The sequence below is a fragment of the Triturus cristatus genome, chromosome 9 (assembly GCF_964204655.1).
Source record: "Triturus cristatus chromosome 9, aTriCri1.1, whole genome shotgun sequence".
Lineage (NCBI taxonomy): Eukaryota > Metazoa > Chordata > Amphibia > Caudata > Salamandridae > Triturus > Triturus cristatus.
This window is the reverse complement of record NC_140592.1, coordinates 412,495,999-412,568,087: the sequence shown is the minus strand read 5'-3', so window position 1 is coordinate 412,568,087 and position 72,089 is coordinate 412,495,999. Positions and strand designations below refer to the sequence as shown.

General features: G+C 45.3%; 1 protein-coding gene across 1 annotated transcript; it reads left to right on the top strand.

The window, feature by feature from the left end:
- Nucleotides 1-31,604: 31,604 nt before the first annotated feature.
- On the top strand, nt 31,605-59,586 carry LOC146798060 (olfactomedin-like). Its single transcript, XM_085627905.1, has 4 exons — nt 31,605-31,736; nt 33,757-33,984; nt 48,582-48,735; nt 58,757-59,586. Exons 1-4 carry the CDS (start codon nt 31,689-31,691, stop codon nt 59,584-59,586), a joined length of 1,260 nt encoding a protein of 419 aa, XP_085484031.1. The 5' UTR covers nt 31,605-31,688.
- The last annotated feature ends 12,503 nt before the right edge of the window (nt 59,587-72,089 follow it).

Genomic DNA, 72,089 nt, shown 5'->3' with positions numbered 1-72,089 from the left:
AGATGGCTATCGCGCAGCAGGGAATTCCGCTAATTCCCGGGGGTGTGTGCAACCGGCCGGGTCTCAGGGGGTAGGGGCTTTGATCTACTGTAATCCCTTTGATGCGGGGTGTTTCCCTTACAGTAGGGGCAATAAACTGCATCCGCAGGGCTAGGTGATGGCCTGGGACCAGTTCGGACAATGGGGCGCAGAGGAAGGGGGTTATCAAAGGAGAGGCATGACCATGTATGGGATGTCGGTCGGATGTGGTTCCGTAGCAGGGTCGCGCAGAAGGAGAGGGTTTATGGCCTGTATGAGAGAGCGGGGGTGCCCGGCGCGCGGGGGATGCTCGCAGCGCCGGGGGAAAGCGCTGGCGATCGAGAGTGAGCGGGGAGAGAGAGTGGGGTGCCTAAAATGGCGACCGTGCATTTGCTATGCGTGGCGCTGGGGAGAGGCAAGATGGCGCAGATAATGTTCAGTTTGCACGCTAAATTTCCACAGTCCTCCCTTTTAACATGTCTCGCCAGCTTGCCTAGTTTGGATCTATCCCCATAATACCCCGTACCTCCACCTCATTCAGAGCTTTCATCCGCTCTGTTTCAAAGTCCAAAGTCTTAGGGCAGATGCAGTTCATAAAAAGCGAACATAAAGGTGGCAGACACTGAATCCCCAAGCAACATCCACATAGTATCACGATTGGTATGAGGATAAATGAAAACAGCCTCCATCCCCAACCTTTAATAGTGTCCCAAAACCAACTCCCCAGTGACCATTCTTCTTGCTCTTGATGGACCTCTGTGGACAGTCTGTGGAGGTGTTCAATTGCTTTGTAGACTGAGGGTGAGTTATCCGGTACGTAGGTACAACAGCTGGACCCAATGATGCGGCATGCTCCTCCGCGATCAGCCAGAACCACATCTAGAACAAGGCGGTTCTGGAGAGCCACCAGGCGGACGGCCTGAAGTTCAGCGGTGTTGTTGGCGAGAGCGCCAGCTGTAATGTTCATTGCTGTTTCGACTGCCTGGGTTAAGTGGCGGATGGCACGGCTGTTTGCCATCGGACCCCAGAGCGGAACAAGACCCTTTACTGCGTCCATGAACTGTGCTCCGGTGGAGTCGGCTTGTACAATGTCTTTGGCACGTTTCTGTCGGTGATGGTTTGCTGGAGCCACATACGTCGGAGGAAGGACAAAGGCGATGTAGCAGGTGCCTCCCCAACCTTTCGGGAGCCAGGTGTAGGCCTTAGTACCACAGACGAAGTACATATTCGGGGAGGCAACAAAGGAGGGTGGGTCAACTGAGTCCAATGTTCGGGTGATGAGGCAGGAGCTGCGGCCCACCAGCTGTGCCCCCAGGCCTTCGAGGCATACAGATCCAGTGATGTTGATGACGGACAGGGCCACTGTTAGGGTGGCGGCTGTCCGTTTTCGGAGGTAAGAGAAGGTGGGTCTGGCTGGATTGTTGAACACTTGCATTTCAATTCGTTCTTTGGCGGGGATGTCCATGTGAAAGGAAGTGTTCGATCTCAGAGGGCAGAAGAGGGCGGAGGTTCTACCAGTTTTGTTCAGCCAGAACCCATGGTAGAAGTGTGACATGGTTCTGCCGGAAGTGGCATTCTCCTTGTAGCTCTCCTGCAGGAGGATCAGCCAGGCGAGGCAGGAACCATGGACAGAAAAAGGTGAAGGGATGAAAGGGATTGAGTGCCCAGTGGCATGGGGCAGCAATCCACAGATCCAGCAGTTAGTGGCGTTGGTGGCAAGATTGTGTTGGTGGAGCAACTGCACAAAAGAGTTATTCCAGAACTCCTTACGCCTTTCTCGGAGTTGGGGTGAAAGTGAGATCAGATGGTGTTCTTTCGTGGTGGTAGGTTGAACGGTGGTCAGCAATGTCTTATGAGCGGGTGTGCTCTCCTCCATGATCCAGAAGGTGACCACGAGGAGAAGGCAAAAGAGAAGGGAAATGAAAAGTGCTATTGTCTTAAAGCTGTGCATTCGGTCAGTCTTTGGGTTTTTGTAGTGGATCTTCGGACGTCCGGTTGCTTCCATCATCTTCATGTCGGGCGCTTCCATCACCTTCAAGAGACTCGGTAGCGGGCAGATCCACAGACTTTGTTTTAGTTTCTCTCCTGGTGGCCTTTGAGGTGACTAGGCTACCGTTCTGAGATTTCCACTTAGCCTGTGGTCTGCTTAGCCGAAGTTCTCTCCTTTCGTCGCAAGTTATACCCTTCTTTGGATGGCACAGTGGGATCGGGATATTCAATCAATTCAAGTGTCTCTGTATCCGGGCAGCGGCTCAAGGATGGTCGGTCTTTGTCCAGAAGTTCCTCTTGGGCGGTGATGTTGTCCGTGGTTGTCAGGGTCGGTGATATCTTCTTGCAGTGGTGTGCATGCAGCCAATTGCGTTTCCCCTCCACTCGAAGAGCTGTTCGGGTGGTGATCAGGACTTGCAGGGGGCCCGTCCACCGGGGCTCCAGACTCTTGGTGCGCTGGAAGTTACGCACTAAGACGAAGTCACCGGGTTGGATGTCGTGTCCCGGGCCCCTGGAAACATCGGGAATGGCGTGCAGCACCTGCTGATGGATAACAGACAACGTCTTAGTTAGGTTATACAAATAGTCAGACATGAGGACGTCCGGGACGTCGTGGATGGATGTTGGTTTTGGTGCAGTCCAAAGGTTCATGGGCCGCCCAAAGACGACCTCGTAGGGGGTTAAGTGGTGTTTGGTGGGGGTGGAACGCATTGATAGCAATGCTAGTGGGAGAGCGTCTGGCCATCTTAGTCCTGTGGTGGCGACTATTTTTGCTATCTTAAGCTTCAATGTGGCATTGTGTCGCTCAACCAGGCCTGCAGATTGGGGATGGAAGACCGCATGGAATTTCTGTTTTACACCCAACCCCTTTAAGATGAGTTGGATAACTTCGGCTACGAAGTGGGGGCCGTTGTCGCTCCACAAAATTCGACAAAGGCCGTATCGGGGGAAGAATTCCTTCAGTAGTACTTTTGCGGTAGTCATAGCGGTGTTGTCATGGGTTGGGTAGGCTTCCACCCACTTGCTGAAGGCACACACAACGACAAGTACATACTTTAAACCTTGGCACCTTTCTAGCTGGACATAGTCCATTTGTAGGACTTCAAAGGGGTGATTGGGGACCCCAAACCCTCCCCGGGGTACAGCAGTTCCTTTCCCAGGGTTGTGTTGGAGGCATACTAGGCATTGTTGGACCAGACGTTTGGCTGAGTCTGGTATTCTGTCGTTGTGCCAGACTTTGGAGATGAGTTCGATCATGGGGGCAGACCCTATGTGTGCGGGGGAGTGTGCCATGGTCAGCATGGGGATCAAGTATGAGTCGGGTAGCAACCATTTGTTCGAGTCTTTAGTTCGCCAACAACCGTCATCGTCCTTCAATCCCACCCGGGCCCATTCAGTTAATTCGTGTGGTGTGCTGGCTAGTTGGATATCCCTAATCGTTTCCCTAGCATCCTTCCATTTCTCAGTTTGTGACCTGGTCACGTACATGCGGGTCGTGGACCTATTCTCGGCTGTGGTTCGGGCAGTAATGTCAGCTAGTGCATTTCCCTGACCTATAATGTCTGTCACTTTCTTGTGTGCCTGGCATTTGATCACAGCTAACCGTGTGGAGAGGAGGACTGCTTCGGTCAGGGCAGAGACTAGATCTCCATGCAGGATGGGTGTGCCATGAGAAGTCAAGAATCCCCTCTCTTTCCATAAGAGCCCGAAGTGGTGAACAACCCCAAAGGCATACTGACTGTCTGTGTAAATGTTTGCGGTTGTCCCTGCTGCCAGGATGCAGGCTCGTGTGAGGGCAATTAGTTCAGCCGCCTGTGCGGATCGCTGTGTGATGCGGGCTGTCTCAACAACTGTTCGAGCTGTGGTGACTGCATAGGCAGCTGAGGTGGTGCCATCAGGGAGCTTGATGCATGAGCCATCCACCCACAGTTCTCCGTCAGGGTCCGGGAAGGCAGTATCCCGGAGGTCAACCCTACTCTTGGTTTGTTCGTCGGTGAGGGTCACGCAATCATGTATAGGGGATGCATTGGGGTCAGCGTCAGGGAGAGGTAGTAGAGTAGCTGGATTCAGAGTGGTGCATCGTTTCAATGTGATATGGGGGGCAAGCAGAGTCAGTTCATAACCAGTCAGTCGTGCGCTAGTCAGGTGTTGAGTCTTGGTTTGGTTCAGGAGGGTATCAACAGCATGGGGTACTAGCACGGTGAGGGGGTTCGAGAGCACGATCCCCTCACTTTGCCGGATAGAGACAGCAGCGGCGGCTACTGCTCGAAGGCAGGCGGGCAAAGCTCTGGCTACGGGGTCAAGAGTGGCAGAGAAGTAGGCACAAGGGCGTTGCTTAGGGCCTATGGACTGGGTTAGGACAGACAACGCACATCCCTCCCTTTCGTGGGTGTAGAGGGAGAAAGGTTTAGTGTAGTCTGGGGTTCCTAGGACTGGGGCCGAGCAGAGGGCGTCTCGTAATTCTTTGAAGGAGGATTGGCATTCGGGTGTCCAGGGGAGGGGGAAGGGGGTATCTTTAGCCAGCAGGGAAAGCAGAGGTTTTACGATAAGACTGAAATTTGGCAACCACTGTCGACAAAAGGAGGTGAGGCCCACTAGGGACCGCACTTGCTTCTGAGTTTTGGGAACAGGGGTTTCTAGAATGGTTTGAATTCGGTCAGGGGTAAGTTTCCTCCCGTCTTTGGATAGTAGGTGGCCTAGATACGTTACTTGGGGCTGGCAGAATTGCAATTTCTTTCTGGAGACCTTGTGACCGTTCTCCGCAAGGAAGCGGAGGAGGTGAATGGTGGCTGTGACGGCAAGTGGAGCGGTGTCGGCCGCCAAAAGAATGTCATCGACGTACTGTATCAACACCACTCCATCGGGTAGTTGGACTGCATCCAGTTGCCTCTTGAGGGCTTGGCTGTAAATACTGGGACTCTCAGTGTAGCCTTGGGGCGTCCTGCAGAATCTGTATGAACGGGCTTTTAAAGTGAATCCGAACAGGTAGCGGCTGTCTGGGTGGATGGGGATGGAAAAGAATGCGTTCTTGAGATCAATAACAGTAAAGATGGTGGCAGTGGATGGAATCAGGGTGAGGATGGTGGTGATGTCTGAGACCACGGGGTACTGGGGTATGACTACTTTGTTAACCTCTCGCAAGTCAACAATGAAGCGGTAGGCTTTCTCATCCCCCTCGCCTTGCTTCTTTACAATGGGTAGGATAGGGCTGTTGCAAACATTACTCACTACTTCTTCTACCACTCCTGCCTCGACTAGGGACTCGATGATTTCCACCAATGCCTTCTCGCCTTCGGGTGATATCCGATACTGTGGAAGCTTTGGGAGCACTGCGTCCGGTCGGACGGTTATGTGTACCGGGTCGATCACCATGCGTCCTACATCTGAGTCGGTTTTAGCCCATAGATGTGAAGGTAATGTGTCGAGTAGGGACATGTCAGCATCGGTTATAGAGAGCATACGCCGTGTGTGACAGGGTCTGGACAGATCTGGGTTATCGTGTAGGATGACTCGAACTCCGTCTGGGGAGCATCTGATGGTAGCTCGAAAATGTTTTAGCAAATCAAGTCCCATAATAGCATCGGGGGTGTTGGAGGAGAGCAGAAAGGTCGTGTCAGTGGTGTTATCTTCTAAGTCAAAGGAGATTGGTGCTGATAAGGGGTTAGTGGAGGGCGTTCCATCGAAGCCTATTGAGGTTACATGTGAGCCAGACAAGGGTGCCCTAGGGATCAGTCGTTTGGATAACGCACTACGTGTCGCCCCAGTGTCTACCAGGAATGGGGATTTTGTGCCCAAGACCTTAGCAGTGACGTAAGGGCCTTGCTGGTCAACACGGAGTTCGACTGGATCCCTCCCTTGCCCCTGGCGGTCCTATGCGAAGTCATGGGTGCTTTCATAGTCGGACTGCTGACACTGGTTTTGTCGGGGGCGGTCAAAGGCGTTTGGGTTGCCTGGCCTGACGTTGGTTGCGTCGTTCGTGTGCCCTCGTCCCTGTCCTCTGTTTCTGGGGTCATATGCTGTGTCTCTGGGATCCCTATTTTTGTTTAGTTCCAGAAGGACTGGGCACTGGGATTTCCAGTGTCCGAACCCTCTACAGAACGCACATTGGTTCCCATCTAAGTCTCTCCGTCCGTTGTAGGGTGCAGGTGTATGGTCCCTAGGGGGTAGCTTTCTAGGGGCGGTTGGGTGGTAATTCTCTTTCGGGGGTTCCCTTCCTATGGTCACCCCTTGCAACTGAGCTATCATTACCCTCTCCTTCAGTTCCTTTTTCTTCTTCTCTGATGCCCTATCGTTCTCGTTTTTCTGATTTTCGTAGTATTGGGCCATCTGGAGAATCGCTGCGGGTTTGGAGGCTGCCCAGCTACTCTCGCTGGTCTGTAATTTCTGGGAAATTTCTTGTGTCAGACCCTTCACATAATTCTGGACAAAGAGGTGATGTCCGGTTGCGGTGGTCATGTCTTGGCCACGGTAATCGGAAAACACAGTCTCGAATCGGGAGAAGTATTCAGACACATCCTCCTGGGGTTTCTGGCGGCAAGCCGTTACTATCGACCAATCTACCTTTCTTTCTGGGATTAGAGTCTTCAGTTTTAGTACAATCTTGTCTGGGAGCTCTAATATGGCTTTTGGGGGTTTCTGTCCTGGTTCTCGCTGCTTATCTATGGTATCGAGTTGTACCCAGGTATATCCGAACGGCTCAGCGTGGTCAACTTTCCGGATTTGTTTCCACACATCAGCCGGCAGACATAGCCCAAAGAACAAGTCGATATCTGCTAAAGTCATAATCGTAGAACCTAAGGCTGTACCCAGTTCAGTGTAGAAGGCAGTCGGGTTCTTTCTTAAGTCGGGTAGAGTTTTTCTAAAGGTCAAAATGTCTTGCCGGTCCCACGGCTGGTAGACCCAGTTATATACAACCCTTTCCTTCGCATCTTGGTGGTTGATGTCGTCATGTGTTCCCAGACCTCGTGGGGGGACCCAGTAGGGGGCAGCTTCTTTAATGGGCATCATGGCATCAGCCCTCCCTTCCTGGGGCTTAGTCGCTATGGGGGTTTCTGCTTTGGTGGTCTGTCCATGTTCTTTAAGGTGTCGGTAGACCTCGAGTGTACGAGTGAAGAGGTTCGTAACGTCGCCCTCTCTTTCCTCTCCGATGTCTACCTTCCTATATAGGGCTGCTAAGCCTTCGGGACCTTTATCGTGGTATCTTTCCTCATACGCATTCAGGGCGTGATAACAGAGCCGTACGACGAAGTGTCGTCTGCGGCTGTCGGCATACGAGTTATACACGTCTGTTATATACTCCTCACTTTCTTTTCGCTCCACCAGTGTCCCTACTATCTTATCAATTCCTGCTCGTTCATCCTTTGTTAATCGATTCAGTCTGGTGGACTCTTTCTTTCCCATCTCATGGTCATCTAGCGTTGTAACCGACATTGGGTTCAGTACAAGAGGCTCAGCCGGCGCGGAGGCCGTGAGGACCGAGGCCCCTGTACTGCTTTCGCTCGTGTTCGGGGGTTGTAGGTGTTGCACTACTGACTGGGAGGGTGCATATGGAGGGGGCATGTAAATGATCGGGGGACCTAACAGTAATTCATCATTCGTTCGCTGCTTGGAGGACAACTCAGGGTAAAGCAAAGAAGGGGTCCTAACAGCGTACTGTCCTGATGTTTCGGGTTCCTGTCTTAATTTAGTTTCCCTTCTCTCCTTTATTTCTTCTTCTAACTTTCTAGCGGCAAGGTGAGCTGCCTTTCGTAATTCCTTTTCTGCTTTTACTTCTTCCCTCTTTTTCCGTTGCGTTGCTTCTTTGCGCCACATGCCAATACTGTCAAGCATAGTAGGCGTCGTCTTATTGCTACGCAGAGCTATTTCTAGCGCTTCTATCTTATGGTCGGCGAAGGATCCCATCAGTGGCCACTGACTCTCGGGGTCCTTCTTTGTATATTTATGCCATAGCTTGGTATAAGCTACGGCGACTAGTCCATATTTAGTGAACATGTCCTTATTAGGGGTGCCCTCCAGTGGAGCCGGATGGTTCACCTCTAATAAGCGGTCCGGGCAGAACCAACTACCAATCAGTGGGGAGAAGATAGGCATGACGGGTTTCAACGGGGACAAAAGTCAGCACTACCTATCTTTTCACTGCTTGCAAAGACTAGACAGAATATCTCTATTCTTCGTTATTTGCAAGCAGAGAATACCTCCAAAGAACCAATATCGAACAACTAGTGTTCGGACAATCAATCAATCAATCAATCAATGGGAGATAAAGATAGGCATGACGGGTTTCAATGGGGACAAAAGTCAGCATTACCTACCCTTCACTATTTGCAAAGACTAGACAGAATATTCCTATTCTACGTTATTTGCAAACAGAGAATATCTCAAAAAGCACTATTCTCCAAAACAATCAATGTTCGGACAATCAATCAATGGGGAGATAAAGATAGGCACGACGGGTTTCAACGGGGACAAAAGTCTGCGTTACCTACCCTTCACTATCTGCAAAGGGAGAGAGAGAGAGAGTATTTCTACTCCTCCCCGTTTGTAGACAGCGAATATCTCAAAGAGAACAATCAATGAGCACAATCAATGAGCAATACTAGTATTTCCAAAGCTTTAAACAATCAATCAATTATTTCGCATTTTGTCGTGTATCACGACCTTACCCGGACCGCGTGGATAGTTTCTCGTCTTCCGCCTCCAGCGCCCGATCGTCCTCTACTCTCCGTATTTGCCGCGGCACTCCTGATGGTTCCCAGTCAGGACCGTAGATCACTCGAGAGAGGTCTGCTCGGAACCAGTGAAGTTCGGATGATCGGCTGCCAGACGAGGGTCTATTGGGCAGGAGCTCTCCCGATCGTTGCAGTCGTTCACTCTGTCGTCGGGACCTCTCCCACTGGATCCACGTGTCGCTGATGGGCCCCACGTTTGGGACGCCAATTGTTAAATGGTAGCGGCAGTTTCAGTCGATAACCTTTCAAGTATTTGCCCGAAGAGGCAGGCGCCGGAGACTGGAAGGCAGGAAACAAAGTTTTATTCCGTCGGAGCAGAACACATCAGATCAGACAGCAAGGTATCGTCACGAGGTGCTCTAACCGCATCTCTGAGACCTGGTCTCTTATACACCGGTTTATTGCTTTATTACATATAGTACATTCTTGAGATTCTCTTGATGCCTGAAAGAACATCCCCTGAAGCCCCGGCTCAGATCCGATCCCACACATAGTTACAGTAGAGGTTCCCACCCTACCCGCAGTGGGAGATGGCTATCGCGCAGCAGGGAATTCCGCTAATTCCCGGGGGTGTGTGCAACCGGCCGGGTCTCAGGGGGTAGGGGCTTTGATCTACTGTAATCCCTTTGATGCGGGGTGTTTCCCTTACAGTAGGGGCAATAAACTGCATCCGCAGGGCTAGGTGATGGCCTGGGACCAGTTCGGACAATGGGGCGCAGAGGAAGGGGGTTATCAAAGGAGAGGCATGACCATGTATGGGATGTCGGTCGGATGTGGTTCCGTAGCAGGGTCGCGCAGAAGGAGAGGGTTTATGGCCTGTATGAGAGAGCGGGGGTGGCCGGCGCGCGGGGGATGCTCGCAGCGCCGGGGGAAAGCGCTGGCGATCGAGAGTGAGCGGGGAGAGAGAGTGGGGTGCCTAAAATGGCGACCGTGCATTTGCTATGCGTGGCGCTGGGGAGAGGCAAGATGGCGCAGATAATGTTCAGTTTGCACGCTAAATTTCCACACCGCAGGGTGACATTTAAGCTTATACATTAGCGCTTCTTTACTGCAATGGTAACTGTTTACTGGGCAGACGGTGTAATGTGGCCACCCGCAGAGAAACCCACGTAGGAGCCGAGCACATACCTGATCTGGAGGGCTGCACTGCAGTGTGCACCCTTCTGCCCTCACATCCCCGACCCCAACCCTCGGGTCCCCAGAGTCCCAAATCCCACTGACCCTCGTGATCCCCAGCTCACGAGGAAAGGCAGCCTGCCTGTCTCACTCTTCGGTACTTGATGCACATAATGAGCCGAGCCCCAGAGCAGTGGTATTTGTGTAGGACAGTTGTGGCTCGCAATACGCATGGGGGGTCGTGCGGTGGGGGTTTGTGCGAGGGTGGGGGGCCAGGGGGGAGTTTTAAAAAAAAGTTAAAACTTACCTGACCGCCACCGGGTCCGCACCGCATCTGCTGTGTGTTCCTGTGCCAGGGTCCGCTGCCGCGTTGGCGCCTTCGTGAGTGGCTGGTGCACCATGCAACCCCCTCTCAAGCAATCCAGACGCTGCTCCAGCAGCGCCAGGATTGGCTAGAGCATGGACTGTCTCCACCCATAGGAGACTGGGGACTGCGGCCACTGGCCAGTAGCAGCCCTCGCTCGCTCTCCTAATGCAGGGCACTGCAGGCTATACTAGTGCGCATGTTCGGCTGGTCAGAAAAATTATCAGCCTAAACCTGAACATGCGCACTGGGCCTGCCCTTCTGCTGTCACTCAGTGAAGTGAAGTCAACGACAAACCCAACCCACCAGTGCTGTCCCACCCCCTTCAGCGACGCGTACTCCTGACTCGGATTTCGAGTCAGGACGCGCCTGGCGGTGAAGTTAATCTTCCTCCGTGGCCATGTGGTTAGTGGGGCAACGCCCCAACGCCCCAATGGATGCACTGCCCCTGCTGAATCTCTGTCCTGGCTATGATTCTCTAGCCCAGGGCTGAATCTGAACATATAGCCCAGTTCACAATCTATATTGTGGTTCGGAAAACATTTGTGTTGGCTCGGAATCTAAATCCTGGTTCAAAAACACTTGTCAAGCTCTTAATCGATGACCTGGCTCTGAATCAATATTCTTACTCTTAATCTGTATTGTCAATTTTTGTTGTGCAATCGAATCTGTGTTCTGGTGTAGAGTTGAAAGGCCCATGAGTAGTAACAATGTGCCAAACTGCTCCTCATTTCAACGTTCTGATAGATAGACTGGATATGTTTTCCTACACTGGTGACCTAGGAAACTTCTCAAAAAGGATGTTATTATTGCTCCCCAGCCAAGCACTCGACCATGCCGGTGTGTAGGAGAAACCTAGGCCGAAATGGACCTACCTTAACATATGTTCATTGCACTTTAATGTACAGGCCATGACATGGAGAAATATTCTCACCAGTTGACAGTTAATCATTGCATTCCAGCCAATTTTTCTACCCTCCAGTTGGGGAGACTGCTTCTAGCACTCTCTGATAAAACTGTAGTATGTGTCATGAGTGCCCAACCTTTCCTCGTGAATCTTAGAAGTGTGTGAGAATAATTTTGTGTCATTTGTGGTTCGGATACTCCAGTACCAGCGCCATGTTGTACCTACATAGCCTTAGTTGTATAAACGTAGTTCAAAATGGTACCTCAGACATCTTTCCTGATTACCTCGTGTGCTGATCCATCTTCATGCTCCAGCCATGATAAGCACGGTGTAAGGTAACTGATATTAAATTAACCAAGGTCTCGATAGAGCAGGAGGTCTTCTTGGTGTTCACCTTCCCTATATCTGGCTGGATACAGCAAGAGGAGGAGCACCTCAACAAAAGACTGTGGACAATGTCTTTGCCACTTCAAAATACCTTAACGAAAGAGGCGGGCTGCCAACCATGCCGACACGTCCCGTGTACCGCTCAAGCAAGGAGACATTAGCCCCACCATCAGATTTGGATAGGGTGAAGAGTGTCTTGAATCTACACAGTTGATATTATAGACTTACTAACTTCCATACCAAGTAGTTAAAGTGACTGTAAATGTGGTGGGATACCAGTTTCCATGAGTCTTCACTGAACCAAAAAAGGAAAATCAGGTGGCATTGGATGGATGCCGCCAAAATGCAAATGTAGCATAAAATCTAAAAGGCCAGTTGGAGTAACACAAACTGGCTTGTGAGTCCAGTCAAGTGTTTTCCTTTTGACTTGAAGGAGCTCAATACTGAAATAGTCTGGGCCAAGCACAAAAGGCTTTGCTTTTCCTCCTGAAAGAGTAGGGATGATAGTCCAGGAGTGACTATCAGAAGCCTTTTCTTCTAAAACCTGAAGAGGGGGAGTGTACTGTGAGATTGAAGAATTCTACAGTCTCAACTATTCAGTGTGTGTCTCACTAGAGAAGAAGGGCCATAAAACAAAGCCTATTTGACTGGCACTACTTCATATCCTTGGGGGCACGTTAAGGCAGTGTTTGGTGTAAACGCCTCTTACAGCCATATTATAAAAGCAGGTTTCTGGTGGTGATAATTTGTGACAAGAACGTGTGTATATATTATTGTGTGGCATTTTGCTATTTTGTTGATGTGCACAGTTGTGTTTTGTGCTGCTGTGCTTTTGTGTTGAATTATTACAAGATAATGTTATGTTTTACTGTGGCTGTGGTGTGTGTTTTGTTTTGGTGTTTTGTTGTACGGTGCTCTGTTATATTTTAATTTTGCTGTTAGATTGCCTTGCGTCTGTGATTTTGCTATGTTGTTTTCCTAAGATATGACACCACATATGCCAGAGATATGCCACAATTCCAGGTAAAAGCAAGACATACCTTTAAAGTTCTGTGACCAACAACCATCTACCTTTGTATCAGTTGGTAAAATAGAGCTCCAGCAGCTTTTCAAGTACGTAAGACAACAGTTAGCCCTGTAGCAGAGACCGCTTCTTAAATTAGAGCGTTCAGTCCTCACTATGTGTAATATGCCTCCGAGGAGTCTACCAGAGATTAGAGTGCAGAACAGCATTTGAAAAGTGCATGGAAAGGGGTCACAGTCATCCTGGATGAACTCCTGCTTTGTGTCACCTACTTGAGGTACTTTCCCTTCCCATCCTATGAATACTGAGTCTTGATTTACAGCCACGAATTGCTTAGAGCCTTCTTGTGCTATTCGTCCACCCACCGGCAACCAGACCTCAAAGTTGCAGCATTATACTGTTTCCTCCTGCATAAAGCCTGTGTTTCTCAGTGCTTGTGACCCTGAGGAGCTCTACAGTAAGTCACCAAGGACTGAACTTTCCAGCAGCATATGGCAAATCATAATTTCTGTTATCCTAGCCACCGGGTACTTGGTCCACTGACCATGAAAGCCCTTGATCCCAGCCTGTCAGCAACATGAATGATGCTGCACCTAGAGACACATCAAAAAATAATATATAAACAGCAGCATAGAACTCTGACTTTGCCCAGAGACAAATGCACACTGCACTGGACATATGCAAGTCAACCATATTATGTAGAGGATGAATTCCCTGGTTTGCACCAAGGGGCACCTTTTACTCAACGCGCTGAGTACAGATTTGGTCACTGTGTCCTATGACAAATAATGGGCTGCCCCAAGGCAGGCCATAATTCACGGCTTGCCTGGGAGCATTGCGTTATTGAAAGGATGATTGAAGCAGTCAGTCCATCTCTAACTTTGCAGGTGGGAGCCCAGACTGCCTTTGAAAGCAGAAAAGAAAGCCTCTGGCAGGCGAGTGCAGGGAGTGAGTGCACCTGCTGCAGGGAGATGTCAAGGGGATCCACTGGAACTCTTTTCTCCAGTTCCATGGGGTGTCATCAGGGATGCAGTGACTGTGCTCCACCTCATATATGTTGCACGGACACTCCCCTAAGATCTCTTTTGCCTCTTTGCCTACATCCATAATGCAGCATAGGCACAGAGTCAAATGTTTCGCTAATTTGCATAGCCACACCCCCAATCAAATGAAGGCTCGCCCCTATGAGAATGTGCCAGTGAACATGTTGAACTGGTGCTATCTCTATTACAAAAGGGGCTGATCAAGGGTCTGCAGCCTTTTCTTTAATACAAAAGTGCCCTAGAGGCATATAAAGTGGGTGTACATGTCCATTTTGTCCCTTAGTCCCTATGTACAATACACCCCTCTGTTCAGTAGATCACCTACACAGAAAGAAAACCATAAACCCCTATTTTCTGGATAAATACATTCAACTATAGTGTTATTGTACATTTAACATGGGATTAAACTCTGAATTAAAAGTATTTTGTTTGTAAAAATATATACTACAGTGTCCCTTAAAATTTTTCATTATTTTGCTCCAAGTAATTAAGAAGATTTACATTTCGTTGTGGATAACATGCAGAAATCAGAGTTACCATACCAATTTCTGCATTTTATTCCCGTCGTATTCCACCTGGAAGCTTTGTCTGGTTGCAGAAGCTAAAATCTCTGGGTGGAATACCACTCACCACTGGAGTCCCCACTAAACTCCTAATTCTGTTGAACTTGCTCATTCTGACTACTGAATGTCAGAAATAGTTTAGTAGTTGAGGGGGTGAACCGCTACACAAGTAACAATCATGTTCCTTGTCAGGGTTAAGTCATAAGCAAGCCCCAAAATAACCTATGCTCAACCCTCTGGTTGCTTGGCGCAGAGCAATCAGGCTTAACTTAGAGACAATGCATAAAGTTTTATGCAGCACTTCAAACAATAATAAAGTGAAAACATAACACAAAAAAAATCCCACGCCAATTTAGAAAAATAATGTCTAACTTTACTATTAAATAGAGCTTTTTTTTCACAACAGAATTTTATTGCTGACAGCCAATACAATGCAGGGGCCATACAGGACACCCAAGGTCCATAAATAGGGCGACATATATGAAAGTCAACATTTTTCCACAATAATAGAGGATTGATTCCACAGAACATATATTGCAAGGAAACATAAAAACAAAAAAAGAAAAAGGGAAACAACTGTGCCACCTTATCTCCATTTAACAATATAACAATCCTGAATATAGGGAACGTTTTCTGTCATCCACGGTGAAAGGGAAGAAAAGCACTACACAAATGCCAGTCGACTAGTATCAAACAACGGTTCCTCAGCGTCAGACAGGGGGGGAGGAGGCTCCAAATACAGTCTCCTGTAGTCAGCCAACCTTTTTCATATTTTGTCGTGTTTACAGGGCATCCCCTTGCTTCAAAGACCGGGAGTTCCAGGCCCATACAGAAATCTATACCCCATTTCCACACCCCAAGTGATGGTGGAGATTCATCTTTCCAGACCGGGGTGATAGCTCGTTTTGCCAAAGTGAGACCCAGAAAGAGAAGGTGACACTTATACCTAATGCCACCTATGCCCTCCGAAATATGTAGCATGGCTAGCCTCAGTGAGGATGCAATGTCCCACCCCAATACCTCAGACAGGCATTCAAACACCCCCCTCCAGAAGCTCGACAGTGTTGGGCAGGACCAGACAGTATGCAGGAAGGTACCCTCCATAGATCCACAGCGTAAGCAATGCGGGGACGCGATGAGTCCAGCACGCTGCAGCCTGTGCCTGGTGTAATAAGCTCTGTGCAGGTACTTAAACTGGATAAGACGCAGACAGGCCGCAATTGCTCTGCTGCGCGGGGATTCCAAAGCCTCTACCCAGTCATCTTCATCTAAGGGGCCTAAATCTTGCTGCCATGCCTCCCTAGTTTTGTGAGGTGTATTAGGGGTATTGTTGATAAGTGTGCGGTATATTTTAGTTATTTTATGGTCGCCCAAGTCGCCAATAAAAACCTTAGCCTCAATGCGGTTAAATTCAGGAATCTCTGTTAGGTGAGATATGTATAGGGTAAAGGCGTGCCGGAATTGGAGATAGCGGTAGAATTGCGTGAGGGGCATATCATATTCCGTTTGAATATTGAGAAAAGTCTTGAGGGTGCATCGGCATACAACAACCCCCACTGTATCTCTCCCAATGGCCTCCCAGCCCCGAAAGCCGATCAATCGTGTCAGCTGTGGTAATTGGCCGTTGTTCCACAATAGAGTTTCCCTAGTGAGTTTCCCACACCAACCCATCCTGCGGAGCGCCGACCTCCAAATCTTGAAAATCGTGGCCGTAGCGGGTGGTAGCTCACAAGTAGTGCAAAGGAATAGTGAACCATGTAGAGAGCATTGTCCCCAAGCAGCAAACATTCTACAGCATACGCCGGGTGCTAGCGGTCGCCATACCACCACTCATTGAGAACAAGCAGGTGGGAGGCCATGTAATATGCCTGATCGTCCGGAGTGCCCACTCCACTGGATGTCAGGGTCAAGATGACGTATCCTGAAGTGCTTGCACAGGAACAGAGATGCTAGTTCCCAACACCCTCTACACGGCAGCCAGAGTTCCAGGAACGTTCACCTGGACTCCGAAACTACCCCGCAGGGGGGAAGGGGAAGTGGATAAAATAATAAACAAGAAGAGACTGGTCCTGAAACTCCGGTTCTTCACTATTCTCCTCGGCTTCTTCTTATTTCTGTTGTCAGCTCTGGTTTATGAGAACCTTGAAACAAACACGACACTATTACTTTCTACTCCCTTCGACTTCTAACACTCTCTATGTGTTTAACACCTACCCTGGGTTTCAAGCACTGTGCCCCTCTTCTGTATGTCTGTCTTGTTGTGTGGTGTTTTCTTTTTTCTTTTCAATTCTTTTCTGTGGGTCTGGTCACTTCTTGCCGACTCTCTTTCCTACAAGACATCTTTCTATTAATTCTTTCTTATTCCCTTGCCTTTTCTATTTGTTTCTTTCTTAACTTAAAAAATAATTATTTTTTGGGCTTACTTCTGGAGTGGGAATATTCTTGCTTGTCCTCTTCTCCTGTGTTTTGTCTAGCAGAGTTGTGTTTTCTCTCTATTCGGTTCTAGTACTAAACTTGTCTTTACTTTACCTTTCCTTATTTCTAGGTATCTTGTACTAGTGAACGGTGTTGAGTGTATTTTGTATTATTTTCTTCATCTCTATTTGACTGCACATAAATCTTTCTACTAACGGGGTGAATTTCTGATTACTGAGTTATCAGATACGTTTTCTATGCAATCTTCCCTGTCAAATACTTTTCTCATTCATCTCTCATGTTTCTCAAAGTACTTAGCTTCGGTCTTCTTTTTTCTGTCACAGGATGGCGCCAAAAGACCTCCGTCTATCTGCTCGGAATGCTCGAAGATGCTTTGAATGTCTTCTCGAGGGTTGAAGAGAATTTCGTCGTCTTAACTGTCTCTGTAAATCTTCCTGAAAATTCTCTTCAGGGGGTTTCTTGGAGTGTGAAAAGGTTTCTGACTTGGAAATCTATTTTGTAAACCTGGCGCTAACTAACTAACTCTAATTCTATTCTCTCTGACCTTTTCCTCAGGAACTCTAATGTCAAGATGCTACTCTCTGAATCTCCTCAGTGAAGTGCGTCGTCCTCTAGGAGCGCGCGCCTCTCCAAACCTCGGAACACCTGTGGGGAGAAAGACTAGACTGCCGCTTCTGCTTCGAGAGCGGCCGCCATCTTGGAATTCCTCTTTCTTTGTAGTTCAGTCCATGAATTGTTCTTTGCCCTTCTGTTCAGTTCTGGGCAGCAGAAAGACCCCAACGTTGCCCCCATTACCGCCTCTTCGTCCTCTGGAGGCCTGACAGTACCCCCCAACAAAGGAGGTCCTCTCATTCCTGGTTTGGTAGGGAATCTTTGATGGAATGATTTCACCAATCTAGGAGCATGAACATCTGACTCTAGTTCCCAAGATCGTTCCTCGGGCCCATAGCCCTTCCAATCTATCAAGTAATAAAGCCTTCCTTTAACTACTTTGGAATCCAGAACTTCTTTCACTTCGTACTCTACCCCTGATTCTAACTGAATGGGTTTTGGAGTCAATTCCCTGCGTAAGCCTGCTGATGCCTTTTTTAACAGGGAAACATGAAAAACAGGATGAATTTTCAATTTAGGAGGTAATTTTAACTGGTAGTTAACTGGTGAGGTTTTCTCTTCTACCAGATATGGTCCTATGTATCTGGGCTGAAATTTCCTGTTTCCTTTTAGTCTAAGATTCTTTGTGCTTAACCAGACTCTATCTCCTTTTTCTAGGGAAGGACCCTCTCGTCTCTTTTTATCTGCATATTGCTTGTATTTCTGTTTTGCCTGTTCTAAATTTTGTTTAGCAGTTTGATGAACTCTACCCAGATGGGTCACCAGATCTTTCACTGCTGGAACGGAAATATCCGTTTGTCTAATAGTTGCATTTGGGTGTCTCCCATAATTTAAATAAAATGGGGAATAACCTGTCGAGACATTTTGGGCGTTGTTATGTGCGAATTCTGCCGCCCATAACAACTCTGACCACTCTCCTTCTTGCTTCAGAAGGAACAACCTCAAATACTGCTCTAACTCCTGATTCGCTCTCTCAGTTTGCCCGTCTGTCTCCGGATGATAGCTAGTCGAATACTTGGCTTCGATTCCCAATCCACCCACAAAGGCCTTCCAAAAATGAGATACAAATTGTGTTCCCCTATCAGAAATAATGACCTTGGGGACCCCATGTATCTTTACAATTTGTGTAGTGAAGTGGTGGGCTAACTGTTTGGCTGTTGGAATTTCTTTTAGGGCCATAAAGTGCGCCATCTTAGAAAATGCATCTACGAACACTAGAATTGTATTATAACCTAAACTTGAAGGTAAATCCACTATTAGATCTAGTGTAACTGTATGCCATGGGTATGGTGGAGTGGGTAGAGGTTGCAACAACCCCTTGGGGGCCTGCCGTTCCGATTTTCCCTGTGCGCAGATCTCACAAGTTCTGACGTACTCCTCTATGTCTCTGGTCATATGCGGCCACCAATAATGTCTCTTGATCAGCTCTTCTGTTTTCGTTTCTCCTTTGTGCCCTGCCAAAAGATTGTCGTGACATTCAGCCATCACCTGATTCCGTAACTCCGGGGTTGGCAAGTAGAGAGCTTCCTTAAAGTAAGGCAACTGTTGCTGAATGTTTCTTTCCTTGTCTTCCTCTACCCATTCCTGTATTTCCTCTGGGCTCATTCGTTTGAGGATCTGCTCCTTTAAGTCAGAAGATATTGTAGCTCCAATTATTTTGTCTTCCGGAATTATTGTTTGATCTTTGATTTGATTCTTCTGGTCATTTGTTCCCAATCTGGATAGAGCGTCCGCCTTGCCATTCTGGGCTCCTGGTCTATAGGTAATGACAAAATCATAGTCCGCGAAGTACAATGACCAACGGAGTTGTCTTGGTGTTAGCGTCCGGGCAGACTTCAAAAATTTCAAATTTCTGTGGTCGGTGAAGACTGTCACTTGATGCTGAGCCCCCATGAGATAGTGTCGCCACTCTTTAAATGCGTCCTTAATTGCCAGTAACTCTTTTTCTGTTATGGTGTAATTTATCTCTGCAGGTGTTAGTTTTCGTGATCTATAGGCGACTGGATGTAGTTGGCCGGTTACCTTATGCCGTTGGGATAATACCCCTCCCACTGCCAGATCTGAGGCGTCCGTTTCCACGTAAAAAGGTTCAGTAGGGTCAGCATGCAGGAGTATCGGTGCGGTCGTGAAGTCTCTTTTTAGGAGTTGAAAGGCTCTCTCTGTTTCTTCCGTCCATTCGAAACGCACTCCTTTTCTCAGTAGACGCGTCAAGGGTAATATTTTCCGTGAAAATTCGCTTATGAATCTTCGATAGAAGTTCGCGAACCCGATGAAGCTCTGAACCTCCTTGACACACTCTGGGGATTTCCAATCTACCACAGCCTTGACCTTCTGCTCGTCCATTTTCATTCCAGCCTGGGATAAAACAAACCCCAAAAATTCCACTTGGGAGACCCCGAATGCACATTTCTCCAATTTTGCAAATAATTTGTTTTCTCTAAGCTTCTGTAGCACTTTCCTTACGTGTTCCTGATGTTGACTTGTGTCAGACGAATAGATTAAGATGTCGTCGATGTACACTATTGCGCATTGGTCTATGTACTCACTGAGAACATCGTTGATGAAATGCTGGAAGGCAGCCGGGGCGTTGCACAGACCGTAAGGCATAACTTGATATTCGAACAGCCCAAATCGAGTCCTGAAGGCTGTTTTCCATTCATCCCCCTCGCGTATTCTCACAAGATGGTAGGCTCCTCTAAGATCTAGTTTTGTATAGATCTGCGCTCCCTTCAACTGATCCAATAAAACAGAAATCAGAGGAAGCGGGTATCTGTTCTTTTTGGTGATCTTATTGATTGCGCGATAGTCTATACAAGTTCTGAGATCTCCCTCCTGCTTTTTGGGCACAAAGAAAAGCGGCGAAGATACGGGTGACTGGGATGGACGAATGAATCCATTCGCTAGATATTTATCCAAGTATTCCTTCAAGTGGTGATGTTCCTTTTCTGTCAACGCGTATACCCGACTGCAGGGGAGATTGCAACCTGGCTCTAGATCTATTTTACAATCATAAACCCGGTGGGGTGGCAATTGTTCCGCTTCTGTTTCGTCAAAAACATCGGCAAAATCTTCATATTCCGACGGAATCTTCTGGGAGTCTATCGCACAGACAGACATCTCCGCTGTGCACAAGGCCTGAGCAGGATTACACTCTTTGGTTCCTTCTTTTGTTTCAAAACAATTCTTTTGACAATATTCTGAATCCATCACTATGGTTCTTGCGCTCCAGTTTATTGTTGGGTTATGCTCCGTGAGCCATGGAAGGCCCAAAATAAGTTGAAACTGTGGTGCGTCAATTAGATTGAATTGAATCCGTTCTTCGTGTCCATCGCAGTAAATCAATTGTACCTGTTCAGTATGACTCACTATCGGTCCAGATGAGAGATACGTCCCATCTACTGCCCGAACCGGTTCACTCTTGGGTTTCAAGATGGCTCGTAACCCCACCTTGGCAGCAAATTTTATATCACAGAAGTTTCCGGTGGCTCCGGAATCTATCATCACTGAAACTTCTGTCAACGTTTCTTGCCGGAACTTGAGTACCATGGATAGAATTAGATGTGGAGCTGACGACTGTAGAGTGTTAGCCACTTGATGTTCTGTTGGAGTTGACTTCTGATTAGCATCCACCGGTCCAACTCCCGCTACTGGTGGTGCTGCGAGTTTTCCTTCGGCTTAAAGGGGGTCTTCGGTTTTCTTGGACAACCCTTAACAAAATGCCCACTGGAGCCACAATACATACAAAGATTTCCTGCCCTTCTTTTCTCTTTCTCTTCTTTGGTTAGAGGACCTCTTATCGTTCCAATTTGCATGGGCTCCGAACCTTGTTGTCCGTCCACAGCCTTATTCCCTTCTGGCCGAACCCGATCAAATCTCGGAGCTACTGGCCTGAATTCTTTCCTTTTTTCTCCTCTCCTCTCTCCTTGACGAAAGTCTATTTCTAAGACCAGGTCCACTAATTCTGAGATCTCTGTGGGTCTATTAGGTATCTGTGCCAACACATCTTTAAGTTCATCTCTTAAACCTCTATAAAAAACTGCAGCTCTCTTGCTTTCTGGCCAGTCCGTTTCTACGACTAATTTATTGAATTGGGCCAAATATGCTACTAGATCTCGGTTTCCCTGTCTCAGGTCCAATAATTCATTGTCTACTGCTTGAGATATTCTCCGCCTGTCGAAAATTCGAAGAAATTCTTGTTTGAAGTCTTCATAGTTTTGTAACAGTGGATCATCCCGGGAAACCAGAGGCATTGACCAGGACGCTGCATCTCCGCTCAAGTACGACAGAACAAAGGCCACCCTAGACTGCGCATCTGGGAAAATGGAAGGGCGACACATAAAGTGCAAAGAACACTGTGTGATGAATAGCTGTGCCTTTTGTGGGTCCCCACTAAAGCGCTCCGGAGGAGCCAACGGAATAACTGGGGACAGTGAATGGATCACTTGTGTAGTTATTCTATTTGGGTCTTCAGTGGATGAGTCTAAGGCGTTCCTCCCTGAGCCGAATGGCTGCTTAACCCGTTGAACTAACTCTGCTGTCTCTTTTCTCGAGTTAATTACCTCCTGCCTCAGGTTTTGGTTGTCTTCTCTCACTGCCACCAACTCCTTTTGAATGGTCTCTAGCACTACTCCCAAGGTCTGTAAGTTTATTCCCTCTGCCATCTCTGTCCGGGTGCAAGTTTACCACTTGGGCACTTCACTCTGTCAGGGTCAAGATGACGTATCCTGAAGTGCTTGCACAGGAACAGAGATGCTAGTTCCCAACACCCTCTACACGGCAGCCAGAGTTCCAGGAACGTTCACCTGGACTCCGAAACTACCCCGCAGGGGGGAAGGGGAAGTGGATAAAATAATAAACAAGAAGAGACTGGTCCTGAAACTCCGGTTCTTCACTATTCTCCTCGGCTTCTTCTTATTTCTGTTGTCAGCTCTGGTTTATGAGAACCTTGAAACAAACACGACACTATTACTTTCTACTCCCTTCGACTTCTAACACTCTCTATGTGTTTAACACCTACCCTGGGTTTCAAGCACTGTGCCCCTCTTCTGTATGTCTGTCTTGTTGTGTGGTGTTTTCTTTTTTCTTTTCAATTCTTTTCTGTGGGTCTGGTCACTTCTTGCCGACTCTCTTTCCTACAAGACATCTTTCTATTAATTCTTTCTTATTCCCTTGCCTTTTCTATTTGTTTCTTTCTTAACTTAAAAAATAATTATTTTTTGGGCTTACTTCTGGAGTGGGAATATTCTTGCTTGTCCTCTTCTCCTGTGTTTTGTCTAGCAGAGTTGTGTTTTCTCTCTATTCGGTTCTAGTACTAAACTTGTCTTTACTTTACCTTTCCTTATTTCTAGGTATCTTGTACTAGTGAACGGTGTTGAGTGTATTTTGTATTATTTTCTTCATCTCTATTTGACTGCACATAAATCTTTCTACTAACGGGGTGAATTTCTGATTACTGAGTTATCAGATACGTTTTCTATGCAATCTTCCCTGTCAAATACTTTTCTCATTCATCTCTCATGTTTCTCAAAGTACTTAGCTTCGGTCTTCTTTTTTCTGTCACAGGATGGCGCCAAAAGACCTCCGTCTATCTGCTCGGAATGCTCGAAGATGCTTTGAATGTCTTCTCGAGGGTTGAAGAGAATTTCGTCGTCTTAACTGTCTCTGTAAATCTTCCTGAAAATTCTCTTCAGGGGGTTTCTTGGAGTGTGAAAAGGTTTCTGACTTGGAAATCTATTTTGTAAACCTGGCGCTAACTAACTAACTCTAATTCTATTCTCTCTGACCTTTTCCTCAGGAACTCTAATGTCAAGATGCTACTCTCTGAATCTCCTCAGTGAAGTGCGTCGTCCTCTAGGAGCGCGCGCCTCTCCAAACCTCGGAACACCTGTGGGGAGAAAGACTAGACTGCCGCTTCTGCTTCGAGAGCGGCCGCCATCTTGGAATTCCTCTTTCTTTGTAGTTCAGTCCATGAATTGTTCTTTGCCCTTCTGTTCAGTTCTGGGCAGCAGAAAGACCCCAACGTTGCCCCCATTACCGCCTCTTCGTCCTCTGGAGGCCTGACACTGGAGTAGGTAGACTGGAAGTAAGTCCTCAGGGCTACTCGCGACGCACCGCCCCCCCAGAGAAAATGGGTCAGAATAGCATTTAATTGACGAAACCATGTTGGTTTTATCGGATAGGGATACTTCTGTCATTGATAGAGGAGGCGAGACAGGGAAATCAATTTAAAAATAGCGGACCTACCAAAGAGAGACAAAGGTAGGTGGGACCACACTCGTGTCTGGTCTCCCACCTGTGACCATAGGGGGGCAAGGTTCTTGCTCCACGCCAATGCCGGGGTCAATGAGAGATATATTCCCAGATATTTAAAGCTGTCTGGGACCACCACCACTTCCAGTGACCAGTCACCCAGCAGATCTCCACCCCACAGCGGCCACAAAAAGGATTTCCCCTGTTTCATATAGAGTCCGTACGTTTCGTCAAATATTTGCATAATGCGGAAAAGGCGTGGACCAGTCCGGCCAAGATCTGCCAGGAAAAACAAAATGTCATCCGCATGGAGCACTATGCGGTCGGAGATGCCCGGTGCCCACTCGATACCGCGCAACTGCGCGTCTATACATATCCAAGCCACAAGCAGCCCCATAGCAAGAGCAAAAAGATAGGGGGAGAGCGGGCAGCCCTGGTGCGTCCCCCGCCTGATGGGAAACCGTCTAGGAACCAAGTCAGTCAATCGGTCCAAGGCGTTTATGTCTGAACATCCGACTCAAAATCCACGCGCCCCTACGCCATGGTCCCCGCACCGGAAAGACCAGATCGGGAGGCCGCTCCTTCTCCTTCCTCTCGGGCAGAGCCTGGAATGCCCTTCCACTCCACCTCAGACAGACAACATCGCTCCCCATCTTCGCGAGAAATCTCAAAACCTGGCTCTTTGACAGACCCCCTCCTTGATGGACTGGAACCTGCACCCCCCCAGCACCTTGAGACCCTTACGGGTGAGTAGTTGCACTTAACAAACACCTGATTGATTGAATAAGGTAACTGCGATGTTATCCTATGAGAGAGATATGCCTTGCCATAGGGAAAAAACAATTAAGGAGTTTTTCACTACCAGTACATGTAAAACTGTCCCACTTTTAAAAAAATACTGAACTCTGCCATATTGGCCTACCTTAGGGGTGACTTATATGTGTTAATGAAGAAGGTGTGGGCTCTGATTCTCTGTTGTGGCTATCAATTTTTTTCTGGTTTGTAAAGCAACATCTTAAAACAAATCAATATATTATTTGTGAATCTATATCGCTGTTCTCAATCTGTTTCCTGTCTTTGAAGATGCACACTGGTAATTAACTGCATTCCAGCTTGGTTAGTACATAGACTTGGCTAGAAACCATTTTTATTGCATCATACCGAGCTTTCTACATTGCGGATGTTTATTTTCTGGCCTAACCCTACTAAGCCAGTGGCTTACAATTGTTCATAAATCAAGGCATATTGACATTGATAAGGAACAGGTTATGCCAGTAATATAATTCACATTCAATGGAAGGTTTATCTGATTTAATAAAGGTGGCCATAACCATTCTTGTTTTTTTAAATCTCTTTTTAGTGCATTACCCTGTGATTCATCAATAATTTTTTCTCTTTGAGGTATACACTAAGGAAAATGATAAATCATGAAAGTTTTTGATAAAACAATTGTGGGTCTTAGTATTGTTATCCATTTCAAGATACTGTATTCTTCTTGTAGGAAATTCGCCTTTTCTGCAAAATCACCCTGTATTTTTTTGCCTTTTGTCTGGATCCTATTGCAGCTGGCTTTAGAACACTGTGCACTTTACTCCTGCTAATGAAGAGAAAAAATGCTTGTACACCTATTTTAAACATGGGCAAATCCACTTAATTCTAACTGGCACATTAAACTTGCCTGTAAGTCCCTAATATATGGTGCAGAAAGTGCACCTAGGACCTGGAAGTTAATTGTCAGTTGTGGACGCAGCACCTATTGAGCCATCCGCTACAGTTGAAGAGCAAACATCGGCACAGGCCTACCTTCTGTAGTCTGACTGCTGCAATGTAAAACCTGCAGTGCGATCTGTTACAATAACCCTTTCTGGTAGGTAAAAAACTCCCTTTTAAAGATTAGTAGGTAAACTTCATGTAAGTCTTGCAGCCCACAAGGTAGGGTGCATTGTATTTAAAAGTGGGGAATGTAGAAAATTAATATTACCATGTTCCTAGAGTAACAAGGCCCAAAAGCTATTTTCACTGTGGCAGGCCTAGCTGTCCTGTGTAGAAAACCTTATACTGCTAACTGGTAAAAGGACCAGTTAGAAAAATATTTAAACCACTATTTTTAATAGTTATTAAAAATCCAATGTAATAGTGGAGTCAGATGTTTTTTTATAAATATTAACAAAAAGTATCTTTTAGAAAGTTAGCTTACCCCTACCTGAAGTTCCTGGAGGGTGTTTTGCGCTAACTCTTCAGCAACTCACAGACTGTACTTAGCCCAGAATAGGTATGAAAGAGATGCAAAATATCTCTCAGGAACTGAATGAGCAGAGATAACTCCTCTGAACTCCACAGAATACTCAGAGTGAATAGGTCTTATGATGCCAATGCCTGTTCAGTAATTGAGGACAAGGATGTGTGATTTCACTTTCATTACCCCTGAATGCAAATGGACACCACGGCAGGATTCAACATCTCACTCTTTCCACAAAGCTAGATGCTATAGGGCCATTCATCTAGTAAGCTTATGTTAGGACAGCAGTAGGAGTGTCAAATTGTCTTTTGGAAAATAATGAATGAGATACCTCGACACAAGGAGCTTATAAATGCCACGATCAAGGTGGAAATATGAGGAGAAATCTCTGTGTTCTTTAGCTGGTGGCACCGAGATTTTAGCATGAAAAATACTAATTTATTCGAAGCAACCTTAGGGAGTGTAGTAGATATAAGCCAAGTACTTATAAAATATGTTTTTATAAGTCCTGGTGCTGGAAAAATAGCCCAAGTCATTTTTCCCATTGCAAATCCCCTGCTACGTAGGTTAACATGGTAGGAAGTTATTAACTAATAACTCTTGATAGGAGAGGGCTAGAAGTCCCATCCAAAGACTTCCCCAAATGGTATTAATAAACTCAAGCATATGATATGGTTCAATTTCTCCTAAAGTGTACCTACAAGAAGTTATAAGACTTTTTTGTTTGTAAGTCCAGATTCAGCCTTCCAGTGGTCTGTCCTGATTGGTCAGAGTTAAGTGGATTAGCCAGGCTGCCTTGAAGAGGTGATAAAGAGCCTCTGAGGTTAGCCAGCTCTGCTGGGAGGGCAGTGTGCTTCTACACTGGAATGCCAGAGCAGGGAAAGGAGTCTGTGAAGAAGTAGGATACACTGATGGTGATTAAATATATCTTCTTTATTCAAGATATAGGTAATATAAGGTCCCATCCACAGGACATCAAGCATCAACTGACTTCTGGTGCTCATCCAAACAATGGCAGCCTGACATCACATTCCGGATTCTACAGCTAACATTCCAATGCAAGATAGAACTTAAGGACTTTACTATGTGTAACCAGAATTGAAGGATACCACAGAACCGTAAACCATGGTCTTCAAAGAGAAGAGGAGGCCTTAGTGTCATTTACAACTCTTAACTTTTCAACTCAGCCAGAGCTAGGCTTATGGAAGGAATGCACAGATGCAAGGGGGGTGTTTATGGAAAGTAAGCCATCCTAGGTGTGTGTTTAGCCAGCTCTTACCTCCCTACTGGAAAATCAGCCATTATGAATTTGGAGGAATTGGTGCACTCTGGGACATAATAATGCCACACTCTACAGGATGTGGTCATATTCTTGGGGAGTTGCCCTGCTCCCATTGGTCAGCAGTGACCTCCTGCTTAACCCAGAGAACTTGGAATAAGTATCTGAGATGGGCAGAGCCTCTCAGATCTGCTGCTTGAAACTTAAGGAAGCATGAGGTTGCCATGCTGAGAAGTTGGGGGCAAAGTTCGAAGGCCTGCCCTCTGAAGACTGCACCAGCTGAAACTACAGCCCTGTGGATTACCTTGCTGCAAAAGAACTAAAGAGTGGACTCCCTGCACCTGCAAGATACAGGTTAACAGAGTTCACCTGGACCATCACCACAAAATATCCTCAACCTGGAGAACACAAGTGGATTTGTAAGGGTTTTGTCCAAGTGGATTGTGTGAACTCAGGTCCTCAACTTTTCAACTTTCAAGGACCATCTTGGAGCTTCCAGACCCTTGGAGTGAGTTTGAGACACTTTGGGACCCCTTGAGGAACTTCAGGAAGAAGTTCAAGAAGTTTGGAGAACTTTGGAGAAACCTCCCGCTACAAGCTCCTTAGGTCCAACTTCCAGAGTTTGACTGGGAGTAGAAAAAATCCAAGGCTCGTGAAACCTCACCGAATCCGGCCTTGTGAAGAGCATCGAGGGACCCCCGCGAGAAAAAGCTCTGTAAAAGTTTCTAAGTCCGAACGTAGAAAAGGTGACCGGGAGCAACTGCGAAAGCCAAGCCGTCTGCCTTCAACTGCGTGTCGGCCTGGATCCTGGGTTTGCCCCGTTGGGACGCTGCGGAGGTCGGACTTCCATAGGTTTGACCAGGAGCTTATCGCAAGGCTATCCAGCGAAGCCTCACCGAATCTAGACTGGCCGAGAGCTTCGAGGGACCCCGAGAAGAAAAGCTCCAGAAAAGTTTCTAAGTCTGAAGTTAACTGTGACCGAGCCATACCGCGAGTGGTAGCCACTCAGGGCTCCATCGCGGTTGGCCTGAAACTTCGACTTTGAGCCAGTCTATCACGACCAGATATCCCAATAAGGCACTATGGGCCTTATGTAGGTAGCCTAACATTTACCACTTCATAAATACCGAATTTTACCGATTCGGTATTTATGAAGTGGTAAATGCTATGTAGGTAATCCATCGGTAATATTTACCGATTCGGAATGGGTCGGTAATTTAGAATCGGTATTTACCGATTCGGTTGGATTTTTATTATGTGTTGTGACTTAATTATTTACGGAATTGGTGTTTTTAAATGCTTTACATACCTGTCTTTGAAGTAAGCCTGTCTGCTCACAGCCACGTTACCAAGGGTTGCGCATAGGAATAATTTTCTAAGACCTATGCTGAGTCCTATCATGTGTTAGTGGCCTTATTGCCCCCACCAATAATCCACTTTCCAACACACACTATGGAATTCTTGTGTAAATTAGTGGCATGAGGAGCAATGTAAATCTCTTCAATGATTTTACCCAGCCAAAATGGGCATTTGTGTGTGTATGTGTGTGTGTGTCTGTGTGAGTGTGTGTTTGTGCGTGAATGCATGTGTGTGTCATGTCTCTCCAATCTGCTTGCCCGCATGCAGGCTCCCCTGTCACTACAGCACCAGCAGAATTATTAACAGCTTTGCAAATCTACTTAATCTCTGGAATGCACCTTTTTCCAGATTGGGCAGCCTAAACCTATGAGAGATTTTGAAGATGGGGATAGGGGCCTGAAGGCGAGGAAGCATCCAACAGTTGCCTATGGTAACAATGTAGATTGTCTGGATAGATCTGGACCATTGGGTGTGAAAACATTATTTTGGGGAGAGGAGTTGGCCAACCGGCTAGGGTGATTGACCTTGAATCTAGGGAACCGGGTTTGAGTCTCGGCAATGACGCTGAACATCCTGTGATTCTGGGCAAATCACTTAATCTCCCCATGCCTAACAAAAAAATTAATGTATCCTCATGTAACGCAACTGGTGCTATGTAAAGCGCTCTGATACCCGATACCTTTGGGTCAAGTTCGCGCTATATAAAACTCCATAAAATAAAAATAAATATTTCGCATACCCCCCTACTTGTGACTACCTGTATGCTTTTTACACTCCAAACGTCAAAAATAGTCTCCTGCTTCTTTGGGGGGACAATGGCAAAATGGGTCTTCTTTTCTCCCTCCAATTTACTGATTTCTTACGTGTGTGTGTGAAATTCCAGGACTAAAGTTTTTTACCATAAAGGAGTACAACTTGAAATTATAGAGTACAAAGTAAATAAGTGTTTGACAACTATAAACTGTGAGCATTATTAATTGTATAGGTGATAAAATACCCTACTTCGTACATTATACATATTTTGCAAGTCACTGAGGAGACGAATTATGCCAAAGGCTAGGCTCCTTTATATGTTCATGGAATTCAAAGATGACTCTCTATACTTTAAAAGTATGGGACAGGGTATTTTATTCCTTATAATACATGGTAACACCGTTACTCTTTTCACAAACCTCCAAAATCTTTTGAGTCTTTCTCCTTCATATGAAAGAGATAGTATGGTTGCAGACATTTAGAATAAAGATAAAGGGCCTGATTTGCAAACTGCACCTTCTAGTACATTTTGTACTGCTACTACAAAGTGCTATTCACAAACTATGTGCAGAGTTTACGGCTCTGCATTACCTATAATTATGTGTGTGGAGTACTCTGCCCCACCTGAGGAGTCTCCGCACATGTAAGAATATGTTTTAAAAGTAAATGTTGGAGAGACTGGAGGGAGTTTGTGGAAAAAATGGAAGAGGAGACGTAAGAGGAATTTAGGGAGGATCAGGGAGGAACATCAAAAACCCACACAAGTGTAAACCAATTGCTTTATACACAGGTTGGAGACATGTAACTTACACTTTTGAAGTAAGTTTACACTTGGAGTTTGTGAATACTGAAAAGTAGTAAATTACTTAAATGTGTAAATTACCTTTGTGAATCAGGTCCAGAGTCTGTAGTGTGAATTTAAAAACACCAAAAAGCAGTTAGTAATGTGTTACAAAATAACATATTAGAATTAGTTTAATATACTTCAGAATAATCAAAGGCTATAAATCTGAATGAGTAGTAACATGAAGAGAGATTCTGTTTTACCCCTAAGGAAGTATGTGGAAAGAATGAATATGTGGCCATAAATTTGTCTTTTCTGCAGATCGCTGTTAATTTTTATTAAAAAAAGATTATCAACACAAAAAGTCAGTTCTTCTTTCCATTGTATAACCTGCAGCTGTAATATTGCCCTGTGATCTGCCTTTCATCTCGGCTGCTGGCCCTGGCAGCAGGCGTTATGACATCACAACTCAAATGCAATAAGTTATTACAGTTGAGCGGCTTTGTCACTTTCTTATTGCCTGAGACTAGAGATGTCACACCTCAACTACAATAAGGATATTACTGACAGTTTTCTTTATGCGCAGGCATCTATATAATATAGAAAAAAATCCACCTGAAATATATTGCATTGTACATAATCCTATTGTAATGGACATACATAACCCCAATATACAAGAGCCACAGTTAGAATAGTAGTAGGTACATTTAGATATACAACAGTTGAAAAGTGACTTTAGTTGAATTTGAGACTATTTAACAGGTTAATATTTTGTAGGGAGATATTCTTTATACTTTTGCATGGGCTTTGTTTTTGCAATCTATATTTTTGTTCTTTATTTTCGTAATATACATGTTTACAGTCTTTATTTAAACATGGTACTCCTGGATTGTCATCAAATCTGATCTCTGGGGCTCAGAGATTCAATGATTGACACTAGGAATCATTTAAATAAGGTTAGGAAAATGTTAGGACACTCTCATTCTTCTTTTGATTTCTCACTTACACTCCCCCCGATTAGTCTCTCTCCATACCTTCCGTGCTCTGCCCTCTTGCAGCTCCTCACAATACTCTTTCTCTCTGCTCTTTCTTTCCAGCCTCTCTGCCCCACCCCTCTTGCCTCTTCATTTTCTTCCCTTCCTCTCTATCCTCACATTTCCCCCATCTACCCCACTCTCTCTCTCTCTGCCCCTCTATCAGTTCTCTTTGTGCATTCTCTGCCCTGACTTTCACTTCTGCTCACTGGTGCTTTGCCTTCTACACCACCTGCTCTATGTTTGTATGGATAACGTGCACTCTGTGGTTAATTTGTAACATTCTTTCAGGTTATTTTTCATCCCTGCTTTCTTTCTTGGACACTGTTTTTCTGTCTTTTTCTTCCTCTTTTTTTCCCATTTTTGTGTTTTTCTCTCCCTTGTTCTGGGTCAACGTCTGAAGATGGAAAATCAGTGCAGTTCCCCAAAAATGAGTGTGGGTGGACGCCACCTGCAACCACTGGCTCAAATAAAGCACTGCTTGCAGTGCTTCTGATATCACTTGCTCTCTATTTTTTTTGTGTTGCACTTCTCCTGGTATACATAAGATATGTGGTAATGAAGCTTGGTAAAAACCTTTGCATTAAACAAGAGGTAAAACCATTGGCATTGCCAGTTCCTGTTTTGCTTTGCAGCCTCCCGTAGCCAGGATGTTTCACAAGCAAGCTAATTGTAGGGCCTCTTTTGGATACTTTGTAGGATGCCCAGAATGCTTCAGCTTACATTGATGAGAATGAGCGCTGCGTGTGCACCGTGGTCCTGCCGGACGAGGCCTTCCCAGTGAAGCGCGTGGAAGCTCTGGAGATGACGGCGCAGCACCTGAACGTCAGTGTTGGAGATGAAAAGCAAAAGGTAAGACTGTTATACCTATCTGTAAAAAAAACTGTCGCTACTGTTCATTCCACCCCTACATATTCTCACTAGTTCCAACCTCAGAATCCTAAAGTGTGTCATTAAAGCTTATTCATGCTCCATGTCACTGCCCTCTTGTCCTTCAGGGCACACTCATTGACATCCGTCGCTTCCATGAGGACGCCTCATTTACAGAGTCGTTCACTACAGTGGAGTCTCGTACATTTCTCTACATACTGGCTTTAAACACTTGAATATAAGTGGTTTTTATTCCTTTCATAATGTCTCTCGGACACTTCGCCTGTGTCGCACTTGGCACGCCCTGCAAGATTTCCCCAGTTCAATGTCATTCGGTCCAGCGGCGGGCAGCACAGGTAAATGCGGCGGGGCAGGGCAGGGTGGGAGGTACAGAAGTCGACAGACGACAGAATAGGTATAATTAAATAAATAAATACATACTACCTATTCCTTCGTCAGTCGGCTTCCCCCCGGCTGCGCCCTGCCCCGCTTCACTGCGCTTACCTGTGCCGGCCGCCGCTGATTAGTACATTCACTTAAGGTTTTTTCTTTGCATTGTCGGCTTGTAGTCTACCTTATGCCTTTATATAAATAGAAACAAGACTGCAAACCCCAAAATGCAAAGAAAAACACTGTAATGGAGAAGATAGTCCTGGAAAACTTGGGCCTTATGTTGACACGCCCTCAGTGGCGGCCGAGAGTCGCCCCAAAAAGAAAGGAAAAATAAAATGATAACAATGCGATATTATTATCATTTTATTCTTCCCTGCTGCGGCAGATAATGGCGGGCGGGGCTGCTCTGCTGACAGAGCAGGGGAGGATTGGTGGGCACACTGAAGTCGCATGATGCTTTGGCCGATGCTCTCAGATCGGTCAAACAGTCATGCGCACTTTAGCATGTTTTCCATGCAGGCTGCATTACAGCCTGCATGGAGAACATGCCCAGGCCCTCAGTCCCCATATGAGTTCCAAACCACGGCACTCAGTCCAATCGCATCATTGCATTGCAGCGTTGTGATTGGTTCAGGGGAGCCTGGCTGCTTCCTGTACGGTGGAGAAGAGATGACATGGGACAGAGAGGCAAGGAGGTAAGTGATTTTTCTTTTAATGATTATAGCACCTCGCTTCCCCCGCCCCACCATACCAGATCGGTGTTGGCTGCGCCTTATGTACAAGGCAGTGTTAAGCCACTTAACGAAGCTTAACGCTGCCTTATAAAGAAAGCCCCCTTTCACGCTATGGTTAGCGTGAAAGAGGTGTGCAGTGGGTGTTGTAGTGGGCATTCCACCGCAACACCCATTGTATTTGACGCTGCCCCCTATGTACAAGGGTGGCATACATAGGAGGCAGCGCCAAAATGAAGACCAGGAAAACCCTGGTCTTAAGTTGGCGAAACAAGGAAAAATGCATTATTTCTCCTTGTTTTTGCTTTTTCCAAGTGTGCTGCCTTGTGAAGCACACATGGAAAAAGCAAAATGCCATTGTTTGTTTATGTACAGGAAAGTGTCCCTTCCTGTACATTAACAAACCTTTAAAAAATTCAATTTTTTCACTTTCATGTGTGCTGCATGAAGCCGCACAAATGAAAGTGACAGAATTGCATTTTAGAATTGTTTCGGTGGAGGAAGGGATGTCTTCCTACACATAACTAAATCTCCCCTGCACGCAGACATCCTTGCACTCTGGTGCAAGGGTGCCTGAGTTAGCGCTAAGTTGTAAACTTAGCACCATCGCAGGGGGAAATGCAAGGCTACACCACATTCTTGTAAATATGGTGCAGCCTTACGTTTCAGAAGTGGCAGAGCGTGTCGTTAAGCCAAGGTGGCTAACGACACACTCCGCCACTTCTTTGTACATATCCCCCGCAGTCTCTTATTTTCAGCTCTAAAAAGTTTGTAGCTTAGCTGATGCAGCTCAACAGCGCCCTCTGGAGATAACATGTGTTTTAACAACGAGTCTTGAGCTGGTACCTCTTGCCAATCAGTCCCTTGTTTCCCTTTAGATTGACGAGTTCGGGAAAAACTTAGAATGGTGCATGGAGAAGATGAAGAACCTGACCAACGAGATGGATGGACTCAAGGCCGAGAACAGGCCTGAGATGGCAGAGTTAGTGCCAGAGGTGACCTTCGAACAACTGAAACAGGAAATGATGGACCTGGAGGTCTTTGTGGAGGGACTCATGGTGTCGCTCAATAACAGCAACAGCTCGGTGGAAAGTCTGTATCAAGAGGTAAAGATAATGCAACTTCTGTCACTATTCCAGACAAATAATATTTTTTTAAAACATCCAACGTAGAGAAAAAACAGTTTTCTTGCAGTCATGTCTCGCTAACAACCACCAACAATAGGCAATCTAATATATTTCTTCAATGATATCTACCTGGGCTTTGAAACTCTTTGGCCCAGATTCTGAAAGGTGTCACGCAATGCAGCGGAGCACCCAAAGAGGCTGCACTGAGTTGTGTGACAGGGAGGGAGCAGGAGAGCGCCGCATTCACATAGATATGGTTCTCTCCTCCCCTCTCCTTAGCACCGGCAGGGCCGGACTGGCCGAAGTGGGCACCAGGCATTTTCCTGGTGGGCCGTAAAGGTGGAGGCCGGTTTACCAGCAGTGGGGCCGAGTTTGTTACTGAGGGCCAGTTTTGCAGCAGTGCTGCAATATCGAACCCCTGTAACAAAAGCAGCAGCAGTGCTAAAGTGGCAGCAGTGTTGCTTCTCAATAACACCACCCCCGAACCCCACACCATGCCCCCGGAGCAAATCAAGCAGAATTGCCAGGGCTGGTTTGTGTTCCCAACTCCGGCCATGAGCACAGGCACGGATTTCAGCTTCAAGCGCCACGCACACACCTTAGCACCATAGTGCTAGGGCGTGTGAGAGTTTAGCTTAGGTTTTGTACAGGAAGGGCAACCTTCCTGTACAAAATACTATTCTTAGACAAATGAAAAACCTTTTCCTACTTTGTAAGTGTGCTGCACAATGCAGCACACATTCAAAGTCAGAAGAGGGTGGAGTAATGAAAACATCTCCCCGTTTAACGCCTGCTTTTCAGCAACATTAATTTTCGGTGCTAAACCCTTTCTATTGATGTTTAAGAATAGTGGGGGATTTTCTCAAGGACCGGCGATACCTACCGCAAACGCCAATTAGCGGCAGTTTTTTTATCTCCGTCTAACCCTGAAAACTATCGCCATGTTAGCGGTGTATTACCAAGCCATTGCTACATTTCAATAGTATTAGGAAACAGCGGTGAAAACTGCTGCTCACATCAGTGCGATGGCAATAGGAAATCCGGCGACAACTACTGATAGGCCCATTAGCGGCAAAAAAACTCACACTAGTCGATCCAACGTGATTCTTTTTGTCTTTAATGCAACAAATAGCCTGTTGGTCAACCTCCATTATAAAATAGGCATAAAAACCAATAAAAAACAGAATGGAGCAGCCAAGGGCAGCACACATCAACAACCCCTGCAAGCCAACATCCAGGATGACTGAGATGAGAGCCTTGATGCCTTGTTGGACCTGCACCTGGAGCCTGCATGCCTCGCTGGATCTGCACCTGGAGCCTGCATGCCTCGCTGGATCTGCGCCTGGAGCCTGCATGCCTCGCTGGACCTGTGCCTGGAGCCTGGCTGCCTCGCTGGACCTGCGTCTTGAGCCTGCATGCCTCGCTGGACCTGCGTCTGAAGCCTGGATGCCTCACTGGACCTGCGCCTGGGGCATGGATGCCTCGCTGGACCAGCGTCTTGAGCCTGCATGTTTCGCTGGACCTGCACCTGGAGCCTGCATGCCTTGCTGGACCTGTGTCTGGAGACTTCATGCCTCGCTGGACCTGCGTCTGGAGCACGAAGGGGGATGCAGAGGAGCTGTGGAGTCGATGAGCCGTGGCGGTACACATTGAGGCGCGATGATCGCCCGTACCTGGTGGTGAAGTCTGGCAGGTGGCATGGAGACCCGTTGCTGACCTGTGTGAGAAGACTGCCTTGCACACCTTAGAGCTGTTAATAGTAGAGGCGCTCTTGCGCTCCATCGTAGGGAGGTCTGCATCACATACTACGATTCATCACTACACCAGGGTGCACGGAGGGAGTTATCAACGGTGGGTGCCACCTCTCTGCATCGCAGGCCAGATGATGTTGGGCTGGCCGGACGTTGTGGAGGGTGAGGCCCCTGAGCTGTGCCGAACTTGTGTGGCGAGAGCTCTGCCACTTCATGCCTTAGGGGCCCCTGCTGCATCAACTGCATCGGGAGGTTCACCAGCGGACTTGGAGGTGACTGCTGGACCCAGGCTTGTGAAATCCCTCCTGGCTAAGGCTCCTGCTGGCTGAGTCACAGATTTAGAGAGAGTGCAGCGGATTCCGCTACGGTGTCAATGTCCAAGTAAGTAGAAGGTGTGACACGTAGCGCAGGACGCCAGTGGGTCAAGTCCCCAGGCCTAGCACACGTAAATGACGCACTCCCATTGGCGGCTCATCCGCTATGGTGGAAGAGCGCAGCCCCACTGCTTTCAAGCAGTGCAGAAGAGGAACAATCATCACATGATGAAAACTTACTGATGTAACCGTGCTATGTTTCCCTTGAGGGTGGGAGGGTGGGTATAACTGCTCCAAGCACGGAGCAAGGACGGTGCAAGGAATGGCTAATTGGCATGCCCACTCAAGTGCGCAATGACTGTTTGGTTTGCCCACTCAGAGCAGTCATGTGCACTTCCCTGTTCGTAACGCAGGCTGCATCACAGGCTGCATGAAGGACATGCCCACCCTTCCAGACCCTGGCTGCATGCCTTGTCCCGTTGCCCATTACCAATCCCACCACTGCATCGCAGGGTTGTGATTGGCTCAGGGGAGGGAGCCTGTCTGCCTACTTCCTGTTCCTGGAAGCAGACGCAGGAGAGCAGGAGAAACGAAGACACAGGACCTGGCTTCTAGGTAAGACTTCCCTTATTAAAATTTTTACAACACCCGCTCACACACACATCCCCACCCCATCCATTGTTCTTTCCAGCGTTTACCCACTCACAGCTGTCCAGCCCCCGCCCCAGCACTTCTTAATGGCGGCCGCTGGGTGCCAATGCACAGCGGGCGTACAACCCATGTGCCAAAGGCACATACATGGTTGCGACGCATGCCATAGCATCGCATTCCATTCCAATGCATACTAATACTAGGCACATTGCAACAGTAGAGTAGGTGTTGCATAGCGGAAACATTAATATCACTATTCCCATTTCAGTGAGTGCAACTAAAAACTAACCTTTGCAACCCATACCCAACCGCGAACCCTGGAATTCCTTGTTGAGCCCCTATAACACACCCAAAAATCAAATTTGACCCAAATGCACAACCCAAGTTTCTTATTTTACCCCAAAACACACTCCAAGTTTCATATTTTACCCCAAATGCACACCCAAATTTTCATATTTCACCCCAAATGCACACCCTAATTTTCATATTTTACCCCAAAACACACCCCAATTGTCATATTCTACATCCGAAACCCGTACCGACCCGAAAAACTTTCAAATTACCCCATTACTGACCTAACAATCTGATGTAATCAAATGCGATGTAAATGTACCTGCATTGTCGGAGTTGCATTGTTAACGATGTACTGCCTGCGTTGTAAAGGGTGTCTCCATGCCAAAGGCAACCCATAGGCTACGCCGTTTGCGTCTGTCTGCCCCTAGACAGCGCTCAGCACCAAGGAGCCTTTCTCTTGGACACTCCACCACTACGACGCCAGCACCCTCCTCGCCATCTAACCTAGATGCCACCTCGCCTGCCAGGACCAACATCTGCTCCGGACCGGTCATCGGCATCACTGACGACTGCAGTATCACCTGCAAGGAGCACCCTGACCATCAAGGAGGAGGCATTGCCATCACCTACAGAAGCACAGTCCGACTGACCACGCACTCTAATGACCCTAGCGTGACCGTGGACCACCTCAACTCCCAGATCCGGAACAAGGCCAAGCACATCCTCTGTGGCACCCTCATGTGCAGGCCCCCTGGGCCATGGCCCCTCATTCTCCAATACCACTGTAGGCCTCATTGCAGCCCCAGGTCTCCCATCAACCAACGACATCCTACTCGGTGAACTCAAGTTCCACCTGGACAACCCCATTGACCAGGACACCACCCCTTCCTCGGGAAGGTCCCCTACATCAGATGCAAGCAGCAAGTCGCCTCAACAAGCCACATCGAGAGACACACGGTCGAGCAAGTCACCTCTGCCAGCGGGATCTTCAACTACAGCCACGACACTGGACTCTCCTGGACAGACCATCATTGGTAACATCACGTCTTCACCTTGCCCACCGGACGCCGCCGCCATCATCGCACCCCCTCGCATCTGGATCAAGGCCACCAAAGAACGTCTCATCAACTTCCTTCGCACCAACACTCTACCAATGCTTCCATACGATGACACCACAGAGCGCAACCACCACTGATGGATCTCCAACAGCGCTGACATTCGGGCACCCCTCATGGACGGCACTGCGTCAGCACCTTCCGCCTGCCTGATGGCAGGCGTGAGGGTGACGCAGTGCCACGGGATGGGCTGGCCCATGCTTTGCTGGAGTTGCGTCATGGTTGTGCCACGACTGCAGCAATGCATGACTTTAGCGCAGACAGATACATCAGGATTCCTGACGTATCTGTCATTTCTTGCGTCATGGAGCAGTGTCCAGTGAATACAGCCCATCCATGCTGTCGCAAGAAGGGCTTAGTGAGAAGTGTTGCAACTCTGTCTTGTCGCAGCGCTGCAACACTTTTCATGACTGGGGCCCAAGAATGCACACTATCTTATTGATGGTGCGCATTCCTGCACTGTAGTTTTGTCGCAGGGCAGCGCTGCAACATTGCTTGCTGTGCTGTCCAGCACCAAAACCTGCTGAGATGTTGCCCCAAGTGTTATCCCCCTTTTTAAGACCAGCTATTTTCTGGTCTTAAGTAACTGGATCTAATTGCAGATAGAGCCAGTTTTTTAGGTCTTCAGTTCAAGGATCCCCTTGTGAATATGGAGTAGTAGTGTTTGCGACCGTTTTTGCATGGGAACGCCTCTCCTGCATATAATTATCGCTAACAAAAGTGGCGATCTATACAACGGTCGCTTTGCCTAGAAACTGTTGCGGCAGATTGGTAATAGAGCGATAAAATTATCGCCGCATTAGCGGCAGAAAAGTGCCACTAACAGGGCGATAACTCCTTGAGAATATGCCACAAAGTTTAATGTCAAAATGCATGGGTGGTTGCATGGGAATGCCCATGTAACACCCCCTGGGCACAAATTAATGCAAGGCAGCACTTCACGCTGCTTTGCGTCACTTTTCCATTTGTCGTTGGTTTGAGAATCCCAAAAAAGGTTTTGTGTCTGTTTAGCTTTACAAAAGCAATGCTAACCCCGATGCTGAACCTTTGAGAAACTGGGCCTTCGTGACATAATTTAATAGATGGCAGCTTTAGGTTAGATGGCGGTGCCAGAGGAGACAAATCCCCCCCCCCCCCCCCGCCACCACCCCCCATCGCCTAGGCCAAATCATCATCCAATGAGCAACAACTAGCTTTCACTTTTTGCATGTCTGGCTTCTAATGGCTGAAGGGTTAGCAGTGCTACATGACACTGTTCTACTAGGCGAGACTTTGGACATGGATGACTTTGTCGGTCAGGAGTTTTGAATCCGTTGTTCAAAGAACGCCTATTCAGACATTTACATTCGGGTAGGTTCATCAAGACTTAGGGACATGTTGTAAATGTATTAATTGTGATGGGAAGCAAAACAATGAACCCAACTCCCACACTCGATGTGAAAATATACGTCTCTTCATTTGCGTATTCACTGCTTTCACGTAAAGCTGTCAAATGCCCACATAGGTAGGTCCGGCCTAGACAAGTATCCAATAAATAAAACATTTTTACTAGCTACCTTTTATTCACGAAATTCAAAACGTACCTCTTCTAAATCCCGTACCACCACTTCCTCTGACATGAAATTTACGAATTAGATCCTGTTTCATGGGGTAATTACACGGTGAAGGTCGCCTCACTCCAATTCGAAACTTGAGGAGTGATTTTAATGGCCTCGAAATCTGTGTTTCTCTACAACTGCTAATAAGTTGTGAATGTTTTCACTAGCAGGAATTTGCAGCTAAACAAGGTAGGAAAACAGTGTTTTAATCGTGTTATCATTTTCGTTATTTTTTCAAGCACCTGTAAGACCTTAAAAAGAATTAGGTGCAACTTTTTAAAGTACTTTCTGAAATGTGTTTTCCCTTGTGTTTTTCGCTAGAAGGTCATATATCCCTGCTTTACGTTTCCAAGTAAAACTACAGAGATTCTGAATTTTCTAATTTTGTGTAAATAATGTTCAAGTACCCACTGTACAGAAACCGTGTACTACCATGAAAAGCAAGATTGCAAAACGGTACCTTGGGCATCTCACCAACGAAGCCTTTACCCACACACTATAAGCATGGGTCCTCATATATTTAAGTATATAAATTACCACTCCGTGGCACCAGTGTCTATTGAATGAAAAGCATCTCTTCGACTTTTCCTGTGAGATTGTTTTTGTATTCTCCATAAGGCTAAAACAGCTGTTTTAAAATGTTTTTTATTTCTCAAGTCCCAATGAGCAAAACAAATAAAAAAGTGAGAATCCCGAAATTAACAAACTAGAATCTAGAAAAGCATTTTTAAAATTTTTAATAATCATATAATCATCTTTTTAATTGCCAACTGATCTCATAGTTGCACGAGCTCCCTCCCCTCAAGATATCCCCTGACACCCCGAAAGGAGACCAGACCAGTAAAAGTATTTGTTACTGGCCACATGGACCCCATTAGGCTAGAGCACAAACTGCGATGCCGGTCGTGTTTAGAGAGGTAAAGTATTATATAAAACAAGCATTTGAAATTCAATAGGTCTCGCATTTACGATAGTTTGAGCTATGGACATTGTAAATGACAATGCCTTTTTTTTTGTTTTCGTTTTTTAAAACATAAAAAGGCATTGTCATTTATAATGCCAATAGCTCAAACTTGCTTAAATTGGAGAACTATTGCATTGCAAATGCTTGTTAATAGTTATATTAAAGTGTAACCAACAAGGGCACAGAATGAAGGGAGGAAGGAGTGGGTGGGAGGGAAGGAGCGAACGGAGGTGGATTTAAAGTGTGTGTGAGAAGCTGGTTTAAATCATCGCGTAAGGTACATCAAAAATTGCATGGGCATGCGTCTGGGCCGTGTAAAGTACGTAAGCCCCAATTATTTATTAAACCCAAAGTCGAAAGTGCAGAAGCGGATGAGCAAAGGTTTGATTTGCATTAGCAGTTTAGCAGCAGTATCGGCACAGAAGACCACCTATTTGGATACTATATTTTGCATATAATAAAGGGACGACGGGTCCGACGGCGAGAGAAAGGCAGCACGGAGCAAACAAAAGTACACTGTGGGGCAATGCTTGATTTGCATTTGCAGCTTAAAAGCAGTCAGAACGCGGGGAGTAAAGAAAGTGAAAGTGCGCCATGCGCGCGTTTTGCTAAGATGCTGTCATTACAGGAAACACCCGGGGAACTTTGCAGAATGAAAGCAAAGCAGCGCGTGAATATGTCCTGTCCAGGCGCATTCACATGCCCTATCCGGGCAGGCACGCTGAAGGAAGACAGGGAGGGAACCAAACATGCTTCCCTCCCAATAGAAAGCACGGATTTGGCAGGCGCGCCAGTATGAAGCGTTGGTGGAGCTTACACCCTCGCTTCACAGTTCAAAGCGAAGACAATAGATCTCGCCAGGAGCGGGCAGCGCATGCACTGCATTGCTAGGCGAGACCTAAAAAAGCAGCAAACCTCAGAATCATAACAAATTACGCTTTTCAAATTCTATGTGACACTGCCATCTTGTGGCACATTTATTAATCTTCATTTTATGAAGATTCGTCTGAGAGCCTGAAAACGTCTGTTTTCTAGTCTAGGCCAGCATTTTTGAAATATTCCTGATACATCCCGTGATGTTTGAATTTATTTTATTTTTATAGAATGTATCGTTTATATGTTTTCAGTTAGAGCTGCCATTTCACTTTTAGAGAGACTGGGCTCCGGGCGTGTGGTCGTAGAGGGGAAATGGGCATGGAATCTTGAAAACAAGCAATAATTACAAAACATAAATCATTGAATCAACCCCAACAATTAACAGAACTGGCGATCATCACAAAACTCCTACATCGAAAATTGTGATTTCTTTATGAGTAACTGATCCTTAATCAATATTCTGAACGTGACAGAGAGCAAGTATCCTGCAAACATTTAGGACGATCATTCCAAGGCATAGCACAGGCTCCCTTGGACGTTTTGGCCATAAAATATGCCAAATAATACATTTTCAGAAACTTAGGCCACTTGATGAAAACCTTCTGTGTATTAGGAGCATTTAAAATATTTTGTCTGGCTGGTACATGGTGCTTTACCAATTTCCACATTGCTACAAGGACCCACGGTTCAATCTGTCTGTCGATGATGAGCCCCCCGAGTCTCAGTCACTTGAGCTAAATGTACGTAGACAAAAGGAGATTTTTATGGCCCTGTGTAGAACCACTTGTAGTTTTACGAACAGTTTATTTGGGACGGAATATCCCCTGCATGATTTTGCGGCGGTGTTCTCCTGCCTAGGTTAAATCAATTGTAGATTCACTGTTATTCTGACTTGGTCTGTGTGTAGGGCTCATGACAATCACGAGTGTGGATGCTGAGCCCTAGGGATTGTGAAAGGTTCTGAGACCCTTAATGTGGCTCTGCTGTCTGGAGGGGGGCACCAAGCATGCCTTCCAAGGACACAGCACATCTGCCCGTGCCCTGGTACAGAGTCATGAAGCAGTGGCGCTACTAATCCATTTTCAGATGGAGGATGAGGGACAGACTCCAGAGACTGATCAAGTGTACAGCTGGCATCTAGGATAAGCCTGGGCAAAGCACTACGCTACGCTCGCGTAGTTTGCGAAGTTCGGGCTACTTCGCACTATGCGAATTGCACGTAGCACAGTGCGAACACGCGTAGCGTAGTGTTGCGTAGTGCTGAGGTCATTTTTTGCTTGCTCGCGGTCCTCAACGTCAAGTTGGCGACCGCGAGCATGGAAAATAAACCTCCCGGCGAGATTCCCAACGTGAGGAGGTCAGGTTTCGCATTGCGAGTGGTCGCGTATGCTCGCGACCGCTCGCGATGAGAAACTACCAGTTCGCGTTGAGAAAGCTGCCGCTCGAGTAAAAATCTACTCGAGCAGCAGAAAACTACATCTTGCACTGTGCAAGATGCCATTTTCAATGATTGCACAGTGCCGGTTGCTTGTCCGCACTGTGCAATCATTGAAAACGACATCTGGCACAGTGCGAACAAGGTACTACGCAGTTCGCGAAGTGCTACGCGTAGCTCGCGTAGTGCGAAGTGCACTTTGCGTAGCTTCGCGCAGTGCTACTTCGCGAACTACGCCCAGGGTTAATCTAGGAGCTTTACGCTTACCATCAGACAGTAGGGTAAGGTGTGGGAAGATGGAGACAAGGCTGCTATTTGTATGCAGCAGTGATATATTCAGCAGAGACCTGCTGATTGCCTCTCACTTGGCACCGCCTTTGGCTCGAAGGATGGTGTGGGGAGGTGGAGGCCGCAGTGTTCTTTGACATATAGAGGAATCACTGAGGCAAGGCCTGTCCCTTTGTGTTCCCCAGAGGTGATACAACCAAAGGCAGAATGCTGCAAGTGCAAGGTCTGAATGCTTAATTGATTGTGCTCGCGTGCTCCCCTTTGAGACACCCCGCAGCACTGCCTGCTTTGAAAAACATCACCCGCAACAAAGACTCTGTCTGCATACAGAGGAGAGATGCACTACGAGAGGAAAGTGCTTTAGACGGGTAATAGGACCCTGACAGTGGAACCAACATTCCTGGTCTGCAACATTACTATGAAAGTGGGACTGACCAAAGAGGTGGTTCTCAGAGGTGTAGCTTCAGGGGTGGGCAGTGTTTGGTGTGTTACAACCCCCTAATAAATGTATTATTTAATAAATAGTTTTGTACAGGAGCTTTCAGTTGGTTATGGTAAGGTGTCTTTAAAATTTCACCTGCATTTTTTAAATACTCGCTCACACACACGCAATCTTGTCTCTGTTTTGATGGTCTCAAAACAGTGCTATTTTATAAAATACTGTGTTTTAAATATCCCTCACAATCAACACCCCTTTCCACTCGCTCTTAAGCCCTCCTCAGGTGCTGCTTCTCAGATAATAATTACCATGATATGCCAGTATGAATCTCGGAAATCCTGAAGCTCACAACCCCCCAGGTTTACTGACCAAGCTACGCCCCTGTGGTACTATGTTGAGTACCAGAGGTTTTACGGGCATCCAGGGCTGCTGTGTCTGACTTCAAGTCTCCCAAAGATGAGGGAGCATCACCTGCAAAGTCTGCATGGGGCAGGTGTAGAAACTGTGGTACTACCTCAGCACAGAAGTCTGCTTGACTCATTGGAAGACATAAGTGAATGATATCCCTACAACAAGAGATTGTCCAGATTAGCCCAGCCGCTATGCCCGAGTGAAAGAGACAGAGCAGAATCCGAACTAGTGAGAGGGCTACATAACATCCATCCCTAGAACTTAATTGGGTCTCCCTGGCTATAAAATCCCTATCAAACCAGAACTGGCATGCTACGCTAATCCATACAAAAACAACAGTTGATGGACAGAATGCAGAACAATGTCATACATTCACCCCGGTACAGAGATCTGGGCCTAAATCCATCGTTCTTTTTGCTCACCATGCCATTCCAGTTTGAACCCAGCCATATGCAAATCAGTCTTGACCCTGTGCCTCATGGGAACAGTCCAGCCCGAACTGCCAGGCCAGGTCCTTGGAAGCAAGCATCCCAGGACCGGTTTCGGAGTTTCATCCATCTTCAGCCAGGATAGCTTGATTCCAGTGGCATGGAGAGCACGCTGATCCAGCAGAAGCTTTTTTTTACTCCAATCACTACACTGGGACCATGAATTATCTCTTTCTAAATGTTTTCTAACTCATATTTTATACTCTACCTACAGAGGCATTGGTCCTCTGATGGACCTTTCTTCTCGTTGTCAGGGGTGGGAAATCAGGATCTCCACAACCGTGGACACCCAATGAGGACCATTAATTGGTAGTCAACTCACAAGCTAGAGATGAGGTTCAAATACACTACTCTCAGAACCATACTATAGAAATACAGTATTGCAATGGGAAGACTCAGCAGCTTGAATAAATTTAGTCTAACCAGGATTATTCAAACTAAATGTTCCGCAGTCACAGCACAGAATAAAAGCAGCAGAACTTGATGTTCTGAAAATAATCTATATTCTAACTGTCACAATATTTAGAAACAGTATCCAATGAACACAGTTTCTAAAGAAATAACATCAAAACACAATAAAAGACTCAGGCAATTTGCGATAATTTGGTTATTGTATTAAAGATCCAAAATCAATGCACATAAGCAACATTTTAAGTTGCTCAGTTAAGAATATTTTAGCACATGCTATACAACCACACATTTAGTCAAAGTATTCTATTTATAAAGAGGATGGTTAATATTACAGATTCCTGCTGCCAATAAAGGCAGAAGGATGGTTCAAAAGAGTTCACTTGGAAAGTGATAAAGGGATTGCATGCTATTTGGTTACTGTTGAGCTCTGAGTCTCTACCCCCCACACACTACCTTGTTGAGCATCATTGCAGTGTTTGCCCACTAACTAAGTGGTCACATGCTGAAAGGGTTCATTAGTGGGTTTATTGCAGTGCCACAGTAGGTCAGGCTTGCAGTATTTGTCATAAAAGACATCAACCACGACAGATGTTGACCAGTATAATCTGCTTTTGACAATGCCCTCAAAAAAGTTCTGACAAGTTCACATCTAATCATAGTGTATATTGTCATAGATCATAGTGGTTGTGATATGACGGAAGATGCACCAAGAGCTTCTTGATGCACCTTAGAGCATATATGTTGAATTGAACACTTAAACTAAATAGTTGAGTACAGACCAAGAAACTCCTATTATAGAATATTACCTCTACATCTGGAATAGAGCTGTGTCATCAAACACTTCCTGAACACTAGGGGCCTGATTCACAAAGGGCCTCTGCACTCGTGGTGGAGGCCTGCAGACATGGGGGAGACTCCGCACTCTGGGCGGAATATCCTCAATGAGAATTCTCATTGCGAAGATTCTGCCCCGAGTGTGGAGTATACCGTATGACTGAAAAGCCTTTACCATGAGTTTGGAGGCCCTTTAGGAATCAGACCGTAGGTGATTGGATTCTAATTTAAAGCAGGGCCTCCCATTCCTTTGGCATGAACAAGAAAGGAATGACCTCCTGGTCCGGCCTTTTTAAAACATGGAATTATAGCCAATGAACCACGTCAGAATATTGTGGGAGGAGAATGCCGTACCCCAATATACAGAACACCTAAAATTTATCTCATGGTTTCCGTTCTGTGGTTTGATCTTGGGCTAAAAGTTCCCCTCCCCATCAACAGACCCAACATTAGTTCAGCAGAGTAGCTAGTTTTTAGCTGGGTACACTCAGTACATGAGTTCTAGATCAGGGAAAAGTTGAAGGCTTTTATTACAAAAATCTCAAAAAATAAGCGATACAGAGTAAACGATAAATATAAGTTTATAACACAATCCCATTTTAAAGTAAGCATCGAACATCTTCTGTGTCACGTTCTCATAGCAAGTACAACTAATATGATACAGCAGAAGGGCCTTGAGTAAAGTAACATTGGGAACACAAAGAAGTTGATTCACAATACATACATGCAAAGGAAAAGCCAATTACATCCCTTGTCTTTGCTTCTGCAGAGCCTGTGGGGAGAGAAAATGTGGAGGAGGATGAGATGGGAGAGGGAAAAACAGGAGTGATCAGCAAAAATGGATGCTGTTTGATTAAAATGGAGTTTTCAACAAAATTTGGCTTGACTAAAATATGTTACTGTAGGAAGCTTGATCTCCATATAGTGCACTAAAAAGAAGAACACTTTAAGAGTCACATACTTATATTAAGGCAGTGGGGTTGCTCTGCAGCATGTTGTGTGTGCAGAGTCACTCTCAAGCAGACAGACTTCTCTTGCAGGGCTCCAATGGCAGACCTACAGATATACATTTTCTTGAGTCACTCAGGGTGGCACCATAAAGTGCTGCAGCCCTGGGGACCCTACTTATCACCCTTCCCCTGGGTACCCCTGGTACCATCTACTAGGGACTTTTAAGGCATGAAAACTGCTTGACAATAGTGTGTACCAATTCAACAGTTACAGTTTAAGCGGAAATGCACTGGCACTGGGGCCTGGTTAGCAGGTCCCAGTGCACTTCAAGAACTATAAAGACAGCATATAAATCAAAACGTAAAAAGTGACAATGACAAAAAGGACACTTTCTAATAATAAATATAAATAGTAGAGGGCAGTCTACTTGTGAATCTTGAAGACTCTGTAAATACATGGAGAGGAAATCAATTATGTTTTATAGGCTGAAAATTAACCATCACAAATCTTTTATGAAGGTACATATATATTTCCCTCCTTAAGGATGTTAGGTAAACTGTGCTTAAACACAGACGGACAGATTTAGGGGCAGATTTACAACTTCTGGCACATCTATGCAAATCAGCAGGGATGCACCAGAACAGATGCGTCACGTAATCCCCCCCTTGCGCCACCACCGATGCGTCGCATTCACAATGTGGCGCACCATGGTGCAAGTAGGGGAAGATGCGTGACGCATCTTGTGGCGTATGGGTGGCGCATTGCTGGAGTTGCGTCACAAGCGCAACACAACTCCTGCAATGCACAGGGGCCGCCCATACTTAACGTGGTGCGTCACTCCTTACGCCTGCTTCAAGCAGGCGTAAGGATTTGACGCGGCAGCGTCGTAAAACTGACTCAGTGAAATCGTGTAGATTTCACTGCGTCAGTTTTACGGGGCTTTCCTGCGAGGGAACGCCCACCCTGCGACAGAACGCAGGTTTCATGTGGCGCAGGGCTTTACAACGTGACGCATCTGCCTAGATGCGTCACGGTGTAAATAAGTCGCAATGTGGCGCATGGTTTACGCCGCCGCTGCATCACAAAAGTGACGCAACGGCGGCGTAAAAGTGTTGCAAGGGGCTTGTAAATCTGCCCCTTAGAGTTTTGCGGCCAGAGTACTCCATCGCAAACGCATTGGAGTACCCTGCCTGCCAAACCCTTGGTGTTCCCGCTTCATTTAGAGATGAGCAGACCTTAAGGATTCTATCGACAGAAATCCCGTTGGCTCCATCAAAAGAATACTTCTCCCGACAGCTAGAAAAAGGATAGGAAAAAACAATAATGACCTCCACGCCCTTTGAGAAAACTCCAAGGGCTTGGAGGTCATTCTTTTTTTGTTTTTCAAAATTAAACTCCCACTGTGATAGTTTGCTTTTGAAAAACACAAAACTGTCAATAATTTGCTGTACGGCTGTCAAAACTGATGGCAGACGTACACCAAACTTCCAGTACATTGAAAGAAACCGCCATGACAGCAGTTTCTTCCAATGTGCAGGGATGGCCAGCGGGGTGGCAGTCATTTTAAAATGTGGCAGGTGGAGTAACCCTGAGATGGTGAAAGCAACGCTCTCTGCCATCCCGATGGACACTACTCTTTCCGTAAATCAATTCGCACTATCTATATCAGCCATAATCATGTTAATCAAGTGGTATCAAAAGTGAATAATTGTACATATCATTACTCTTCTTCCAATCCACTTCATTTTTCTACAAGGTTCAAAACATATCTAACATGGTCAATCAGCTGGAATCGCTGGACAAGAACAACTTGATGCAGGTGCGCCGGGACATGGAGTCCCTGAAGAAACGTCTCCATGACTGCGAGACGACTTCCAAAGACACCGAAGAAACACCTTCCGTCCCCTATGGTTAGTAGACTGAGTCTGTCAGAAAGACTTGCACGGTCATGTTTAATTTTTTTTTTTTATTGTGTAATTCATTTTTTACAGAATTTGTGGTGTACAGCAAACAGTGATGAGTAATTCCATAGCAAATAACATGGCAATTCTTCATGCAGGTCTTTGAAGGAAGAGATTGGTCTATACTGAAAGTGGATGAAGATAGTGTTTATGACTTGGAAGAAGAACCCATTAAAGAGGGACTTTAGGTGGAGGGTAAATAATTTCAGAGTGAGGGTGTCAGAGCAGCAAAGTATGTGTCACCTCTGGACAAACATGCAGAAGGTTAGATGGCAAAGAAAGGCAAAGGGTCCTGAATTCTCATAGCTTTATGAAGGAGTTTCAGTCAAGCATATTAAGACTAGTGTCACTTTCATAGATGGGGGCCATGAGTTGCACAGTAACTTTCACATTCCATACTCCTCACATTATACTCTCCTGGGCCTAGCAAAGCATCATGTCAGATTCTGCATATCGGGGTTAGGGTTGTGCATCACCCCTCTAAAAAGCTCTATTTACGTATTCCATTCTCTTTTATTACCTTTGTTGGGTTTACTGCCCTATTTATTTTCCTACTGCACCATTCAACTGTGATACTCATTGTCTTTTTTTCTATTGGGAAATGTAATTAAGATCACCCTATTAGCCCTTTAAACGGCTAACACTTTGTACTTTTAATTATCCTTTGTCCTTTTTGTAGTCCCCTAAACCTTTTCAGGTTTGGCTTAGTGAATGCTAACTGTGGCATTCCTGCAAGCCCTTTATGAAGATGTAAGACGGGCCCGAGTGCCTTATGTAGAATTGCAGGGGTTGTAATTGGTGCAGCAAAGGAAGATGGCAACTGTCGAGCATGACGTGAATTTTGTCTGTGCATTATGCTATTGTGGCATCTTCTGATTTCATTTGTGACGTTAATGTCTTCACGGAAACCATTTCGAGGCCAGGCATTTGGCACCTATTATTACTTCCTCCCATTGATCTCTCATGCTTTCATATTAAAAAGAATTGTCAGGCAACCTAATACCTATAAAACATTAACATCCATAAATTACACTAATTACGTAATTATAGTCTTTAAAAACTGACAAACTCAGGTGACTATTTTCGACATGGGCAAAAAAGCAGGGAGTGATGCATTTGTGAATTACTTATAAAGGCCATATAACAATTTTCTTTATTAAAGGAATTAACTTCTGAAATTGCTTTACTTTTTATTCATTTGAATTCCATTTCTGAGCCTACCTTAGTATCTTCACCAAACGATAGACAATTTTCCAATTCTCCTACCCACACAAATAGTCTTTGAATAAAACTCTGAGATATTTGTACTGTCAAACTATTTCTAATTTTGCCCCTTCTATTTACCGAGTATTTAAATATCTCCAGGGCTTTCAATGGAATGAAAAAACCGAAGATTATCTCAAAGGGACGTTACCAATGTAAATACATAAACTAAAAACCTTTGCTTAGCATAGTGTGCCCCCCACTTGTAGTTTGCGGCTTCTGTCATTGGATCTAGATATCTAATACAACAACCTACAACAAGTCAGGACTATTGGCTTTGTCAGTGGTTGCTAGTTGTGCCCCCCACTTGTAGTTTGTGGCTTCTGTCATTGGATCCAGATATCTAATTCAACAACCTACAACAAGTCAGGCCTATTGGCTTTGTCAGTGGTTGCTAGTTGTGTAAGACAAATAAGCAACTACTATGGCTTCTTTGTATAGAATATTGAGAATGATAGAGTTTTGAAATGATGGAAACTATAACAAGTCTCTTTGAAGTTACCTCAAAGGCAGTGAAGTGTGGTACTGCTGCAGTGTTAAGATTTTTTTTCACCCTGATGGTGAGGGCAAAAATGGAGAGCCCGATAGGGACCCATCTCAGCACCTGCTTTTTAGAACTGTCGGTACTCAGCACTGGCAGGCCCCGTCCCTGAATATCTCTCACCACGAAATGGAAAAACCTGTATCTTTTCGACGTTCACTGTAAAGGGATCCGCCATACAATAGTTTTACAAAACTTGAATGTGGAATATGATCTAGATGCATTGGGTCATCAGCATATAATAAATCTTTCAGAAGCTCACTTATTACTGAAGGTGGAGAACTAGGCAAATACAAATGGGACGAGACCACAGCTCTGCTTGAGCCTATTAGAAATCTGAACAGGGTTTGTCATTCTGTCTTCCTTGCTCAAATGCTACACAGGCCCAATATGCAGTATGCACACATCCAATTATGGCTTCCAAAGATTGACTCATCCCCATCATCCTAGACCTGGCCCACATGCAGCAGTGGTTTCCTTACAAAATATGCAGTATATCATAGAGATTGTTAAATTATATGATTCTGGGTTGTTTTTCCACTTTTTGAACAGCTGTCTAATGATAGGACATGCCCAAGGACTTGGTAACATTCCAGCAATAGCCACATAAATGAATAAAGGCAAATGAAATGTGGCCAAACCTTTTGATCTATTTCAACAACTGAATAATGTATGCCATCTGGTCCATTGACCCGAATATGCTTCAGAGTCTTAATAATAAGAACTAAATTAGAAGTATCAGGGTCCAGGTTTACTAAGCCCTTGCATCGCCTTTGCATCACGCAAGACATTGCAAAGCAACAGAAGGGGTGATGTGAGAATTACTAATCCATGCAAAGCCACCTTGGATGGCTTAGTAAATCCAGAGTAACACAAGGTAATTCAAATTGCTGCCTTGTGCTGCTCTGCGTTGGGAAGACATTCCATGCAGCCGCATTGGCTTTCTCATGTATCGACCCAAGGATTTTAGGTGAATCCCAGATCTACAAAGACTTGTAAACCAAGGAAGACGTCAAAATGGTACGCCTTCCCAACAGAAGTGTAACGAGGAGAATAATGCCTATTTCTCTTTGTTATTTCCTCTTTCCATAAGTTTTGCATTTTGCAGTACACCTAGAAAGAGACAAATACCTCAAAGCATTGTTTTTTGTGCATGGTGGCGACTCTTCCTGTATAAAGACAATCCTGCCTGCAAAGCAGGCACCCTTGCACCATGGCGCAAGGGTGCCTGCATTCGTACTTGGCAGCACCCAGTGTGCCAGCACAGGGAGAGAGCAGAAATGTGTCCTATCTTATTAGATACGGCTCATTCCTACTCTCTACCTGTCACATAATGCAAAGCAGCAGGTTGTAGTGCTGCGCGGCGTTACGTGATGTCTTCGAAAACCTGCCCCTAAGTTTCTAAATTCTGTGTTAAATAAAACACCTTCCTCCCACTAATATAGATCTGCAAGAAAGCTGACCCTAGACTCCCGTTATTCCTGCGTCGCTTTTTGAAAATAGATTCAACAATGCCCTTTGACACCATTGTCCAGGATGTGCAAGCATCTCCTTGCTCAAGGAAACTGTCCACTTTGTCCATCTCTCAAATCCCTGCTCATGACATCAAGAGCTACTTAAATATAGCAACCAACTAAACAGCATAAAGACCCTCTACATCCTGAACCAGTCACAGAGTCCCAGTCTATCTACCCCTGGGCCCCATGTTGTGAGAAGGCAAGTCTAGGGCCAATGCAAAAAAATCCTTTTCACTGTCTGTGTGCGACTGGTGAGCAGAGGTACAGTGGAATCTGCTCAGTAGTTTCTCTCTTCTCCCCCCCAGCAGCCTTCACATTGTGGTATCTATACACTTAGAGACCAGGGCCCAGATTTATCAAAGGAGGCAACACAATCCATAAGTCAGGTTTACCACACCATGCAAAGCCACCTTGTGCGGCCCTTTGTTGCTTGGTAAATCTGAAGTAACACAAGACAGTGCAAGTTGCTTACTTGCAGTACTCTGCTCCTGGAAGGCGTTACATGGGTGGAGAGCGGGGCTCCCATGCATCCATCAATGTATTTTCGGCGCATTCTTAGATTTACCAACACAAGTAAAGCTGAGAATGCATCAAAATTGTACGCCTTTCTGATAGAGGCCCAACGAGGAGACATATCTTTATTTCTCCTCTTTATTTCCTTTTTTTAAGTGTGCGGCATTCTGCAGCATACAGAGAAAGAGGGAACCACCGCTTAGAATTGTTTTTGTGTAGGAAAAACAATCCTGCCTGCAACGCTGGCACCCTTGCACCATGGCACGCACAGAGCGCAGATAGTGAGCCAAAATGCGCCATTTGTTGAAGAATATGGTGCCTTCCTGCTCTCTCCATTTGACTCAGGGCAGTGCAGCAAGTTGCCTTGTTGATTTGCTTTGCATCAAATAATGATACATCTGGCCCCAGATTCATAACACTTCTGCTGTCAATAACCACAATTGTGAAACATGAAGGTGTCTTGACTAAAAGTTCATCAAATGCTACTACTGTCTTTTTACTCAGATTTATGTTTTTCTTGTCATAGCCATTGCTCTTACGCTTGTGGAACCAGTTCTCTGTAGGGGCTTTCTCTCCAACCCTGTGACATTTTCGGCATTATATGGAGCAGGCTCTTAAGCTGTCTGTCAGGGTATGTTCCCTTTTGTAACGAGGTATCTATCACATGAGGTGGCTGTTGCTGGGGCCACTTGCTATACTACGGCATAGTAGTGTGATACTGCTGTGAGTAAATTCTGCTTCTGCAGTTGCCCGCTCATATGGGTATCCTCTTTTATGTAGGTAGATGGGGCATTTACCATTTTATTCTGGACAGAGGAGAAAATTATGAACTTTCTCTATGATGATTTTATGTATTTTATGCCAGTGCCCAATATTACATTTCAGAACACATTGAGTCAATGCCAAAGTTGAACATTTGTTTGTTTAATGAACTTTTGAAAGAGGTGATTGGATGTGGAAGTTAGGGCACAGGTTGTTGCAAATGGTACATTTTAGATAACTTTAGGTATGTAACATGTATTGCCATTTGATAACATCTATTGGCCATTTAAGAATGTGTCTTGGCGTTCGTGTCCTTGGGCAATGTATTTAGGGATGATTTATTAATATTTGTTTTCATTCATAATAACTTTAGTTTGATCACCAAGGATCATAAAAGTGCACATAAAAATAGACTAAAACCAACAGAGCATTCTACATAAAAGCCATACAGATCAGAGTATCAAAAGTGAAAGCATTGTGCAATAGAACCCAAATAGTTTCATACAGAGCATCACGCCAATCTCCTGTTCAGCTATACAAGTAAACCTGTGCAATTTAACAATAAGATGCTCATAAAAACACTCTAGGTTCAACATGTCATTGTACATAAAAGCCACAACAAAACAAGACATCAAAAATTTAAACAATGTACTATAGGGTTGAGTTAATCATAGCGGACGTCCCGCTAATCCCCTATTCAGCTGTACAAAAGAGCCTGTGCAATTTTGCAATTAAGTGCAAATTCTTCTTTTGTTCCTCTTGTAAACCAAGTTATTACTCCTTTAAAACGTAAGTGTATGTCCAAAATAGCAGTTCGCTTAGCAATACGGTGCATTTTTTGTTTTTTTATATAGCGCAAACTGGACCTGAAGATATCATGAGCACTAATTGTATTACAGACAGACACATTCATTTTGTTAGGCATGGGGAGATTTACTAAGATTTTGTGCTGTGTTTGTGTCACAAAAGTGACGCAAAACGGCGCAAAATCTTTTTTCCTAACGTTCTATCCAGTGCTCAACTTGTTTAGCGCTGGAAATAACGTAAAAGTAATGCGAAGCAGAGCATAGCGCTGCTTCGCACTACTTTGCGTCATGGGGGCATGCCAAGGGGGGTGCATGGGCGTTCTCATGCAACCACCCAAGGTTTCTCACGCTAAGCCGAATTTACCAAATACAGTAGATTGGCTTTAGCGTGAGAAAACTGCGCCCTTTTAAACTAGGCGCAAGGAAGGAGAAATGCTTTCATCTCGCCTTCCTTTTCCGAAATTACAGGCGTGCTGCACTGTGCAGCATGCATTCAAAGTGGGAAAAGCTGTCCCTCGTGTCTAGGCATAGTATTTTGTACAGGAAGGCTACCCTTCCTGTACAAAACCTATGCTAGACGCGCACACACACTATAGCTCTATGGCGCCAAGGTGTGTGCGTGGCTCACAGCAGCTGTAATCAGCGCCGGCGCAAGGGAAAGGGGAGGAGAGAGCCATATATTTGAAAATATGTCTCTCTCCTGCTCCTTCCCTGTTGTGCAACGCAGTGCAGCCTCGCGGGTGTCTATGCTGCATTGCGAGAAGATTTGGTAAATCTCCTCCTAAGTGATTTGTCCAAAATCACAGGATGTTGAGCATACCTGCCGAGACTTGAACCCGGTTCCCCCGCTTCGAGGATGACCGCTCAAGCCGTTTGGCCACATCCTCTTCTTGACACATCCCTAACAAGCCAAATTAAGTAAATCACCCTAAACCAGAGTTTACATACGACCGCAAATCCTGGCTAATTATCTAAAGCGTTAGTAATTTCCTTGTGTAGAGGGTAATGTCCTGCCAGTCAAGCAAATAAAGTGCCAATAAGGATAAAGTATAACAGTTTGGAATAATTAAAATCATTGGTTAAGATACAATCACTCAAATTTAAGGGCACAATGCATAAAAACTTGAATGCTTTGGGGTCTTTCGACAAGGGCTTGTAGCAGAGTTAGAAGAAAGAGAAAGGTTCCTGAGCCAGGCACTACCACAAATAAGTCTACACAGATTTATAACATTCCAGGTTCACTTCTTTGGATACTCTTGGAACGCCAGATGCAGGCAGACCTGAGGTATCTCGAAACAGAGAATAGCACCAACCAAGAACTGTCGATCCTTAAAATCCTAAGTGCTTCCAGATTCCTCCTAGTGGCCAACTTCCTTCACAGGGGCAATATCCTTTTTTTCCTCTCATGTTCATAGGCTGGGCAAAAGAATAGAACATGAGGTAGGGACTCCGAGGGCCCTCTACTAGCTGGACACTCATCTCCCACAGATTGAGCGTAAGCCCGAATAGGACACGTTAGAACGCAAACATTTACAACACATGCATTTACAACGCGGTTTTTACATTGCAACATCCATTACAATGCATGATTTTACAACGCAAGCCATCACAACGCATTTTAGAAACTACATTTATAACGCATTCCATTACCACGCATACCATTACAACGCATACCATTACAACGCATAATACTTTTAGGGCAACAGTAGGGTAAGTGTTGGATAGTGTAGGGGTAAAAATTAATATTCCCACTCCAGTGTGTGCAACAGTATGGTAAGTGTTTGATAGTGTAGGGGTGAAAAATACTATTCCCACTCCAGTGAGTGCAACAGTAGGGTAAGTGTTGGATAGTGTAGGGGTGAAAACTACTATTCCCACTCCAGTGAGTGCAACAGTAGGGTAAGTGTTGCATAGTATAGGGGTAAAAATTACTATTCCCATGTGCCCCAAAACCCATAGCCACCATACAACTTAAAAAATCCCCATTTCTTACCTTACAATGCGTGGTAATGGCATGCGTTGTAATGACGTGTTTGTATTGCATGCGTTGTAGTGACATGCGTTGTAATGGCTGGGTTGTAAAGGCTAATGCGTTGTAACAGCCGCGTTGTAAAGGTAGTGCGTTGTAATGACTGCATTGTAATGGATGTTTCCCATAAGCCCACTTGAGCAAAAGACTCTAGTAGGGAGGGACAGGAACCTTAATTGTAAATACAGTTTCCAAGCCAGAGGGGGAATTATTTCATCAATTGTTCTTCCAAACAGAGGGAGCAGTTTAAAATTAATAAACTCTGTAATTAAAGTGTCTTTGCTTCGACGAATGATTTCAACTGATAAGTACTTTCAATATAATAATGTAACGTCCATTTTGGACATGGTGCTTTTGTTTTCCAAAGTACCATGATCTAGAAATCTCAGACATCAAATGATTCATACGACTACTTTACGAAAGTTTTAGATTTACTGAATAAGTTTTATATTTTAAAGATAATTATGTAAATCCTATTGCAAAAATGTATGAAATTAAAATAGTACTGCTGAGGGGTATTTAGAGAGTCTTCATTTTTTTCCTAAATTGAGCAAAAGAATTTGCGTTTTAAGACACAGTGAACTAATAACACATGTTTTAAACTAATATGAGATGATATCCCCATACAGAGGGCTGTAACTATTGGTAAAGGCCTTGAACCGAAATTATTGGCCCGAGTCCCTAGTGAGAGCCTATAACGAGGGAGAGGGCCTCTAACAACCGGTACAGACAGAGGCAGAAGGGCTATAATGTTATTAGAAGATCCAACCCACTCAGGGTAGAAAGTTCTAAATTAATCAAGGGGTTGAGTGTTCTTGGTACACAACTGGGCCATCTTCCCCTGGAAGGTTTCATAATCCATTCTATTTGTTGCCACTAATTACCAGTGCTCTGCCAGAACCTCACGAATATCAAAACTTCCTCCGGCGACCACTAAAACATTGATGATATCCCAGCACGTCGAACATTATTCTTTGGAAGCAGTGTCCTGTATGGGTGCTTGAAAAGTCAAAGCCTCACACGTCCATATCTTTATCATAAGTTCTGAGGCGCAGCAGCTCCAATGACAGGTGGCCACAGTCAATGCTTAGTAAATAAATATTTAATGTGAGGCATGATATTAGTGCATCGTATTTATAGTCAGCAAAACATTACAGCATTTTATATCACTGTGCCAAAAGCAAACCTACAAGAATGCCCCAAATCAATATATATTGCATAAACTGAACAATGCCTGCGTATAAACATTATCCAGGTCTGAAAATCCCATTATTAGAAAATAATTGGCACTTTACAAATTGCCCCAGTGAACACACATTGCCAGGCTCCCTGACGCCTCTCTTAGTTGGCACTGCCACCTTCTATTATGGCCAATTCGCACAGTGTTCAATGTAGACCTTACCCAATTTTCAGGATTACCACTATGTTCCATGTAGATGTATTGTATACAAATAACTTTTACATGAATATCCTGACACCCTGGCATAGATCAGGCCCATTTATGCCTATTTTGGACTCCACTACATTTGCTCATTCATGACAAAATTTCATTAATTGATAGTTTCTACAGTTCTCCAACATGTACACAGCCTTATCTGCCTTTCATGTTCGCATTGCCTGGTTTTCACGGCCAAGGCATGCTCCAATATGGGGAAATAGCACACAATGGGCCTCATTTATGAAAAGTGTTGCATTGCTGCGGTAAAACAGTGATGTAGCACTTTCCCTGCGCCCTCCTTGTATTTACTGAACAGCGCTTAATGTCGCAAGGATTGACAGATGCATCAGGAATCCTGACGTATCTGTCGGCGCAAAACTCACTTATTGCTGAGTTGTGTCCTAAGCAAGACACAACTCCAGCAATGCATAGGGGAGGCCTATACCTTTTGCACTGCGTCACCCTTACGCCTGCTATTAGGCAGGCATAGGGTTTTGACGCAGTGGCATCCTAGAAGTCCTAGAAATGGCGCAGTGAAATCTGATCAGACCATAAAACATGCCCACAACAACTAAGCAACCGGCCCACATACTGATCTGTCAGACCAGCCCTTCGGGCACTGCCGGATTACACCCCATAGGCCAGTTGACTCTGCTCAGGTGCCCTAAGTATGACATGGAGGTCGGTCAGACTTGAGACAGTTCCCTCAAGAGGGCTTTTGGACGCTGATATCTGTGAACTTACAGTACAGTTATGAAAGATTCTTCGCCATAACATATATGAATTTTTAAATAGATCTAGTTATAACAATGTCTGTGGCTCTGTAAAGTATTCTAGATTCACTTTAAAAGTCTTTACAAGAAACAGTCAAGAAAAAGACCACAAACCCTTGCATCCACCTGAGTACGTTTATGTTGATTCATATTTTCATGTCTTTTTTGTATGGGAGTCATACTCATCATTTTGCAATCCAAGTTCTGGGCTGTGTCATAGGACATCATTTTAATGGACCTATGGTGTAAGGGGTCCTATTGTATACTTTAATTCATGTCACTTTTACCCTCTTCTAATGACTATTTTATGGATTTTATTTCCAACTAGGCAGTTGTGACCACAATGGTCTGGCACATGTGGGGAAGCCATTTTTGGTGCAGCTCAACTGGAAGGGTTCAAACCACAAATATGGTGGCTGGGGAAGGGACACCGCTGTGCCTCCTACAAGAAAGAACCTGTACTGGGTGGCCCCCCTCAACATCGATGGGCGAATCCTGGAGGCCTTCCGTCACTATTCTTCTTACAATGATTTCCTGATGTACCGCAACCCCACGGATAAGCAGCTGTCTCTCTATATGAAAAGCACTGGCAAATGGAACCACACCAATGGAGGTCAAGGCGGCGGAATGACCGTTCACGGCAACTTCTTCTACTACAACTGCTACAACTCCAGGGACATGTGTCGCTACAACTTGAAAACAGGTGCTGTGGAGCGGAAGACACTGCCCAATGCAGCCCACAACAACCGCTTCTCCTACTCTAGTGTTGCGTACCAGGACATGGACTTTGCCTCAGATGAACGTGGCCTGTGGGTCTTGTACGCTACGGAGAAGAGCTCTGGCAACATTGTTATCAGTAAGTTAGATGTCAAAACCTTTAGTGTGGTGAAGACCTGGACCACCACTGTGTACAGATCACAGGTCTCGAATGCCTTCATGATGTGTGGCGCTATGTACGCTGTTAAACCAGTAAGCAAAGGTAGACAGGAGATATTCTACATGTTTGACACCAAAACAAACAAAGGGAAGAAAATTAGCATGATGATGGAAACCCTGATGGAACCCGTGCAAAGCCTGAACTACAACGCCAATGACCACAAGTTCTACATGTTCAGCGATGGCTTTGAGATCATGTATGATCTCACTTTTAATCCCTAAGGGGCATGACAAATTAATATTTACAATGCAGGTCAAATTATTGTCAGGGTGAGGAAACCAAATGTAAGACTTCAGTAGTACCCATAGCTGAAACCCCTCCCCTACGGGAATATATCAGTAATATGATTTCATTCCAAGCTTAAATGGTATATATCACAATTAAGAATGAATGCCAAGTTCCTCCTGGTATCAATATGGTGTGGGCTGCATTCGCTGCTATGTATGGAATTACTTTACTTACTTAACTAAGGTTGAGTGATGAAAATTATCTTGATCAAATGCATTGTTTCCATGGATTCACTGCACAATTTGCATAGCTACTGATTAAAACACTTGTATCAACTTCCCACTATCGAGTATTAATAAAGCTGACAATGAGTCTAAACTAGCATTGGTATTTTTCCTCGTTTTCTATTTTTTCTGGCTCAATGTGTGTCTTTGAAGAAGGTTAAAAGGGGCTCTAACAGTGTCCGTAAAACAGGTACCACATCAGGCACTGGATATGATGCGTTGGCAGGTTTCTTTCACCACTGCTGTTCAAGTGCAGATAAACAAAATCATCTTTCATCCTGGCAACCTCAATTACTTTTATAAGCCCTCAAGTCGCTCTCTATTCAAAAATAGGTATTTAATCCTGGTGACAGCTCTCCCAGAAACAAGAGGGTCTCCTATCACATTGTTCAAACATCCAAAATTCTTTAAAAAAAAGGTTTCCTTTTCAGGGCGCTACACTGAACGATTCCAGAGCCTTGAATTAAATTCCCTTAATCAGTCCATCCATTTTTGTTTTACCATCAAATAATCTCCATCAGAAATCCTTGAGTACCCAACCTCCTGCCAACACAGTCATCATCACAGCCAAATGTGAAATTCGAAATAGTTTTGAAGGAGTGGCACTATACAATATTGCATTGTTACCTACACAACCTAAAGATGTGTTATATGTTATACACACAAATGTGCATACATACACATCTTCATGCATCAAACGCACACAATTCCAATATCCCATCAACCAAATTGTGATTTTTGGCTCAAGCACTCTTCACTCAAAGCACCCTCAGGGCCAGATTTACTAGTCTGTCACACAGCGCAGTGCAGCAGCCGCAAATCCTGCCCTACGTGAGAAGGAGAGAGCAGGACAGCACCATATTTACAGAAATATGGCACTCTCCTCCGCTCTCGCTAACGCCGGCGCAGAAGTGTGCAGCCGTGCGCCACAGACACACCTTTGCATCATAGTGCAAGGGTGTCTCCATGAGTCTAGCATTGGTTTTGTACTAGAAGGGAAGCCTTCCAGTACGAACTACCATGCTGAGACTTACTTTGAAACCTTTTCCCACTTTGTATGTGTGCTGTACAGTGCAGCACACATGCAAAGTCAGAAGAGAAAGAAGAAATTAAAGCATTTCTTCTTCATACCGCCTATGTGAAATGGGTGCGATTTTCTGATGCTAAACCTTGTCTACTTTGTTAAGTAAATAGGGCTTAGCAGCAGAAACTTTGTGTGATTGTATGGCAATGCCCATGCACCACCCATGGTACCCCCCCTTGGTGCTAAGTAATGCAAAACAGTGATATGCGCTGATTTGCGTAACTTTCAAGTGATTTAACAGCATAAAACAGGTTTTACATTGGAAATTGATAATTGAATAGGTGAAAAAAGTCTGTGTTGTTTTGCGTCACTTTTCTGATGCAAACATGGTGCAAAATCTTAATAAATTGACCCCTCCAGTCTGCTTCCTGACACCCAGAAAATGGCTCGGCTCTCATCTTTGACCCTGGGTAACTATCGAGCTAGAAGGATTCAATACTCACTAGCACATCAGTCAGTCTGTTCTCTGACCCCTTGAAGAAATCACCAACAGCAATGCAGATTTGGTCAGCTCAGAGGGTTTTTACGATAAAATACATTTATGCTCCCAGGCTCTCAATTTGGTTCATACCCAAAGATTCACAGAAAACGTGTTATCCACCCAAGGCCTCATTTCATCTTTTTCCTTTTTAATTCTCAACAAAAGTATCTATTCTCCAGACACTTTCTAGCATTACTGGCCTGGTCACATAAATGTCTTTAAGGGGTACTCAGGGGTCTGACCCTGCTGACCCTGGCACTGCTTTTGTGACCCATGGCCTCAGAGGTGGCAGAATCAGGGCCTGGAACACAGGGGCAGCTCTTCCTAATGGATGCTGGTTGGAGCTCCACTTGCCTGGTTTTCTGTCAATTCTTTTATTATGAAAATAGTGAATAATATTTTTCACTATTAGTGTATCAAAAATGGAGTACATTAGCTAGAATATGGCCCTATCTGGAAGTTAAGGTAAGTAGAAAATACTTTTAAATGTGTGTTGTATGCGTGTTTGCAGTTGAGAGTCTGTTTATGTGTGTGAGAGAGTGTGTGAATGTGCTAGTATGTGTAAGCATGTGTGTGTGCGAGTCAAAGTAAAGGTAAAATGGCATGCAATATCACTTCCGCTACCCCAGGCATTTTGGTGAATTGATGGCCATGTCTAGTCATCCCCTACTCGACCCAATACTACATGGTTACTATAAACACAAAGAAGCCAATAGTCTTTCGAGTTAGGCCATCAAAATCAAAACTCAATTCTCCTATTGTTTACACTTTAACTTTAACAATCAATTACTGACAGATATGGCGACCAGCCACCCATCTTACTGATAGAATCATCCAAGGGAAAAGAGATGCAACTTCTGTCTCAGTTGACAGGTCCACTACCTCCAGAGGCACCAACTCCAAAGTAGATAGGTCTCACTGTAACCACTTCAATAATTCAGAAGCTCTTAAACACTATGGGGCAGATTTATGTTCCCTGGCGCATCCCTGCAAATCAGCAGGGATGCGCCAGGGAAGATGTGTCACGCAAGTTTGCCCTTGCGCCGCCGCAGATGCGCCGCATTTACAATGCGGTGCATCGTGGCGCAAGGACAAGCAGATGCGTGACGCATCTGATGGCGTAAGGGCGGCGCATTGCTGGAGTCGCGTCGCAAGCACGACGCAACTCCAGCAATGTTTAGGGGCTGCCCATACCTAACATGCTGTGTCATGCCTTACGCCTGCTTCAAGCAGGCGCAAGGTTTTGACGCAGCAGCGTCGGAAAAGTGACGCAGTGAAATCTTGTAGATTTCACTGCGTCACTTTTCCGAGGCTTTTTCCGATGGAACGCCCACCCTGCATACATTAACCCTGACGCAGGTTTAATGTAGCGCAGGGCTTTACAACGTGACGCATCTCCCTAGATGCGTCACGTTGTAAATAAGGCGCAACATGGCGCATGGTTTACGCCGCCGCTGCGTCACAAAAGTGACGCAACGGCGGCGTAAAAGTGGCGCAAGTCTAACATAAATCTGTCCCTATCTTCAAAGACAGAAAAGTCAACTCCTTCCGACAGGAGACCAACTTGTCGAACTCTGACCACTCCGGCATTGCCAAGACGTTCACTCGCTGAGCCAAAAGAACCCACACAGCTTTCAGAAAACTCCCTATTCCATATCTTTATTTAGCCTGCCTCAAAAGTTAAGGCTCTTGTGCACTCTGTGACGAAAAGTTTCAAACATTTGTCAACCAGCTCACAAATAATTCTGGGCACAGATTACATGTAATGAAAGCTATTGTGGAAGCCGTATTTTGTTTAACCTGTCAGCTTGGTAGATCTTTTCCCTGTGGCAGCAAAAATCGGGTAGGAGTTAAAACAGTCTACGTTTCAGTTGTCCAAACCTCCGTGAATCACAAAATGGTATAGGATGGTGCAGCCTACTCCAGCTAGTCTGATTGGCAGCAAAGCAGCCATTCAGATATGTCTGAATACATTGGCCTTTTTAATGGATGAATGCTAACCAATTAAAGGCTGTTTCTGTATTTTTTGATTGGCTATTTTGGTCTCTGTTTTTCACCAACACACACCCACTAATGAGCTAGAACTCAGAACAGCTGGAGCAGCCAGTACCTTGCTGGACAACTTTGGCCTCCATTAAGTTAAGGGTTGTCCCTTCTTGGGAGTTCCACAGATGTTTGTGTAAGACAGTGGGAATGCGGCCCTCTCTTTACCACCATTTCATATCAGTGGATGCTGCAGTGGACACCAAAATAGAGGGATTAATTTTGCAATCTGCTTCCTTGTCTCGCAGACATTTTTTCTCTCTGGTCACCTGATTGACAAAGCCAGATAGCCACCTAAGTGAGAACTGGTGAATACCTGATTTGAATGTTGCTACAAACAGAGGACATCAGAACAGTATGGGGTCAGCTTTAGCCCTGGTGGCACCCAGTATGAGAATCTTTTTTGGCACCCATCAATGATCTCCTTCTCCATGGATTCCCTCACTACCACCCTCCAATTGTGCCCCTCATCTCTTCATAGACCTTCTTTCATATGCATTTCATTTGTTTCAAAGTGATACTCATACTTGTGTAGGCTGTCGGAGCACCCAATATCACACACCTTATACAGAGACAAAGAATGACACGTGTTTAAATCAGTCCATAGGTAATGTTACATAAGACAATGAGGGTTAAAATGTAGGGATCATATGTCATCTATACAAGTAGGAAGTATATTTTAAGAGTCCCTGGTCTGGAAAAGCACCAACTCCGGATTTAAAATGTACCACAGTGGTTGGGGTTGCCTTTATTAATAAGAATGTATATCTATCCAAATAAACTCCTTTTAGCAACATTAGGATAATGAACGACTGTTGAAAAAAACATAACGTTCTAACCTTTAACATGCAGTTGGCTTGCAGCTCTTTGATGACAGTTCATCAATCGCTGTACTATATTAGGATTGTAACTTATGAACTGCAAGTAACAAAAGGATGTCTGTGAGAAAAGCAGCAACCCACTGTCCACATAAAATACAGTTCTGTGATCTGCATGGTACGCTTTCTTCTTAGCAGGAATATTAACCCTCTGTGCTACCTTATGATGAGTCAGTCAGTTAGTCACACAGCTTTATTCGATGTTTGTAAACAGACCATAAAAGCACAAAGATCATATAAAAATGTCCAAGTCAATAAATATACATATATACATTGGTTAAAACGAGTATCAAACAAGTTTGCTGTGATCCAAATAAGACCTTTAAAATAATTTATATAAAAGGAAGAACAATTCATAATTAAATTACAGAATACTGCTAAAATGTGTGCCCGCCTTTTTCCTCTTCCTAAAACAGGCCCATAAATATGAAGCGACACAGAAACATACAAATGGGTCCAGTAAGGCTTTTAGAAAATACATGGCGACCTGACATTGCCTAAATTTATGACGTGGTACTGATGGCAAGAACAGGGTTGGCCATACAAAAACTAATTAAAGCTTATTCCATCTTCATAACTTCCCTCGACTTAAAAGTCAATGAAACAAAATCATTTATAATTGTGGCCGGAGAGACTAGAGGTGAGAAACATCCCCACTTTCAGATGGCTGGCAAGGAAATCAAGGTGGTCGACTCCTTTTCATACCTAGGAGTGCTCTTTGATGAGGATCACTCGTGGTCCAAATTAGTAAAAACAAGAGGCCAGGGTATGCAAAGGAGCCTCAATACTGTCAAGAGATTTGCAAAAAATTTGAGTGGAAGCTTTAACTTTAAACAACTTTATTTGGTGCAAATAGCAACACCATAAAAGCATTTTATAAAAAGGAAGAACAACCACTTGAATTGGGAAAGTAAAAAAGAGATAATGTGCGAACATTTTCAGGAGGATAAAAGATCACAATTAATAAGTTGATCAAGTACAGTACAATTATGCCTAAAGAAATGTGCAAATAAGCAAAATAGCATACAATTTTGTATACAAAGATTACACGTATCCCTAGATCAAGTGCAGTCCGGAATGATCAAGAGTGCCATTACACAATTTGAGTGGAAGCACATTGGATGTAACTAAAAATATTTACCTATCTAAAATAAAATCAGCCGTAATATATGGAGCAGGTGTTTGGGGATGGCCAATGCTGGCCCGTTACAGCAAATGGAAGACTCCTTTTTTTAAAATCATGTGTCTTTACCTCAATCGGCCCAAAATCACATTTTATATCTTGAACTGGGGCTTCCTTTCTTGAGTGAGACCATAAGGTTGGCCCCGGTCCTCTTGTGGCTATCAATATGGCAGATAACTACGGTCGACTTGACACAAACCATTATAAGAGAATGCTGTTTGGTTGTATTTCGCTGCCCGAGGCTTCTCCTCCTGCCAAGGATGGACTGGAAACCTAAAGCTGCCCTCGCAAATGTTGTCAGACCAGTCCCTGTACAGTGCACACCAAGTGCAGCAAGTGAGCCTGACCACTTAAAGGGGCCTTTGGGGGACTCTCCCCCAAGAAAATCGGGGGATAATGGTGCATTTTACAACACATTTGACATTATATATTGAATTGTATTAGCTTTTAAAGTTTAGTAAATAATGACCTTACTATGCACCAGGATACAACAGTCGTTTGCCAATCTTCAATGATTGACAATCTTCAATAATTCCCTCACTACTACCCTCCAACAGTGCCTCTCATCTCTCCATAGCCCCACTGTCACATGTATTTAATGTATTTCATAGCACCTCTCATACCACTGTAGGGTGTCAGAGCACTTTACATCAAACACATACAGAAACACTGAATCATACATGTGTAGACCAGTGAATGAAAAATGTTACAAAAGGCATAGGGGACTACAAGGTGTAGGATTCACATGTCAGACATACTGGTAGGCATTTTTTTAAGAGGGCTTGGTCTGGAGAAGCACAAACTCAGGATTCAGAACATAACACAGGGGTTAGCATAAACTTTAATAATAAGGATTTATTTCTACCAAACAAAGCTTTTTAGCAGCATCGGGATAATGAAAGACTGGGAAAAAGCATAACTTACTAACTTGTACCATGCAGTTTGCATGCAGCTCTTTGATGACAGTTTATAGCTCACTGTGCTAGATTACGATCGGAACTTGTGAACTGCACAATAACAAAATAATCTCTGTGGCAAAAGCAGGAACCCACTGAGCTATGCGCAAAACAAAATACTGTTTTTTTTTTTTAATGGTAGTCATTCTTTGCAGCAGGCATATTAACCATCTACACTTTGTTAGATAAGTCAAAGCTTCCGCTGGACAAAACCCCCATCTCTCTCCAGCATGTACATTAATCACCGGAGTTTATTGCTGCCCAAAAACTGCTGATTATAAAAGAAACTTTGCAGTGCTTTTAAAACTGCTGCCTCCGGACCCCCTGGGAATGTGTCACGGACCCCTGGGGGTCCGCGGACCCCAGTTTGGGAATCACTGCCTTAGATCATTCTCTCTCACCCTCCTGGCTAATTTATACTCATTTCGTAGTGAGTAGATTTTAAGGTAATCTCTGGGGAGAGTTTTTAAGGCATTTACGAGGTCTGTTTTTGCTTTGGTACAGGCTGAGTCAAACCACCCCTTTTATGCTGTAGAGTTTGATGACTTCACCCGCGTGATTGCTATTTATATTTTTGCCAAAAGGGCGATGAATCTGGCGACCAGGTCTGCGGGCAATACCTTTTCTCCCAAGCATTCTAGAATGTCTTTTTTTACAAGCGAAAGAATTTCGGGAACCAAATTTGATTTTATTACCAGTGTCCATTTCAATTGATAGCCATTTTTCCTAGACAGGTTCACATCCTCAACAACCTGATTATGTTCTTCAGGTGTGGGTAAAATATTTAAGTGAGTCAATAGCATGCCATGTTTACTATAGGGTGAAAACCGGATGCTCTTAAGGGCCACCTTCTGAAGTAGATGACCGGACACTAAAACAAAATCAATAGTGGATTCCTGAGTACCATTTCTAAAAGTTGTCCCTTGCCCTCTCTCATTCGACACGCCTAGCACAGACAGATTCCACTGAAATAACAGGCTATTTAGAGCCTCTCCGTACCCGTTATGTGAAAAATGCAGGAGGAGATTACCATAAATATCTTCTACACCACAAACTCTGGTCCCAATAAGCTTACAAGGGTGGGTGTTAAAGCCCCCCGCCCATATAAGATTCACATTTCCCCCTTTTTTCCCTTTATACAGTTCATCAATCTCCACCACTAAAGCATCCACCACAGCCCTCAAGTTCCTCCCAAATTCATTGTTATAAAAGTTAACAAGAATGTAGATGATCTGTTTCCTGATGGCCAACTCTAAAATATGGAAATGGGTGTGTGGGGGCCCAACTTGTCTGACTTGGAGTGGAGTAGTATTTGAAATTAAAGTGAGTAGACCCCCCCTTTGCCTTTCCAGAATCTGCGGGAACTACGAGAGAGTGGAAGGTGCGAAACCCCATAAAAAAATGGAGGGTCTATTGCCCAGGTTTCCTGGAATAATACTATCTCCATGTCTTGCCACTCATTTAGCCAGTGTGGGTTCACTATTTTGGAGGCTAAGCCTGCCACATTCCATGATACCATGTTTGGTCTAGTACCTTCATTTATGTTCGCAGCAGTTGATGGAATCTGCCCATGTCCCTGTGTACCTTGCGCTAGAGTTACAGCTGCAGGGACTACCCCAGAAGGTAATATACTGGATGAAGGTATCCGTGGGCTGGATTCTACTGTGGCTGCGGTGGATGGCCTGATGGATAATTGAGGTGGTGACAGGGTTAGTCAGTCACAATCCTCCAAATCCGACAGGGCAGCGAATCTGTTGAGTAATCTAATCCCAGAGTTTGTAATGGATTTGTATTTCTGTCTGTGAGAACCCTCACCATGGAAACATCCTGACCAGTATAAAAGAATTCCAACGCTAAAGGTATTATCTGGGTGTTCCTTAAAGCGGGACTGTGAAGGTTAGCCAAAAGGGAAGCACTTGCATACGCATTATTAAAATTAATTACCACGCAGTCACAGTCAAACGTTTTTCTTTGTCCCCCCACCCAACCAACTCTCCTGGCCATAATTAATTCATGGGGCAACAGCCTCCTCCCCCAGTCAGTCACATTAACATTATACAATAACCAATGCAGGCATTTGTCCATTAACTGTCCGGTAGATTCACTCTGGTTTTCACGGAGGGGGGGGGGAGGGGTCGTTTGCCAAAACCAGAACCAGTGCGGCAGCGGCGGGTGGGAGATGAAGAGTTTGTTGCCAGAAATGCTCTTGCGCTCCGTTACTGTAATCTTGGCATCTTGCCTTGTGTGCTACTCCTGTTAGTCCCTTCTGGGGTGATAGTGGCTGGGAGGTAGAATCTCCTTCATTTGAAACTCAAAGACATTGTGTAGCCCTAGTTAGATTGGAATTTGAGGGAATATTGACAGACTGCATTGCCTGACAAATGGGACCTCCAGATGGTAGAGGTGGTGCTGATGATTGCATCGTATTTGCCGCTAAGAGTGGGTCCTCTATTTCTCTTGATGGTACTTGGATTGTAGTTGTTAACGGGTGGGGGTCATGCATAGCAGGCGTTCTGGCAATTAGGGTCCGATTCTGTGATTCTAACTCCGCCAAACGTAACTCTATTTGGGACAATTTGACTAGAATGGGAACCAATATCTCGTTCAGTTTTACGGTGATCTCCAACCCGGTCTCTGACCCGCTGGGAACAGGTTTTAATACCTGAGGCAACAAAGTGTTTACTAGCTCTGGTGGTGTTATCACTTTAAAGTTCATGGAGTGGACCCTTATTTGGGCAGTTTTGGGTTTAGGAGCACAAATGGTTTTTGATTTGGGTATTGCACCTTTAGTGGCTTCCCTGCTCTGGTTCGTTTGGCAGATGGCAGCTGTGGGGAGGAATTCAGGAGGGAGACATTCTGGAAGGAACAGTCTAAAACCTTCCTGAAACGGACTCTGTAATCTGGTTTGAAAGAGAGAAGCCGCTTTTATCTGGTGACAGGGCTGTTGGGGTTACAGGTGCTGGCAACGTAGTGAGTAGTAAAGTAACAGTCTCACAAGCTGGGGCCAGGGAAAGGCCCAGTATTAATGAGGTAGGGTCCAGGGAAAGACGTCTTTCGGTCAGCTCTATCTTGTGCGAAAGAACGCTTGCTGCTCTAACTAAGAAAGAGTCCAGCATTGCTCCAACCCTCTCTCCAGACTTCTCTTTAAATCCCTTTCCTTTCGACATGTTAACAAACAGGAGAAGTAAGGGATAAACAGCACCTTGACCAAAATGCAGATGAAAGGGAATAGGCCCAGCCCAGCCTCCTCTGGGCTCCGACGGGCGTCGACGGGCCCACCCTTGGTCCGGGCTTGGCCCGTGTACGCCACCGCATGTCCCACGCTGTGGGAGAGTTCCGGGGTTTAAGTAGGCACCTCCTGCCACGTGGTCAGCTGCACTGATGGCAAAGGAGCCTGGGACGTGTAGTCCAGTCCCGCTCCTGCTCCAAAACAAAATACCGGCGCCAGTGGTGGCGATGTCCTCACGAGCTTAAGACGAGTCAAAACTGCCACTAGACAAAACTTCGATCTCTTCAACAGGAACCTTAATCACCAGAGTTATCTTACCTTCTAATAGGTCTGTTTGGCTATGGTAGACCTGTATTCCCAGGTAGGGCAGGCATCTGTCCTCCCATAGTACTCCATCTGTGGCCTGCGATCTCTCTCCTCCCGCTGAGGTGGGGAAGAGGCATGATTTCACCCAGTTCACTTTAAGTTCCGCCACTCTCCCCAGGTTTGCCAGCATTTCCCTTGCCCCATCGAGATCTTCACTCAAGTTATAGAGAAATAGCAATAAATCATCAGCGTAGAGCGCTATATGATGAGTTTGTCCTAATACCTCTAAACCCTGGTAGGAGTCTTCTGTCCTGGGTCTAGCGGTTAGGGGCTCCATGACCAGGGCAAATAGAAGTGGTGATAGTGGAGATCCCTGTCATGTTCCCCTATCCATTTGTAACTTTCTGATATTAGCCTCCCAGCATTGACTCTAGCACTAGAGTCAGCATAGAGTAAGGCTGTCCATACAACAAAGTCTGCCCGTCAACCAAATTTCTGCATCACCCAGAAAAAATCCCACCATTCAAGACTATCAACTGCCTCTTCTATATCAACTGCACAGATGGCACATTCCTCTTTGCAGTAAGAATCTGCCTCTAATATTCGCAATAGTCTCCATACGTACATTGCTGTATTGCAAGACGGTATGAACCCCACCTGATCTTTGTGGATAATTTCACTTGAATCTTATAATCCAGGTTGAGCATGGAGAGCAGCCTATATGCTGTTTTATCATATGCCTGTTTCCCCGGTTTTAGTAACAGGATAGTTAGAGCCTCTCTCGTGGATGCCGGCAGTTTCCCAGCCTGCTTTGCTCGGTTATACAACTCCACTAACTGGGGGGCCAGGAGGTCAGCATACATGGAATAGAACTCCGTTGGGACTCTGTCGGTCCCAGGCGTTTTGTTCCTGGCCATAGATTTGATAGCAAGTCTCACCTCTCCTAGTTCTATGTCCCTCCCCAGTGATGCCGCTTCCTCTTCTGCAATCGTTGGCAGTGCCACGTTTCCTATAAAAGGCAACTATTTCTACTTCTGTGGGTGACACTCTACTTTTATATAACTCTGTGTAATAGTCAAAGAATACCCTGTTGATGTCTTGTTGGCGGTACTGTACCTCTCCCAGTTTGTCTCTCAATTCAAGTATAACCGATCCCTGTTTGGCCGGATCGGCTAGCCATGCAAGTAGTGCCCCAGATTTTTCCCCTCTGCATGAGCTCCTGTCATATACTGTTTAAAGTCAAAACAGTGCAGCCTTTTTACATGCTCCACTACTGTTTCTTTGTCTGCTAGCAACTCCTCCTGTATTTCTCGATTCTTCAGTCTTGCCTTCTCAAGCTCCCAGAGTTGTTGTTTGGCTAACTGTGTGTCCCTTAATAGGGTTCCCCTCACTCCTACCATCTCCGAGATACATCTGCCCCTGAGTGACACTTTGAAGGCCTCCCACTCTACCATGGGGCTTGTAGCAGTACCTGCATTTTCGTCAAAGTATTGCTCAATAGCTGTTCGTATTGACACTTGATATATCCGATCTTCCAATACCTCCGTCCTGAGGCGCCAGGTAGGAATATTAGGAATGCTTTGAATCCAAATAAGACCTACTAATATTGGGTTATGATCTGTGATCGTCCGTGCCAGATATTCATTAGTCTGAATGCATTTGTGTACATCTAGGGAGCACAGCACAGCGTTGAGCCTAATGTGTAATTCATGTAGATGTGAGAAGAAAGAGTAATATGTATCCCCCTCCAGGAATCTATCAGCCCCCATTGGTGTTGCCAGTGTCTGTGCGCTTCAGCCTCTCTACGGATGGGTGAATCCTGCAGGGGTGGATGGGAGCGATCCAGGTCAAAGTCCACAACACAATTGTACTCTCCCTCCAATATCAAGAGACGGTCAGAGCACGTGCTAGTGTTTTAGAAAGGGTAGCAAAGAAGGAAGTTTGATCAATATTTCGGCCGTATATCATCCCAATCATCACGTCTTTACCATCAAGTTTGCCAATGAACATGACATACCACCCTTCAGGGTCAATTAACTGCCTGGTGCACTT

Coding starts and splice junctions, on each gene's coding strand:
- LOC146798060 (XM_085627905.1), top strand. CDS start 31,689: ATGACGGCGCAGCACCTGAACGTCAGTGTTGGAGATGAAAAGCAAAAG. Junction 31,737..33,756: donor TTGGAGATGAAAAGCAAAAG/GTAAGACTGTTA, acceptor GTTTCCCTTTAG/ATTGACGAGTTCGGGAAAAA. Junction 33,985..48,581: donor TGGAAAGTCTGTATCAAGAG/GTAAAGATAATG, acceptor TTTTTCTACAAG/GTTCAAAACATATCTAACAT.